At 49.3% G+C, this 71,566-nt stretch overlaps 2 protein-coding genes across 2 annotated transcripts in view; both read right to left on the reverse strand.

The window, feature by feature from the left end:
• Positions 1-995: 995 nt before the first annotated feature.
• Arglu1 (Arginine and glutamate rich 1) lies at positions 996-35,078 on the reverse strand. Its single transcript, XM_077698685.1, has 5 exons — positions 34,757-35,078; positions 34,278-34,400; positions 18,696-18,924; positions 12,383-12,466; positions 996-2,860 (listed from the first exon to the last, which is right to left on the reverse strand). Exons 1-5 carry the CDS (start codon positions 34,906-34,908, stop codon positions 2,696-2,698), a joined length of 753 nt encoding a protein of 250 aa, XP_077554811.1. The 5' UTR covers positions 34,909-35,078; the 3' UTR covers positions 996-2,695.
• A 9,734-nt stretch (positions 35,079-44,812) lies between these two features.
• LOC144169496 (potassium/sodium hyperpolarization-activated cyclic nucleotide-gated channel 2-like) overlaps positions 44,813-71,566 on the reverse strand; it is a 27,926-nt gene continuing 1,172 nt past the window's right edge. The window contains exons 2-9 of the mRNA XM_077698684.1: positions 71,061-71,248; positions 67,758-67,927; positions 65,515-65,789; positions 62,564-62,713; positions 60,407-60,625; positions 51,685-51,831; positions 47,550-47,793; positions 44,813-45,140 (exon numbers count right to left, since the gene is read on the reverse strand). Coding sequence (XP_077554810.1) covers positions 44,935-45,140; positions 47,550-47,793; positions 51,685-51,831; positions 60,407-60,625; positions 62,564-62,713; positions 65,515-65,789; positions 67,758-67,927; positions 71,061-71,218 — 1,569 coding nt within the window. The 5' untranslated portion in view covers positions 71,219-71,248 and the 3' untranslated portion in view covers positions 44,813-44,934. The remainder of the gene's footprint in view (positions 45,141-47,549; positions 47,794-51,684; positions 51,832-60,406; positions 60,626-62,563; positions 62,714-65,514; positions 65,790-67,757; positions 67,928-71,060; positions 71,249-71,566) is intronic.

Here is a 71,566-nt window from a genome sequence, read left to right on the forward strand (position 1 = left end):
GCGACACAACAGCGGGCTGCGCGAACGCAGTCTAGTTGCGCGCACGCGAAACCGGCTCAAGTACAGTGCGAGTAGCGTGTTAGGGAGTCTGTTAGGGAGTAGCCATGCAGGTTGTTGGGGCGCCTGGATGGCCTTGGACACACAGCGCTCTCCGCCGAATGGAGAGGCGGCGGGGGAGGGCGCGCGTTGGAGAGCGCGTGCACCATGCGGGTTTTGCGAGCAGGCAACTTTCGCTGCTGCAAAGTTGGGGGTGCGAGGATTATGCGAGGAACCAAAAAATCCAAGTTTTGGTGGCTCACATTAGGGGTGCGAGGATTACGCAAGTGCGAGGACTACGCAAGTAAATACAGTAGGCGCCAATAGCTGGTTCAGCAAGCTTATAAGCTCTGCCTAAGTCGCGTTTGTTTTTGCCGGCCTCCGCAAATCGCAGAGCAGGCTGGTATGACATCATAGGTTCTGTTGCGGGAAATCAGCTAGTGGGTCGCATGACTATTCCATTTTTTCCAAATTATGTAGCTTATTTGAGCGAAGTTTACATTAAAAGTGGTGTCAGTACGATTCCTGCGAGGCAATCTTTTGAATGGTTGGTGGTTGCAGGGTCTAACGCGCCGACGCAACGCAGCCGATGAGGTGCGCTGTAGTGGAGGGCTCCTGATTAGATTCGACCACCTGGGGATCTTTAACGTGCGCCAAAATCTCGTACACACGGGCGTTTTTGCTTTTCGCCTCCATCAGAAAAGCGGCCGCTGCGGCCGGGAATCGAACCCGCGACCTCACAATCTTTTGAATGAACCAAACTTGCGTTTTGTCTTCATGGCTCCTTTAACACGACGACGTTTTTGCTTTTCGCCTCCATCAGAAAAGCGGCCACTGTGGCCAGGAATTGACCCCGCGTCCTCGTGCTCAGCAGCACAAAGCCTTAGCCACTGAGCCACCACGGTGGGTGTCACAGGTGGGTTCACTACCACTACTGGACAGCGTTACAACACTGTAAACACTGGGTGCGAAAGCATTTATTAATCCTGAAGTGTGTGCAATTTACATTGCAGTACAAACAAAAAGAAAAGCAGCACTGAACATGAGATCTTGGCCTCTACTATTTCAAAAGTCTCCAGAGACCTCATGAACATGGTTTTCTTCCGACTACTACAGAGGCTGTTCTCAATCTAAATTAGCTCCCCCCCCCCCCTTCCCCCAAGTAGACTGGACATGATGGGCAGGTCCCACCATGAAGAGACTGCTCGTTCCCGCAAGCAGAAGGTTGTTCTACCACTTTGGGCAATTCCACAATACTTACCAAGGGCATCGGCGCAGTAGATCTGGCACTGTGCTACCCAACTCCCAGAAGCTCAGCTGCGCTCAAGCCAACAGTACGGACACCTAGCCTTTTCCAGAGCGGCCAAATCCCCAGTTGCTAAACGCACTCGATAGCCAACTTCAGAGCCCCAACCAAATCCAGGAAAGAGCTACACTTAGCCTAGCACAACTGTGACTGACACGCACCAAGATGTTCAAAGGCAAAATGCATGTACACCGCTCCTCTAACAGACTGGCTTGTTCTCCACAAACAGATCCGGCATAAACCTACACCTTGGCAAAGGCAACAGTTTTTCCACTAGTCTATCGTGGAAGAAAACACGACTTTCGACTCAACAGGAGTACAAAGTTTTCATATGTACAGGTGGCACTATATACAAACTGTACTCCTAAGAATCAGCATTGCCACATGTTTCAGTGTTCCTAATGCGTGCACTGCAAAGTACGCAAGCAGCACTGCTGTCCATGTTAAATGGTGAGATATTTGTTTCGGTGGAGAAGTTCATCTTGTGTAGCTCGTTGCCAAAACATCAGTCATAAAAACTGCTGTTTTATAACGTGAAGCACGGGCGCTTCATAACAATTAGCAGAGAAAGGCATGGACGCTGTTGGCCGACACAAATACCCCATCCTGAAAATGTTTGTTCATATCAAGTACAATGACAAGATAAAGTAGGGATCCGTATCCATGCTCCACGAAAACACCGAATTCAGGTTCAACATTTTTTGCTCATGCAGTATTGAACATGACAACTCGCCAGTTCTAAGAGCCGAACTTACAGTTGTAAGAGATAGTGGCGCTAACAGCCTAGTCCCCAGATCCAGGCCTTTAAATACTAATGCATTACAGCTCTCTGCACAAAGTGCCCTTCACATATCATGATAAAAGCCACGGAAAGACCTTTCTCACATGCATGCACACAATCTTACAGTTCACGCGCACGTCATTAAATAGAAGCACAGTAGCTCCCTTCAAACACCTGCCAATTTTGGCGAGGACCCTAAGCGGTCGGCCAGAAATACCTCACACTGTTGCTGCTCGAAGAAACAAAGGTTCACAAAAATGCGGCACCCACTGAGAGTAGTTTGCGCAAACAACCGGTGGTATTCACTGCGGCACTGTCCCTTTCAGGGCAGGTAAATCTCACACAGGGAAAAGTAAGCTAAACTTCTCTCTTCCGGGTGGCATAAAAGGCAAGCGGAGCGCAAAACACCATTCCACCTCGTGCAGCAAGGCACCACGGTGGCACCCAATGCTCGTGCAGTCCAGAGGCAATGCACCTGGTGGGATGGCAATGGGTGGCAAGATGGTGTGTCGGAAAGGTCGCACAGCGGCGGTGCTAGTGAGGAGGAGAGTTTGGGCTGCCGTCGTCTCGTCTCAGACGGTGGGCTTGAGGGAGAAGGAGAGCTTGGGGCGCACGCGTCCCTTGTTCAGGATCACCTGCTGATCCAGGCGCATTTTCTTCTCCTGCTCCTGCTCCAGCTCCCGCCGGGCATCGTCGATTCGCCGACGCTCTTCCACCATGGCCAGCCGCTCTTCCGCCTGCAAAGCCACCACACTTGGTGAGTACTGCACATTCTAACTGGAAGCTCTAAGCAAATAAAGCCGCAAAACCCGGATTCCTACAAACAGTTGTCAGCGAGGGTGATGCCAGGAGGTGCGGGTGCCATTGACTGCCACAATTTCTGTACACCAATACATAGCAGGACAGAGTAATTGCATTGCTTTGTACTTGTTATTCGCTTTGATACTAACCCAGGTATTCAACATTTTTGAATTATTTGGCGCCCCCAAATAGGCAGTCAAAAGCCAAGCTTTTTGGTCAAGCCCTCCGAGATGTCACCCCAGACTTGTCACAAGACCCCACCAACACGGACATTTCTATCATCAGTGCCAAGTAGCTTTGCCTAGAGGTTCACCAAGCTCTCGGCCGCCATCCCACTGCACATTCCCTGAAATGACACCACTGCCAACATACTGGCACCAAGCCGTTGCACTTGTACTGCCGATTCGATACGAAATTAGCGTGTAGGAAGCAGACTCGGTTGGTGATGATGATGAGGCTTCCTACATTTATTTAGGTCATGTAGGCCCGGCCAGAACGAGTGGCCGCCCAGATGCTGAGTCAGCATTCCATCTGTGTCTAGTGGAACTGCTCACGAGCCAGTACCAGGACCGCTGATTGTACCGTTAACCTTGTCAAGGGGGTAGGGGCCAACGAGGTCAACGTGAATGACAGAAAAGCATTCATCGGGCCTGAGGAATGGCTTGGCAGGGGGAACGGAATGCCGTTGGACTTTTGAACGCTGGCACGGCAGGCAGGCTTGTACCCAGTCTCGAATGTCAGCGTTCATACGTGGCCAGAACGAGCGGCCGCCCAGCTGCAGAGTCAGCGTTCCATCTGTGTCCCGTGGAACTGCTCACGAGCCAGTACCAGGACCGCTGATTGTACCGGTAACCTTGTCAAGGGGGTAGGGGCCCAACGAGGTCAACGTGAATGACAGAAAAGCATTCATCGGGCCTGAGGAATGGCTTGGCAGGGGGAACGGAATGCCGTTGGACTTTTGAACGCTGGCACGGCAGGCAGGCTTGTACCCAGTCTCGAATGTCAGCGTTCATACGTGGCCAGAACGAGCGGCCGCCCAGCTGCAGAGTCAGCGTTCCATCTGTGTCTAGTGGAACTGCTCACGAGCCAGTACCAGGACCGCTGATTGTACCGTTAACCTTGTCAAGGGGGTAGGGGCCAACGAGGTCAACGTGAATGACAGAAAAGCATTCATCGGGCCTGAGGAATGGCTTGGCAGGGGGAACGGAATGCCGTTGGACTTTTGAACGCTGGCACGGCAGGCAGGCTTGTACCCAGTCTCGAATGTCAGCGTTCATACGTGGCCAGAACGAGCTGCCGCCCAGCTGCAGAGTCAGCGTTCCATCTGTGTCCCGTGGAACTGCTCACGAGCCAGTACCAGGACCGCTGATTGTACCGGTAACCTTGTCAAGGGGGTAGGGGCCCAACGAGGTCAACGTGAATGACAGAAAAGCATTCATCGGGCCTGAGGAATGGCTTGGCTGGGGGAACGGAATGCCGTTGGACTTTTGAACGCTGGCACGGCAGGCAGGCTTGTACCCAGTCTCGAATGTCAGCGTTCATACGTGGCCAGAACGAGCTGCCGCCCAGCTGCTGAGTCGGCGTTCCATCTGTGTCCCGTGGAACTGCTCACGAGCCAGTACCACGACCGCTGATTGTACTGGTAACCTCGTCGAGGGGGTAGGGGCCCAACGAGGTCACCGTGAATGACAGAAAAGCATTCATCGGGCCTGAGGAATGGCTTGGCAGGGGGAACGGAATGCCGTTGGACTTTTGAACGCTGGCACGGCAGGCAGGCTTGTACCCAGCCTCGAATGTCAGCGTTCATACGCGGCCAGAACGAGCTGCCGCCCAGCTGCTGAGTCGGCGTTCCATCTGTGTCCCGTGGAACTGCTCACAAGCCAGTACCAGGACCGCTGATTGTACCGGTAACCTTGTCAAGGGGGTAGGGGCCCAACGAGGTCAACGTGAATGACAGAAAAGCATTCATCGGGCCTGAGGAATGGCTTGGCAGGGGGAACGGAATGCCGTTGGACTTTTGAACGCTGGCACGGCAGGCAGGCTTCTACCCAGTCTCGAATGTCAGCGTTCATACGTGGCCAGAACGAGCTGCCGCCCAGCTGCTGAGTCAGCGTTCCATCTGTGTCCCGTGGAACTGCTCACGAGCCAGTACCAGGACCGCTGATTGTACCGGTAACCTTGTCAAGGAGGTAGGGGCCCAACGAGGTCAACGTGAATGACAGAAAAGCATTCATCGGGCCTGAGGAATGGCTTGGCAGGGGGAACGGAATGCCGTTGGACTTTTGAACGCTGGCACGGCAGGCAGGCTTGTACCCAGTCTTGAATGTCAGCGTTCATACGTGGCCAGAACGAGCTGCCGCCCAGATGCTGAGTCGGCGTTCCATCTGTGTCCCGTGGAACTGCTCACGAGCCAGTACCAGGACCGCTGATTGTACCGGTAACCTTGTCAAGGGGGTAGGGGCGCAACGAGGTCAACGTGAATGACAGAAAAGCATTCATCGGGCCTGAGGAATGGCTTGGCAGGGGGAACGAAATGCCGTTGGACTTTTGAACGCTGGCACGGCAGGCAGGCTTGTACCCAGTCTTGAATGTCAGCGTTCATACGTGGCCAGAACGAGCTGCCGCCCAGATGCTGAGTCGGCGTTCCATCTGTGTCCCGTGGAACTGCTCACGAACCAGTACCAGGACCGCTGATTGTACCGGTAACCTTGTCAAGGGGGTAGGGGCGCAACGAGGTCAACGTGAATGACAGAAAAGCATTCATCGGGCCTGAGGAATGGCTTGGCAGGGGGAACGAAATGCCGTTGGACTTTTGAACGCTGGCACGGCAGGCAGGCTTGTACCCAGTCTCGAATGTCAGCGTTCATACGTGGCCAGAACGAGCTGCCGCCCAGCTGCAGAGTCAGCGTTCCATCTGTGTCCCGTGGAACTGCTCACGAGCCAGTACCAGGACCGCTGATTGTACCGGTAACCTTGTCAAGGGGGTAGGGGCCCAACGAGGTCAACGTGAATGACAGAAAAGCATTCATCGGGCCTGAGGAATGGCTTGGCAGGGGGAACGGAATGCCGTTGGACTTTTGAACGCTGGCACGGCAGGCAGGCTTGTACCCAGTCTCGAATGTCAGCGTTCATACGTGGCCAGAACGAGCGGCCGCCCAGCTGCAGAGTCAGCGTTCCATCTGTGTCCCGTGGAACTGCTCACGAGCCAGTACCAGGACCGCTGATTGTACCGTTAACCCTGTCACGGGGGTAGGGGCCAACGAGGTCAACGTGAATGACAGAAAAGCATTCATCGGGCCTGAGGAATGGCTTGGCAGGGGGAACGGAATGCCGTTGGACTTTTGAACGCTGGCACGGCAGGCAGGCTTGTACCCAGTCTCGAATGTCAGCGTTCATACGTGGCCAGAACGAGCGGCCGCCCAGCTGCAGAGTCAGCGTTCCATCTGTGTCCCGTGGAACTGCTCACGAGCCAGTACCAGGACCGCTGATTGTACCGGTAACCTTGTCAAGGGGGTAGGGGCCAACGAGGTCAACGTGAATGACAGAAAAGCATTCATCGGGCCTGAGGAATGGCTTGGCAGGGGGAACGGAATGCCGTTGGACTTTTGAACGCTGGCACGGCAGGCAGGCTTGTACCCAGTCTCGAATGTCAGCGTTCATACGTGGCCAGAACGAGCTGCCGCCCAGCTGCTGAGTCGGCGTTCCATCTGTGTCCAGTGGAACTGCTCACGAGCCAGTACCAGGACCGCTGATTGTACTGGTAACCTTGTCAAGGGGGTAGGGGCGCAACGAGGTCAACGTGAATGACAGAAAAGCATTCATCGGGCCTGAGGAATGGCTTGGCAGGGGGAACGGAATGCCGTTGGACTTTTGAACGCTGGCACGGCAGGCAGGCTTGTACCCAGCCTCGAATGTCAGCGTTCATACGCGGCCAGAACGAGCTGCCGCCCAGCTGCTGAGTCGGCGTTCCATCTGTGTCCCGTGGAACTGCTCACAAGCCAGTACCAGGACCGCTGATTGTACCGGTAACCTTGTCAAGGGGGTAGGGGCCCAACGAGGTCAACGTGAATGACAGAAAAGCATTCATCGGGCCTGAGGAATGGCTTGGCAGGGGGAACGGAATGCCGTTGGACTTTTGAACGCTGGCACGGCAGGCAGGCTTGTACCCAGTCTCGAATGTCAGCGTTCATACGTGGCCAGAACGAGCTGCCGCCCAGCTGCTGAGTCGGCGTTCCATCTGTGTCCCGTGGAACTGCTCACGAGCCAGTACCACGACCGCTGATTGTACCGGTAACCTTGTCAAGGGGGTAGGGGCCCAACGAGGTCAACGTGAATGACAGAAAAGCATTCATCGGGCCTGAGGAATGGCTTGGCAGGGGGAACGGAATGCCGTTGGACTTTTGAACGCTGGCACGGCAGGCAGGCTTGTACCCAGTCTCGAATGTCAGCGTTCATACGTGGCCAGAACGAGCTGCCGCCCAGCTGCTGAGTCGGCGTTCCATCTGTGTCCCGTGGAACTGCTCACGAGCCAGTACCACGACCGCTGATTGTACCGGTAACCTTGTCAAGGGGGTAGGGGCCCAACGAGGTCAACGTGAATGACAGAAAAGCATTCATCGGGCCTGAGGAATGGCTTGGCAGGGGGAACGGAATGCCGTTGGACTTTTGAACGCTGGCACGGCAGGCAGGCTTGTACCCAGTCTTGAATGTCAGCGTTCATACGTGGCCAGAACGAGCTGCCGCCCAGATGCTGAGTCGGCGTTCCATCTGTGTCCCGTGGAACTGCTCACGAGCCAGTACCAGGACCGCTGATTGTACCGGTAACCTTGTCAAGGGGGTAGGGGCGCAACGAGGTCAACGTGAATGACAGAAAAGCATTCATCGGGCCTGAGGAATGGCTTGGCAGGGGGAACGAAATGCCGTTGGACTTTTGAACGCTGGCACGGCAGGCAGGCTTGTACCCAGTCTCGAATGTCAGCGTTCATACGTGGCCAGAACGAGCTGCCGCCCAGCTGCTGAGTCGGCGTTCCATCTGTGTCCAGTGGAACTGCTCACGAGCCAGTACCAGGACCGCTGATTGTACTGGTAACCTTGTCAAGGGGGTAGGGGCGCAACGAGGTCAACGTGAATGACAGAAAAGCATTCATCGGGCCTGAGGAATGGCTTGGCAGGGGGAACGGAATGCCGTTGGACTTTTGAACGCTGGCACGGCAGGCAGGCTTGTACCCAGTCTCATGAGGCTCCGCAATTGTCATCGGCACCTTGCTGCTTAAAGGGACACTGAAGTGATTTGTAAACATTGCGGGATTACTAGCGCAAATTGTAGTTCGGAGTACGTAGGCATTGTTTCGACCACTCTGGCCGCGTTTACGCGAATTTATTTAGTAGAAAAATCAATTCGAAAATGCTGTCCTCCTCTCTTTACGCTCGCCCATTTTCTGTGGCGTTTTCGTGTGACGTCAGCAGGAGATGAGCTGGAAAATGGCTGCGCTACTGCACGGTTCGCCGACCAGCCGACCTACCGATCGAGTCAGTCGGCCCAGCGTTTCGTCCGCCGGCCGCCGACGGGTCGTCAGGGTTGTCGCTATTCGCTCGCTCAATTGAAACTAAGCCACAACACCTTTGTGAATGAAAGAATGTGCCTTTCCTTACTTTGTTAGTTTGTACACTGTGTCAAACTCAGAGTCCGGGTCACTCCACACAAGCGCTGCACAAGTGCACATGCGACGCTTCGCTGACTTTACGCTAGTAGGAAAATCTAAGGCCAATTGAAGGCGGGAGAAGAGTCAGCGAAGTCAATATAGGTACTAAGAAAATAAAATCAACTGAAACTTTTACCGTACAGCGCAAAACCAGGGAGCAGGAAGCACTTTTTGCGCTGGGTAAACGAGCACAGCGATCAGCAGCACAACCGCACATCTGCGAACACTTTTCCGTCAAAGAAATGCAATTGCTAGACGTGAGATATTGTGAAAGTTTGGGGGACACTTACTGCAGGAGTGATATACAACAAATAGTCACATAAAGTACTTAAAATGCTTAAAATAAATAAAAGTGTAAACTGGTCATACATTATAAACCTTGTATATCCAAACCCAGCCAGTGCCGGCTCGTGGCCTAGTGGTCTGAGGCGCTGGAATCTGTTTTGAAAGTCGCAAGTTCGAATCCCCGAGGGTACATGTATTTTTTTTGTAAGTTGATTTTTTGGTATGCGGCCGATGTTTTCTGAACTGAGTTCACCATTTTTGGGCCGTAACGTTCACTGCTCCACGAGCGAGATCGCAGAACGCGCGCATACTGACCATGACGCGCCAGCGAGTTCTCGTTGGCGTGCTGTTGCCACAAGCACTGACTGCTTGCGGGCAGTGAGCCCAGGCCTGAATTAGCACACCCTTGGCCTGGTGCGAACTAGCTTTTGAGTGAGGCAAGCTCCGAATATGCGGGAAAAGCGCATGGCATTTGAGAGTCTGCGGTGACGCGGAGGGCGTTCATCCGCTGCGTAGGCCGCGTCTAGTGATTTCTACGATTCTAAGCCGCCCTGGGAGGTTTATCTTAGACATTTCACAGCCGACAACATGGCAGAAGCGCGGTACGGCGATAACTGAGATATCTAGAATGCCCATCCAACAACGCCATCAGATGTCAAGCATGTTGTTTTACAGAACCGAAACCGAAACCGAAACTTGTTTGATTGCTAACCTTGGGCATCGTCCAATCACGGTGCCCCCCCCCCTCCTGACGTCACAGCCTTTAGTTGGTGCGGCCGCCGCAAACCGCGCATAGTAGTTTTTCTTCTTTCGCGCTTTGTAAAATAATTACCGATTTATCAACCGGATAAACGATGAATAGTGTGTTAATTTGAGCCAGTCTACACAGTGCAAGCAAAAATGGGAGCTTGACAAATTCACTTCAGTGTCCCTTTAGCTGAAGCGCTTTCCAAAAAAATTGAGTTAGATTAACAGTTATATAGTTTCTTGCGCGCTGATTCCGAATATCACATTGAAATTTATCGTACATGAGTCCAAGCGGCATTTATCTTGCAAAAAGCGCGGCCCCGTTTGAAAGACGCGCGCTTTTCGTCTTTTGACGCCCCTGATTGGTTGCGCCCGTCATGACGTCAAAGGAGGACACCCTACGGCCTCGCGGGTTGTCGGAAGTATTGCGAACGATCGCACGGTTGCCTTTGCGGCAATTTAGCTTGCAGTTTAATTTTCGCACATGACTGGAAGTTTGTTTTATAATTTCCCGTGCTGTTGGTTAAATTATCTTGGAGCTTAAATTTGCTTTACACGACAGAGAACCCCAAAGCAGTCACTGTGACGTCGACTAGTGGGTTCCATCAAAACATTTTTGAATTAGGCAACCAGCATAGGGGGATTTTATACCTTATGTTAATATTAGGTACTGCCTTAACTGTTTCTTATTGTACACAAAACCATTTATGCTGAAGATTATTGGGCGTTTTATAAACAATCTACTAGCGAAAAGCACGCACGTGCACTGCACGAAAAAAGAGCGTTCATGCGCTGTAAACGTATATGCGAGACACATCTTGCCGGTACACGCATAAACCAACAAGCAGACTCTGCTTCCGCATTTCCTTTGTTCGTTATCGCCCACCCCAGCCCCGTTACTCAATCCCGTACACAGACCCACACGCGCGCGCCATTTCGGCAGCGGCACTACGGCGCCTCTGCGATTGCTAGCTGCACTTCGATGAGTGGCGTCTTACTGCTTCACATGCATTTATTCTGAAAACACTGCAGCATACTAGTGCCTGCTCAGCATTATTGGCTGTAGTAGGGCTTGATTTTCGCTTGTGCGTTGCGCATTCTGCTACAATATTACGGCCACCTCATTATAATCAACAGACCAGTCGGACAAGGCAGTTACGTTGTAGTTACGTTACTTTAGGTAACAATCACCAAACGTTTGTGATAATGAATCGTTGGCCTGTTTCAGCATTTCTAGATTTAAGCATTTACCGCGCTAGTCGGACAGAGGCCGTATATTTACTCTTCGCTCCTAATTTTTTTAGTATCATCATTATATATATCACCGACTATCACTGGAGCACACTTGAGGTTCAGTGACAACAAGTGCTTGCCAGGTTATAATATGCAGCCACACGGAATCTTGGGAAAAAAATTAGGCCCCCCGCAGTCAACACAAATTATGGCACGGTGGTGGTTCGGAGTGGTGTTTTTTTTTTAATTCCAGACGAACATCACCTTATCGTGACATGTATACTTGCAAAATAAGTAATCTGGTTGTCTTGGTTCTTTTACTTTGTAGGAATACTGTTTACTTCTTAGCCGGGAGAGAACTTCTATCAGGATTGGCCCCTTGTTTTAGTTTCGCCAAAAAATTGTTTTTTTGAACACTGTCCTGAGCCCATAGGGAAAGAAAACCGACGCGTTTAACGAAACAAGTATTTCCTGAACAAATGTGACTTGGTTTCTGGAATGGAACGAAACATCCCCGGCCAAACTACAGCAGTATTCCCCATCCTTCCTAAATCTAGAATCTAATGTGAACATTCACGTCCATCGCATCAAAAAAAAAAAAAAATGCATTGGAGCGGTTTACAAAGTATTTAATGCAGTGTAGTATATTCTCTGTCATCAAGCACAGCCACCTCGGCTGTCGCTTCCGCATGTTATCAAGCATCCCGGCGTGGCATTATTCTCCTTAGGAATACGGCATGATCACGTATGCCTCGTCTGGCGTTCGTGCATACTTTTTGAACACGAAAATTGTACAAATGAGTGCTATCAATCACAACAACAAGTATCACAACAACAAGTATCATGAGGCGCGCCGTAGTGGAGGGCTCCGGATTAATTTTGACCACCTGGGGATCTTTAACGTGCGCCTAAATCTCGTACACACCGGCATTTTTGCTTTACGCCTCCATCAGAAAAACGGCTGCCGCGTCCGGGAATCGAACCCGCGACCTCGTGCTCAGCAGCGCAACGCCTTAGCCACTGAGCCACCGCGGCGGGTTGAAAGCCATCTAAAGTGCCTCGAATTATGTGAGCACAATTCATTTGGAGTGTTGTGCCCTTATCAACTGAGCACTGGTCAGTAGATTACAGTCCACTGCCACCATTGTCCAAACAATCGCTAGCAAACTCATCTTTTCCACTAAAGCACTTAAAGGACACTTTAAACCCAGTTTTCATATAATTTGGCAGATTTCACGCACATTTTCTAAGAACACTAATCAAGCACTGCTCGCCAATGTGGGACCCTAAAATTGGGCGAACCCACTGCAGCAAAAGCATTAAAGACCCTGATGGCTGGACAGTGCACATCAGAAGCAAAATTCAGTAAACCATTCAACACTGTTGTAGTTACAGCCACGATTTTTTTTCTTCAGATTTTTACAATTTCATTTCACAAGTCATACAAGTGAATGAGACGCGATATGCAGATGTTTCATCTCAGCAACTTACCAATTTTCGCTGCGCCTCCTCCAAGTCCTTGCTTTTTTGTGCCAAGGTTTGCTCAAGCTCTTGGAGGCGTTTTCTCTCCTCCTCCTACGGAAACCACAACAAAACACTGTTGACAGCCGAACTCTGACAGCTGCAGAGTTGCCATGCGGTCCAAACCGCAGCTGCACATTGAAAACTTGCCAGAGACTAAACATCAGAGCTGCAAGGGCAAATGAAGTGGGAAGTAGGCAGAGCTTCTAGGCACTAGAGGCAGCTATACCGACAGCAAAACTATGCAGCAAGCACATGGGAAACCTGCATAACAGCCTAGGTTTCCGCTTTGGGTCCAGGCAATTCAATTTCAGCTTTCGACGTACCAAATTTACATATAGAAAGTATTTCCAAATGTGCCATTTTTGAAAACTGACTCACTAACAGTACTTTAAGCGAGTCGCATGTTTAGTGAACACTAAAGAAAGACATTTTGGAACAGGGGTTCAGCGTCGATAATGCTGTCATTGCGAGCTGCAATGCCTGCACTTTTCTTTGCAACATGCATTAAAGTAGACTGGTGGCCACAATAACAAGGAAGTGTCTTCAAAACATGTACTAGATTTCTCCCTGATATTGTCCACTCCACACATTTCTAGCACTGACAGATTTGCCCTCGGATGCCAACACTAAGGCAGAAATGCCCACACTGTTTTTTTTTTAACACCTGAATGACTGCTGCACAGTTTTGCGCTGCCATGATTGTTTGTAGTAATTAAAAGAAGACGATCTTCAGCAAAAAGAAGCAGTAGCCACAAAAAGTGGCCCACCCTCCCTAAGGCACGCGATGCAAAATTACAACCATTAAGCATAGTACCACGATGCAGGGCTAAATGGTAAGAAGAGTGTAGTCCCAGAACTCACCCAGAGAATACCTGAAGGAAAGCAGTCCACGTATGCGCCCCTGCTTTCGGTGTCCTCGCACACACACCGCTCAGAGTGCACTCCCGAACTATGAGAATTTCGCCGAGGGGTGCAAACAACCCCCGGCAACACCCGCACACCCCCTCAGAGAACGTCACCTCGCAGCATTTCCTCCCAAGCTATATAGTAAGCCTTGATTTCTCTTTTTTTTTCGTCCTTCCATTATCCCGCCACCCTCGTTAGAGTCCCCTTTCCTTCTGTGCAACGGTCGAGTGAAAGAGACGTATTCGTATTCTCTTGCCTGTGGTTGAGCCAGCTTCCCTGCATGACAAATTGATTCCAGACACTCACGCTTGGGTTTCCGGCGAGACGGCTGTGCCTAGAGAGAAAGAGCTTGGAAGAGGCACTTGGCGTGCAAGGGAGAAACAAGTCTCGGGTTATTAAACAGACAGGAGCGCAACCACCCCTCCTTCCCTCCTCCCCCCCAGCCTTTGTCGCATAACTGACCTGGACTTTTGCCCTTCTAACTCCACCCACCCGAGCGCACAGATTTGGTTTTGACGAACTGTACACCTTATTTCAGATGCAACCTAACAAAATATTCTCCCGGACATTTTGTTTTAATCACAGCTTTGACCTGCCTTGTCTTTCTCAACATGCCTTTGTACATCCGATTTACAAACACCATGCCCCAGTGGTTGCCAACCACATTTCGTTTCCATCTATGTCTCCAGCTCAGCTTCCCGGGAAGTAGAACTTCCTACTTTCTAGCAAACCTGCATTTTCTTTCTGGTACAGTTACACCACACTAGGGTATTTCTTTCGATGATCATGCTACTAACTTCTACAATAAAAAGTACGGCACAGGATCGCAGCAAAAGCAGGACACAATCCTGTCTGCTGCAAACAGGCGATGTGTTTGCGTAAATTTTCAGAGCTGAATTTGGCTTTTAAACTGTACGTTATAACCCCCTTTTACGGAATGAATGGGAAAAAAAAATCGCTTCATTATTATACCTGTACTCTTTTTTCGACATTTTGGGGGGGGGGGGACCCACAAGTGTCACGAAAAAAAAACGCTTTCACAGAATAACGTTATTGGGTTTAAAAATTATAAAAATCCTATTTGAAAGTTTGTTAATTAAAGCGGAAAGAGGAAATATGCATAACCTATTTGAAAGATTGATTCACTTTTTTCTCTTTTCTGCCAGAAAAGAACAAAAATATGTCAATGCGAAACCACACAACCAGAATGCCAGCAATAACAAGACTCTTTCCCAGTATGAGACACTGAATTATGAAAGTAGCCTAACAAGAGCACATAGCACAGATTGGGAAGTTAGTTCCCCCCTGCACTGTCAAGCGCAACTGCTGACTTTCGCAGAAACGATAGCCCCACCTATAAAAACAAAAAAGATTTTGAGAAATTTCAGCTTTGCACACAGAAATTAGCCACAAAGCTGCGGTGCACATTTATTTCCGCAATGTGACAAGACCGAGTCTACGGCTTACTTTACGGTAGGAGCTTACTTTATTTGCATGATGTTTGCCGTGTTGCATAACACGTATTATGTTCTGTAATGTTATGTGACAAGACTTACATAAAGTTATGCTAGGCGAGCAAAGTGTTTGAAGTGCCACTACTGTAAAGCTCCGCCAGAACGGCCATCCAAACTAGTTTTTATCAAAATCACATCAACAGTAGCATTCGCCATGAAGTAATCTACGGTTTTTCTAGAGGAGAAATGGGGAGGTGTTATGGAAGGAGCTTTCCAGCTTCTGAAAGAATGTCAAAGATGATGCGATTAAGAGGTGGGAGATGTTTGGTGTCTTTATTAACGTTAGATGCTTAGTCGCAAAAGTGCAATGGCGATATTGTGGGTAAAGGCATCCTCTCAGAACTTTGCGGTAAGTATCTGTAGTGACCTTGCAAGTGACTGGGTGAATTTTCACGCCCCAGTTTTTTTTTTTCTTCTTTTCTTTTCATGCCTAAGCACAAGTTACATGCAATTTCGCGTTGCAATAGAACAAGATGCTAAGTCCCGTGACATGATGTAACATTATGTGGCATTACATCGTACATTAGTGCAAGCACAGCTTCAATTGATGTTCCTGCAAGCTACTCCTCGCTGACAGAGTAAGCATGTATGCTTTCCCACACAGCATAGACCATGCTGTGCAACTTTTCAGAAATTGTGCTGTGTTCATAACTGTATATTTTTGTACAGTAAACATTTTAAGGCTTTAAAATTCATTTCTCTCAAAGCTTTACGTATTTTAGAGAAACTTTTTAGTCCAGTCGTTCAATATCTGCCGTCTAGTTTCTTCCTCAAATAGATTGCACCCCACTGCAAAAGTACGAAATGAAAGGTGGAAAAAAAAAAATAGTCACCTAATCCACCTTCCCACATTACTGGGTTTTCTATCAGCAAGAAACTATTCCAGCACTGCCTACCCAAACTGCTTAGGTGAAACAATTTTTTGGTGATGCACTAAAGTTGTTGCACTGCACGTGAAAAACTAGTAAGCTTTGTAGGCCGGAGGCTGAAATACTAATGATAACCTTCAATTACCGTATTAGTGTTTTCCTTGCTACTCACTCAAAGTGGCAGAAGCAAAAGCTCTAAACGCACTTTTGCTAATTCCACGCACGTAGAACTGTAAAAAGTAGGAAAAAAAACAAGGCCATATACAAAAACTGCTTGCCCAAAGCAACCCGCGTTAAAGTTTGAATTTGGGCTAGTTGGTTACATGGCATGCCGGTGAAACAGCACAGGGACGGGGACAAAAAAAAAAAAAAAAAGAGAGCACTTGTGTCCTTTTTTTTTGTCCCCATTCTTGTGCTGCTAGCCCCGACATGTCCGTATAAAACATGTTGAGGAAAGCTTTAGATGACAAAAGCATATAATACCTGCTTCCCTCACTCCGATTTGTAAGACTCACAATGGACCTGCTTCCAATAGCGGAACAGCCATCGCTGAAGCATGATGCAACAGAAAAACTCGAGATGTGCCCCTCAAATTCAAACAATGCCAACTTGGGTTTTGAAAGACACCCCGCGGGGGCACTCATGCCCTCTCGCAGCAACCTCCCCTGCATCTCATTATTGGATTAGCCCTAGGTCGTTCACGAAGATGTGTTCTACTTGGCAGGTCTAACGGCCGGCAGGCTTGATCCAGGCAAAGGCACCGAGGCCGCCTGAAGAAGAGGGGCCCTGCAAATCTCAGGTGCACAACCAATTTGCCCATATTTTCACCCGGCTGTCCCCCTATTCGTGCTGAAAGCATCATTGGAACACGTGTCAAAGTGTACGTTCCTTATGACAAAATGGGGTTAAAAATCCTGCTCCTCACCTCACTTTATGTCTCCCTTGCAAGGACAGGAATTACGGTTATGCCATGCCCGCAAATGAGGCACAAAATAAAACATCAGAACTCTACACAAATATACCACAACCCTCCCTTACCGAAACCAGGGCATGTAATGCCTCCAGCACTGCCGTTCTCGTTGCTGCTGGTTGGTTTTCTTACCCCCTTGATCCTGCCAATCGCTCACAAACTTCTCCTGCGCCCATCTGAACTGCTACTGGAAAGAGGTCCACTGATCTGTAGGGAAGCTCTCCTGTTACTCTGTGTGCTACTCTTGAAACATGCACATGACGCCTGACGAATCAGCTGTTGGCTTAATCCGCAATAAGTTTGAAAACCATGCAATCAGCTTTAGATTCCACTTGTGTGGGTTATGTGACATGTTATGAGACTTGTATAACCTGCTAAATGTGCGCATGGAAGTAATGCAAATCGCAAGGATTCTGAATAATGCCATCGCTACTGTGAAAAAAAGAAGCACCAGCTTTTAATTCTAACAGTTTGAGGGTGGGTTTGCTTGCGAGCAGAAGAGCTTCTTTCTCACTTAGAAGAATGCTGAAAGAGTACTCACTACTGCCTACTGAAAGATAGGGGAAAGTGCCCATTAACATCACACTCAATTCTCCTGCTGTTATCCTCTGCTAGTGCTTAAAAAAGAAAAAAAAAAATGTGTATACTGTGCTTACTATGTATACTGTGCATGTGAAATATTGCATACCTTACCGTGTGAATCAGTTTAGCACATAATAAAATACAAGGTCTCGCACCTTGGCGGTACTACAAACCCATCAGGAATTGAAATTAAAGAATGCAGAACGACAAGACATTTCAAAACACTTCACAGCAGAGTGATGACGAGTTTTCAAAATCAAGATTAGGGAGCAAATGTGCTGGCCTTCGGCTTAAATACCTTAAATCAGGTTAAATATTTTATAAGCAAGCAAACTGAAGAGAAGTAACTTGTATGGGAAATGCTCAACCAACCCAGCCCTGCAGGCCCCCAGCCACTACTGCGAATGATCTTAGAATAGCACAGCAAAGAGCTGCAAAGCCTATTGTGTACAAGCGAAAGTTTAACCAAGTTCCTCCAGCAAGCTTTTCAGTTACGTTTTTCTTAGTGAACCTTGTTTCTTGTGGTGCTTAGCTATGCCGTAATACAGGAGAAAGCTCATTAGAGCTGAATTCCCGAGAGAAATTTGTCATAATCAAGGCCTTACGAGCATGCCAGAACCAAGCTACCACCCAAAATGAATCAAGGGGGCCAGCAATAACAGGCTGCACCCTCACTGTTCGTTTCCGGAATGTTAGCAGAACGACTCAACAAGGACAAAGTAGGTCCACCAGCCTGGTAAAAGCCGGACATTTACCTAAGAGTGTATGCAACAGAATGACAAAAAGTGGCACTAAGCTGTCAGAATGCAGTGATCAATCTGGTTTGGGAGCATGCCTCCCGGCTGCCTCTGAATACTCCCACTCGAGTGACCACACCACAGGTCTCAATTACGAGATGACATCAAAAGCTCAGGGACCCCAGCGTTAGCAACTCTCACTGCAAAACTGGCAGAAAATGTTTAATGTGGATGTGCAGCTAAGCTGGCCTAAAGTGACTGAAACGATGCAGAAGGCTACAGGTAGCACAGCTTGACAGTCATGACTTCCCCCGATGAACCAACAAAGAGCAGGATATCTTACAATTCAGTGAGTAAGAATGAGAATAAATGAAAGCAGTGACAACATCCATTAACACCACTAGGATCCTCGCTCAAGCAAGCATCGAAGGAAAAAATGCCACTGGCTGGAAAATCAGTTTGATACGGACAAAATAACCGGCCGTTCTTGGTCTGCTGGCAGGGCAGCCCATGACTAGGCCGACACTGCACCACAACTTTATGGGAAGCAACGGTGGGGGAGGGGGGAAGCGCGCACAGCAACTACGATCTTCGGGCAGTTCACTAAGCTGTATGTGTGAGGACAAAGGCAGTGCCAGCAACAGTCGTCACCACAGAGAGCGGGGCCTGTGGACGCAGCAGCAGAGACGGTGGGTGTCCTACCTCCCGCACGCGCTGGTCAGCGACCATCTGAGCCCTGCGCTGCTCCATCTCTTGGAGCAGCTGCTTCTCCATGTTGTGGCGGGCCTCTTCGACGCGCCGACGCACCTCCGTCTCCATCGCCTCCCGCCGCCGTTCCATCTCCTCGGCCACCCGGGTGGCCACGGCCTCTTCGATGCGCCGGTGCATCTCTTCCTCTGACCGCTTCAGGGAGTCGGGGTCGCGCTGACGCCTGCGGGGCACCCGCACGGTCATGCATCGACAGGTGCGGGGGCAAGGGTTCAACCGCTTTCCGATTTTACTTTCAAGAGCCACATACTAGAACTCTTTCAAGACTGGTCAACGTGCAAGCCACGCCACCCAGTTCTGATTGTGCAACAGTACCAAGAAATCTCGTTTTCATGATCGTCAACTTCATAGTGAAGTCGTTCATGCAGCCATGATCAAGCTGCATTATCACACCCCTCCCTGTGAACCCACACTGAAGATTAGGTTGACTGCAAAATAATGATTTAGGCACTGTGAGCTCGACTCTTAATGCAACAGCCTTACAGACCCGTTCAGGGAAAACCTGGCATCGGCGTCGCCAGCATGTTTACGGTGGTACCAAAAATCCCACTGGCCGAGACAACAACATTCACACTAACAATTCCCATCTCGATGGCTGCAATGCCTAGGCTATCGAGAACTTTCACAGAGTTGATTTTTTACTTAACTCGAACCCGACCATACAAAAACCAGATGCCTACTCACAAAAGGCCAAAAAAAGCGGACGTTATTTTACTATCAAACATGACACGCAAGCAACTTTCACACACAAGTATAACAAGAATTTTTTTAAAACAAGACAACATAGCCAAGTCTATGCAGCCTGGCCTGCCCTGTTCACTCACAGGGATTCTTAGCCTACACCATGGCTGCCAGCCAATACAATTCACATTGAGGAGACCATTGACACGACAATTTTGTTTCAACCAGGTTACACCTTGTATGTACGTATGTTTGTGGTTTATTGGCGCAAGGGTTTCTAAGACCAAAGAGCGCCAGAACTACGTTATGTGGTCTTTCAATAGTCATGTTTGTGCTTAAAATATGTATGAAATGAGTACGATACATCTTAAAATACTGTATATATGGGTGTAGAGGGCCCGTCCACTAAAGCATGAAGATGTTCATAATAGTGGCTGAAATGGATTATGGGTGCAACGTGATGCACCTCGAGCCAAAGAGCATGCGACGAGAGTGGGCCTCCCGTGCGGACAAAGGGAGCATGAGGGCCTCACTCACTGCTCGTAGGCTCTGAGGTCACGCACTGTACGAGACGAGTTTTAAAAACTTGATGTCTGCAAGATAACTTAAAAGACTTTTGTTTGTAAACATAGGTTCATCTCCTAAAAACAGTGAAGGATGTAGTGGAATGTTGTAGGTATATATTTTCGGGAAATGCCGTTTTCTGGCTTCATTGCAGAATGTGCACTCAATTAATACATGGAGGACGGTGAGCCGTTCCCCACACTTGTTACAAACAGGTGGGAGTGTTCCATTCAAAAGATATGCGTGTGTAGCGTAAGTGTGGCCTATTCGCAGTCTGCAAATGGATACCTCAATGAATCTGTTTTGTTTTTCTGTTGTGTATCTTCCTAGGTTTGGTTTTACTGAGTGGAGCTTGTTGTCTGTGTGTGTGTCCCACATGTGCTGCCAGCATTTACGGATTCCCCTCCGGATTACTGGTTTCAGATCGAGGTGAGGGACCTGCGCTACATCAACACCACTACGTAGGGCCGCCAAAGTGGCGTTCTGGTCAGCAATTTCATTGCCCAGAATGCCACTGCGTCCAGGGATCCAGCAAACAAGTATTTTTAGCTTTGACTTATAGGCAGTTATAAAAGCTTTAAAAAGGCGGTTTAGAATAACGTTTTTTGTGGGCTTAAAGGAATCCAATGCAGTTACTACGCTTAGGGAGTCTGTGTAGATGACTGATTGTTGTATTTTGTTCTGTGTAATGTGTTCCACTGTGATTAGAATACCATAGGCTTCTGCTGTAAAGATGCTACAATTTCTGTTCAATGTCCTTGTGCTGGCAAAGTCCGGGCCATGTGCAGCACAGGACACAGAAGAAGAAGACTTGGAAACATCTGTTGAAAAAAAGGCGCATGGATATCTGTGTTGTAAACTTAAGAAATGCTGTAAAATCAATTCGCGGGGTGCACGACGCTTGTCAATTTGTTTAAAGGATGTGTCACAATGAATAGTTGATGTCCCAAGGTGGGACTATATCGGCGACACAGGTTTTTATGCCATCATCTAAAGACACCCCTATCTGCTCTGCAAGGCCTTTGACACGCAAGGCTACAGGGGCAGGGATCGACGGGCGCGCTAAATACAAATGGGCGGATGAGATGTCATTCACAATAGAATTGCATGGGTGATTCGTCATAGACATTGTCCTAATAGCATAGAGGAGTGCTGTATAAGCACGCTGGTGCTCTAGGCACCAGTGGTCGCATTCTACATAAAGACTCTGGATTGGACTTGTCCTGAAGGCTCCAGAGGCAAGGCGAAGGCCCAAATGCAGTACTGGGTCCAACATTTTTAAGGCAGTTTTAGACGCGGACCCGTATGTTACACTTCCATAGTCTATACGTGACCTAACTAAACTCACAAAGAGACGTAGAAGGCAGTCTTTATCAGCACCATAAGACTGATGTGACAACACTTTTAAAATGTTAATGGTTTTTAGGCATTTTTGTTTGAGTTTCTTTAAGTGCTGTACGTACGTTAGTTTTCCGTCAAGTACAACACCTAAAAACTTGTGTTCTTTCTTGACAGCAATCCGTTCTCCGTTCAGTGTGACATCGGGTTCTCGACGAATTCCACGCTGTCTTGTGAATAACACACATGTACTTTTGTGAGGATTCAATTTAAAACCATTTTCTTCCGTCCATTTTGCAAGCCTGTTCACACCTAACTGTATCTGCCTTTCACATATGGACTGATTGCATGGCCTAAAGCTTATTTGGACGTCGTCAACATACATTGAGTAGGAGATTGAGGGTGGCAACGATTTCCCAAGTGAATTCATTTTAATTATAAACAGAGTACAGCTTAATACTCCACCCTGGGGAACCCCATTTTATTGTATGTATGTTCTTGATACCACTGTCCCTACTCTTACCCTAAATGTCCACTCCGACAAATAACTTTCAATAGTGTTTAGCATATGTCCAGACACACCGAATGCCTTGAGATCAAGCAGTATGCTGTAACGCCAAGTTGTATCGTATGCTTTTTCTAAGTCAAAGAAAACAGAAAGACAGTGCTGTTTGTGGATAAAAGCATCTTTGACATACGACTCAAAGGCAACTAGCTGGTCAGTTGTGCTTCGACCTGATCGGAAACCAGCCTGACAACTGTCCAGGATGCCGTTATATTCAAGAAAACAGATTAGCCTCTTATTTGCCATTTTTTCAAAAACCTTTCCTAAGCAACTTGTCAGAGCTATTGGTCGGTAACTGGCAGGTAGTCAGGCATCTTTCCCCTGTTTTAATACGGCAACTACAAATGCTTCTCTCCAAGCTCTCGGAAAGTATCCCGCCGCCCATATTTTGTTGAACAAGTGCAAGAGTGTTCGGAGAGTTTCTGGGTGCAGATGTTGTATCATTGTGTATGATATACTATCTGCCCCAGGCGCTGAAGCCTTACATGTTCCCAAGGCGACCAAAAGCTCTGTTATGGAAAATTCCGTGTTGTATGGTTCGTCAGATCTTTTGTTATCACGAATCGGTTTCTTCTCCATAGATGTTTTGTGTCGTAAGAAAGCATTCGTGTAATGAGCAGAACTCAATACATATGAAAAGTACTTCGCAAGTGTGTTTGCCTGGTCCTCTAGGGTATCGCCTGTACTGTTGACCAAAGGTAGGGTGTGTGTTTTCCGTCCATTAAACTTTTTAATTCTGTTCCATACTATGCCTGCATCTGTGTACGAGTTGATAGAAGTCACGAAAGAGCGCCAGCTATCTCTTTTTGCTTGCTGGCGAATGCGTCTTCCTTGTGCTTTTGCACGTTTGAAGGAAATCAAGTTTTGCGTAGTGGGGTACCTGCGAAGGACACCCCACACCTTATTTTGAGCCTGCCGTGCAAGCCTACACTCTTCATTCCACCACGGCCTCCTAGTGTTAGGTGTGGCACCAGATGTTTGCGGAATTGAGCCCTCGGCAGCATGAAGAATGTGTGCAGTCACCAGTTCACAGGCTTCGTCAATGCCCAAATAGCTTAAGGACGTGTATGAAAGCTGAGATAATTGTTTAAATTTTAACCAATCAGCACCAGATTCCTTAAACTTTTTATGGCAGATGGAACTGTTACGGGCTTTATCAATGCCTTTCAAGATGACAGGGAAGTGGTCGCTCCCATAGGGGTTGTCGTCCACTTCCCATTCAACAGCCGGAAAGAGGACAGAAGAGCCGATCGCCAAGTCTATGTGTGAGTATGTATTGTGTGTAGTGTTGTAGTATGTCGGCTCTTTTTTGTTAAAGAGACAAGCTCCGGATGAGAAGAGGAATTTTTCTATCAAGCGGCCCCGGGAATCTGTGCGTTCAGATCCCCATAGTGGGCTGTGTGCATTCAGGTCACCTACGAGTAGGAACGGTTCCGGCAGCTCATCTATGAGAGACTCAAATTCAGAGCTAGATAAACGATATTCAGGGGGAATGTATAGTGAGCAAATTGTTGTTAATCTGTTAAAAATAATTGCCCGGATTGCAACCGCTTCTAGGGCGGTACGCAATTGAAGAGATTGGCAAGGGATAGATTTTTGCGTAACTATAGCTACGCCACCAGAGCAGTGCGTGCAGCTATCTCTGTCTCTCCTAAATACTGAGTATTGGTTCAGGAAATTGGTGTGCTTAGGTTTCAAGTGTGTCTCCTGTAAACATAGGATGGCTGATTGCGTTTTGTGTAGGATTTCATATATATCATCTAGGTTTTTAATAAGGCCCCGGCAGTTCCACTGTGTAATTATTTGTGCTACCATAAATGTTTAGGGAGGAGATTTTACCTGGTGTAGATGAGGACTCGGGCTGGATGTATACTATCTATCAGTTCTGACTTGGGCCTGTGACACGGGTGGCTGGTGGCTTTTTGCCTCGCCCCGCCATGGTGCGCTGTTCTCTTTCCGCCTTTTGCACTGGCAGAGACGGTGTTACCTCCATGTCATCATCTGAGTGGTGTGACAGTGACGAGATGAAGTCCTTGCGGGCTCCACCTCGGGATATGTTTGAAGTGGAGGCAGGAGCCCCTGCCGTCCCCGACTGTTTGTTGGACACAGAAGTGGTCGTGGGACCGACCACATCTACGTCCATGGCCGCCTGCAGTCTGGCAGCCGGAAGAGGAGGATTGACAGCAGAGCCGTCACTCCTCACACTTGCAGCTAACACAACACTTGCGGGCGCCACAGGTGTCGTGTCAGATGGTTGGGCTGCCTTGGGCAGCACCTGGGGGGGCTGGGACGGCACCAAGTCTGCTTCGCAGTACTGGGTGGCCGCCGTGACTAGACGCCGCTCCGCCCCCCGGCGAGCTGCATCGGCATACCTTTGCGAAAACATTGAGTGTTTCTGTCGTGCTTCTTGATAGGTAATGTTCTGGGTGACCTTCATGTTTATGATTTCTTTCTCGGCTTTGAATTTAGCACATGACCGAGAGTATGCAGCGTGGGGTTGTTCACAGTTGGCACATTTCAATACGTTAGAAGCACAGTTCTCTGAAGGGTCATGATGTCCTGCGCACTTGGCACATGTCAGTTTTCCGCGGCAGGTGGTAGTACTGTGCCCATACCGCTGGCACTTGAAGCAGCGGCGTGGGTTGGGTATGTAAGGTCGTACGTTGCAATGAAGGAAGCCTGCAGTGACAGACTCCGGTAGGACACTTCGGTCAAAAGTTAGGATCACATGTTTCGTTTTTACTTCTTTGCCATTGCGTCTGATCATTATTTTTCTTACCGCAGTAACGCCCTGGTCACGCATGCCCTCGAGGAGGTCAGACTCACTTTCATTGAGCAGGTCCATCTCAGATATGACGCCCTGCGAGCTGTTAAGGCTCCGGTGTGGCGTTACAGCTACTTCAAGGCCAAGTAGGTCGGTCTGGTTCAAGAGACTATCAGGTTGTTTTTTAGTAGATAGTTCTACAAGCACGTCCCCTGATGTCAGCTTCTTTGCCTTGTAGTTCGCGCCAACTACACTCTCAATGAACTTGGCAATTAAGAATACCGACTTGCAGGTAACTGGAGATTCCTTGTTCTTAGATTGTATCACTAAGAAGCGAGGAAAGTTGTCCGGGGTGTTAAATTTCATGTTGGGCAGAGGTTTGAAAATTACATCGGTGCGGGCCCTTTTTGGGGCCCGATCATTTGGAAGAGAGGATTTCGAAAGTACCATGCGGCATAGTATAAAGCAGGGAACTGGGGTACTTTCTTCTTTGACGTTACCCTGATGGTCAAAGAGGTCCCGGAGCTCCCAGCCTGATAGACAGACAAAGAGCCCATCGGCCGGAGCTTGACCAGGGCTCCGACGGCCACCGTTCACGGCTTCTAACCCTTCACCTTTCAACTTCTCGCCACGGTAGGTAACAGCTTAAGTATGGGGGGGCGCGGGGTACGCGGTGTCGCCACTCACCGTCACCAAGATTACTCAAGGTGCCCCGTGCGGGGAACAGGTTGCACCTTCTGTGCCTCACTATATATATCAGTCATGGGCACGTTACCGAAAAAAAGTAACAGTGTTACAGTTACAGTTACCTAAACCAAAAAAGTAACTCTGTTACAGTTACAGTTACGAATTTTCCAAAAGTAACTAGTTACAGTTACTGCAAAAAAGTAACGTCGTTACTTTTCCGTTACTGTATAAAACTAAGTAATAGCTAAAAAGATTTGGCTTATTTAATAGAAACGCACCAAGGCATGCGGGTAGTAAAACTTACACGTAGTAAATAAAGCCTACACGAGGGGAACCTAAAATGATCCAAACCAACAATCGCTGTGTGTACGCCTCATATTTTGTATTACGGAAGTTTTCTATTCATCATGAGAAACTTTATTTTTGGGTTGCTGCACTCTCACTGCAAGAAATTTATTTGCAAACATCATTGTAGCATAGAATTAGTTGTTTTTCAAAGTTGGAATCAGAGAGGCCGAACTTATACTATACCGAGCTGGAGGACAACACAGCCGAAACAGTCTTTCAATGTCAATTTAATTTATTTTCGCCTACAATGCCGTCGCTTGACCACCCCGCGTAGTGAGAGAGAATGGGAAAACGGGGGCGGAGGTGGCGGATCGACGGAAGGCCCTTGGAGGAACATCGGTTCCTCCAAGGAACATCGGTTCCTTCAAAAACACCTCGACAACATCGGTTGTCGAGGTGTTTTTGAAAGATACTAAAAAAAGCGCTTCGTTAACTTTTTATTTCGTACTTGTGGTCGGAGACGGAGACTAATTTCAGCCATTGCCGAAGCGACGTTTGTCCGTGCGCCCTCGGAGTCGTTCTCCCGCCCCATTCCCCACCCATCCCCATACCCGGAATGAGACAAGATATTTCCAAAGGGAATAGAAACTCAAATAAAAGCATTAATGTCCCCCCCCCTCCCCCCCTGCATTCACAAAGGCGGATTTTGCCGTCACGGCGACCGGAAAAAACTGCTCTCACAATCCCAGCCTTCCACAGCAATCATGTCGCCGATCCCACCAGGAATCCCTCCCTTCGTTTGCTTTGAGGCCTAGGCCGAACGAAGCTCGCCCAAGTATTCCTTGCACCCAACATTCAAAAGCAGATGTAGCTACTGTTTTCGTTTCGGCCACAGCCCTCGAAACGAAGTCGCGAGGCTTTCCAAGAACATTTCTTCGTGAAGTGGCAGTGTGGTCAGACGTCTGCCGGCCAAGATGCTGCCTGGTGTGAGCGCACTCGGGGGCCACCATCGGTTCGGTCGTCGTATGTGTGGAAGGGCATGAAATTTATTACTTCCTCAATCTCGCTCGAGCACTTGGTACAGCTCGATGAAGCCTCTAGATCAGGGGTCCCAAATACGGTCATGGGTCTCTAAAGCGCACAATGGTCGCAAGCATCTGCGACTTGTGAATCGAACACTCTACAGTGCGAACAGGGCTGGACGAGCGCGAGGCCGCCGAGAGACTCCCCGCGGCGCTTTATGACCGCGCAAACGGGGCTGCACGTCGCTAATGAGAAAGCGACGCCCTGACGGGAGTTTTCCAGGCTTCGGCGAAAGTGCAAAGGTTTCAGTGCGTTGTGCGGCGTTTGTGGGTGTTTGTTTTCCTGTTCGCCTTTGTGTCAAACACTTTTACTGCACTCCAGATGTGGTGAAAATGGTGCACCCGCGCGTCGGACTATAGGTTGTGGCGCGTCAACATGCATCAACGTGCCCTTGGCGCGTGTCGCAGCGTTATTTATGGCCTGGGTGAGAGCGATGTCGCGCTGCTGAGGAAAATACTGCAGCTTAGACTTAGAAACTTCGGGCCCTTAGTAGACCGCGTGAGACACCACGCACACGTGCACGCCTAAACATTTCTAGTCCAGATGTTTTTCACCCATGAGAAGGGAGTGCACTGGCATAGATGAAGTAGACGAAGGTTCTGCGGAAGAAAGGCCGAAAAGTGAAACGCGCAAACTGTGCATCGGTCGTTAATGAGTGTTGCTGTTGGATAAAAATAAAATAACTGTAACGATATTTCCCGTTACAGTTACTCCACAAAAAAGTAACAGTGTTACAGTTACAAGTTCCTCTAACTTAAAGGGACCCTGCAACACTTGCCATGGACTACTAGTACTGTATTTTGGGATAAAGTCTATTGTCCCAGAAATCTCCTCCCGCAAGAATTATGAAAATCCGTTCACAATTAACGAAACTACCCGCGATGAGAAATCGCGCATAATCGTTCCCTCTCAACTCGAGCGCGGACAAGGCGACGAAAGCTGCGCGCTCTCTCCCGGAGAGGGGGGCGGCTCGCGGCGTTCTCTTCGGCGGCCTTCGATATATCACATGCCGGGTAGTTTTTTCCTTTTCTCTGCAACGCGGAGGGGCCTATTTCCGGTCTGGTGCCACAAAAAAGCAGGCATGGGTGCCTGCTCGCAAGTGCGCGCTCGGGCTGGTAGGGCGTTTTTGAAGCAATAAACGTAGTCGAGTGGTCCCGTTGAAAGGGAAGTATTGAGCTCATCACTCAAACTCCGCGCGCACTCAAAACACAAAATAAACGGCAAAACTGTGCCTACAGGTTCAGGCATAGAAGAGGTTCGTACACAGCGATGACGACGACGGAAATGGGAGAATCTAGCCGCGAAGTTGACCAGTGACAGCCGATCGGGCAGCCATGGCCTATGTGACGTCCCTTAGGCCATGCATAATGATGACAACTGAAGAAAGAGCGGTTTGTTTTTCCGCGTCTTTCACATCGATTTGCGCGCTCACCGCTTCACGTGCACGTGTAATATTTGGCTCAGGTATTCCTGACAGTGTAATCTAAACGTCGTGCAGGTTTACTTGTACTGCTCAAAGAGTGTTGCAGGGTCCCTTTAAAAGTAACTAGTTACAGTTACAAGTTACTGAAAAAAGTAACTAGTTACCGGTAACGCGTTACTAGTAACTAGTTACTGCCCAAGACTGATATATATACACTTGTCCAACCAGAAACAACGGGACCATATAGCTTGAAGAGCTGGCTGTTATATTCACTGCTGCCTTCGCTACGATTCCCAGCACAGAAGGAAAACAGCAGCCAAGAACAGGTCCTGTCCACCCATGTGCTGAGATTTTCAGTGCACGTTAAAGATTACCAGGTGGTCAAAATTAATGCGGAACCCTCCACTACAGCACACTTCATAACTTCAGTGTTAAAAACCTCAAAAGTTGAATTTTGGTCCTGTACCCAAAAATTAAAGCCATTCCACTCAATGTGAAAGCCGTCGGAAGTGCAGAGCAATGATTCGCCATAACGGGCTGTAGCGCCATTATCCGCTCACAGCTACCACCCGATGCAATTCAAATTTCCCGTCTTCGCACATGCCGGCATCGCACTGCCACTTTTTTTTTTGCTTACTATCATAAAAACCAACCCAACAAGCGTTACGAACTAAATGAACGTGGGTGCTGCCGGTTAGTTACATATATTTAGCCTCAAATGTACCTGCAATTTTCTCTGCACTAAACAACGGGGAGATGTATGACAAGTGCCAGCGGTTCACAAGTTTCGAACGCTTATGACTATATAAACCGCTTGGCTTTCGAAGCCTCTGAGTTACGGCGCGACGACAGCAGCTACAACGGAACGCCGACTCTACTTGGGTCCAGCGAGCGAGCTACGACGACAAGGCGCGGTCCTAAAGTGCTCTGCACTCAAATGGCAAGCAACAGATCCTGAAAGTAGTGCTGTCGCTAATTAAATCTGGTAAAACTCAGTAGGGCACATCTTTTGAGTCAGGGCAGCACATCAGACTCTGATCTTGTTTCAGCCAAAAAAAGGCCCCACTCAAGAGGTCATTAGGCCAGAATTTTACATCAGCCCAGCATCAGTGGCCAGCCAACAAGAAATAACAATATATTAGACAAGCTTGCAAGTGAAGCTGCAGCACTGTGAGAGGTGACAAAACCAGTAACAAGATCCCCTTAGAAATGGCGCCAAGCTACTTTCAAGTCCGCCAAGTGTACTGTCGTAAAATTGTTAACAGGCCATATAAAGTCCCAACTCCACCCCTACCAGGCAATTAAGGCTGTCTGGCATCAAGGCTGCACAAAAGGTCGTCAAGTTAACAAGGAATTTGTATGACGCGAGCTATAGTATTACATGGGCAAAGTTACAAAACAGGCACTGCTCCCTATTACGCACAACTTTCCAATCATTAGCTTCTGCATAGCTTCATCTAAATTAACCTATTTTGCAGGTTATTCAGACAATATGTTGTCACACTTTGCTGGTGTAAGTTTCAACTAACGGCTGTTACTGCAAGTCCTCACATAGCTGCAAGTCCAAAACAGCCTGTCCAAAATAGTGTCACACACACACAGGCTGTTTTTATAGAGACCTAAATAAAATACTTAGGAATAAAGCATGAATTTACTCATTGTAATTTAATGCGTTGCAGGTACATCAATTACTTGGAATACACATTTTTATGTAAAATTTGTGGAGGAGATCACATCATCCAAATAGGAGTCGAAACCAAACAGTTCTTCTACAGAACTTTTGTTTTTCACACAACACTTTGTTATTCTCAGGTGTTTTATTTCATTAAATCCCCCAAGCATGAACAGTATTTTTAATACATCGTCAATAACCTAAACTAAGTTGTTATTTATCACTCTATATCGCAGGTGGCCACTTCCCATCCCTATCATACCCATACAGTGCATCGCGACTCCTGGACAGTTCCCAACGATAGAGAACGTTGCGCTGAGAACGGTGCTACTACTGGATGAGTAGTACCTGAATTTGGCTCGTCAATGTTTTGCTTTCACGTTGGGATCAGAACAGTGATCACAGACGGACTGCGAATGCACCTGCCCTGTTCTGTTCATACCCTCGGCTCGACGCCGTGCAAAACAACGCACGTTTATCAACCTGAACAAACCATTCGAAGCGATGAGTGCTAACTGTAAAGTGACTGATGGTCATTACATAACTTATACATCACTAAGTCTGCAACAACTGGTTAGTGGAACGATATGAACAAATGTGTCGTTGCACAGCTGCTGCTGTTTTTTAACATGTACTCTACTGTAGTACAGATTGAAAGAAACATTTTCAAATCTTCAACTTCAGCTTTTCTCGGTTTGTGTACGCACTTGCCTTGTGTACAGCGCGCAGGCACAGCACTTCGGAGCAAACCAGCAACAGCTGACAGTACTTACTACGCTCAAAGCATGATGCCACACGCACTCTTGCATGCCTCGTTGTTCAGAGCACACAGGTACTATCAAAATACGTTCAAATATGAACAACGGACCACCCTAGCAACAGGCTGTGAATGCACAGTAGAAATAAGCTACAAGAGTTTCTGTCCAACTTTGGTACGTAAAGTGTGTGGGCACTTTGGCTTGGGCCTCTGCCGTGTTCTGCATCTGTCCATGCTACTGAGATCTTCACCACCGACACAAGACAAGAGAGCAGCTTTGCTTGCAACAGGCAAACTCGTGAACATTCCAGGGGGTTTCTGCCAGGACATCGTCACGAAATTGAAAAAAATAATGTAATAAAATAGGGATGCATGCTGCTTTCTTTGATTTGATTGTAGGGTTTAACGCGCCGACGCAACGGAGGCGATGAGGCGCGCCGTAGTGGAGGGCTCCGGATTAATTTTGACCACCTGGGGATCTTTAACGTGCGCCGAAATGTCGTGCACACGGGTGTTTTTGCTTTTCGCCTCCATCAGAAAAGCGGCCGCCGCGGCCGGGAATCGAACCCGCGACCTCGTGCTCAGCAGCGCAACGCCTTAGCCACTGAGCCACCGCGGCGGGTCGCATGCTGCTTTCTTTTGATTAGGTAACGACAGAGGGAACAGGCACTAAATGCAGCGGTGGCCCAAATCAAAATGCACACATGCCGGACTATTCTTTCCATACCATGCTTGCACACAAACTCTCATAACTTATGCCCCTGTCGCACGGGCGATTTCAGTCCGGATTGAAGCGAAGCGCGATTGACTTTTGAACGCGCTCGATGCATTGCCGCTGCTACACAGCACATTTCAATTCCGACTGAGAAGTTGCACCGGTTGCACTCACGTGCACCAGATGGCACCAAAAATGTACTTTGCAGCCAGAATCTGGTAACTTTGCGTGGCCGTAGGTACACGTAACTACATAAATGTTATTGCCCGCTTATATGGGTCAAGTTATTTGATAAAATTTGTGGTATTCGCTAAAGTGGTCAACTTCTGTGCCATTAGCCAGCGGAGACGAAAGTATCGCCGCTTTCATCCGATCGCGCTTGGAAACCTCAATGGCATTTAAAGGGAAACCAGGATTGAGTTTGAGGGGCATCAGGCTTGATTGCGATTGAAACTGCCGTATAGCAATGGCCGATACGGATTGAGCTCAATCCATATTGCCTCAATCACGATTGAACGTGCCCACGTGACAGGGTTATTATTCCTACTGAACATACGCAGCCTGTTGCCAGGATGCACAGCATGTACTGAAAGCCACATGCTCCATTGTTCATATTTGAATGTATATGCATCTCGATCTAACCAGGCCAGCACCTTCATATAAGGGTCATTACCTGCTGCAATAGTAATTTCACCTCTTTACAACCTAAACTAAAAGCAGCGGCCATGGCTTTTACTGGCCCATTTCAGTGTTGGAATTTGGTGGCTTTGTACAACGGAAATGGTTGAGCATCTGATAGGCCACCAAGTCCTTGCTGCAAAAGCACACAACCACACCCATTCAGTCAGGAGCACAGAGCTGGGAGGCTTCGGCTCTGCAAGGAAGTGAAATTACTGCCGCCAGAAGTAGACGAATGCACTGCGCTGCCACCCACAAGACCCACCCCACAAAAGGCAAGCAACAGATGCTGGCCTTCACAGCATCCGATTTCAATCCTGGCAACCAACATAAGGCGTCACTGATTTGCTCCCGAGCACACTGTACATGATGTGCGATTGATTGTAGGGTTTAACACGCCGACGCAATGCAGGCAATGAGGCGCGAGCCGTAGTGGAGGGCTCCGGATTAATTTTGACCACCTGGGGATCTTTAACAAGCGCCGAAATCTCGTACACACGGGTGTTTTTGCTTTTCCCCTCCATCAAAAAAGCGGCCGCCGCGATTCGGAATCGAACCCGCGTTCTCAAGCTCAATAGTGCAACGCCTAGCCACTGAGCTGAGTCCGTACGGACCCCTAGCCAGCCTGGGGTCCGTATCCCAACCAGGCTGGCTTGATGAGGCTTTACCATGTCACATTGCACAACATTAGCCACCCGCTTTGTCCACAACAAATGCTGGAAAAACAGTGCGGCCCCATGGACCATATGTGGCAGATATTGTTCGAACCGGCAGGCAGCTTGTTGTTTCTTCCTTGAGGCGTAGTTTTAGATATTAAGTAGATAATAAATTCAAAAACTTTTTCTTCCTCAGATTATTTTGTTGCATCATGAAATGCTTGTCACACCCTAACATAGGCACAAGTCGGCGCAGAAGCAACCAAAGCACAAGAACAGTGGCCGAATTGCATCAGTCCGCAGTCTGGGTAGGATGACTGGAACCAACGGGTAGCGTTCAGATGGTACGCTCGCAGTGGCTCCGCTCCCCTATCTGATATGTTCAATCGTTGTTCTGCTGGCGTGTCAGACTGGGCGTAACAGTTTTCAGAGGGCAGCACTTGGCTCTTCAGGGCCGATTTCATTGGCATTCGTAGCAATCAGCGACGACCAAATCCGTCGCTGTTCAGCAGGATGAAGCTACGCCCAGGCGAATATGTTTTGAAGTCTTGTTCACTGGGGCATAGTATTGCCTGCCTATCAGGTTTTAATGGTGCATGTCGAAGCATCACCACATCTATAGTTTTCTTACCTTACCATTGACACAAATGTGCCGGAGGCGTGAACTGAAAGCTATAACCGTTTTGTTACCTGTTGGAAAGTGGTTATCAGTAAAAATAAATTCGGTTTGATTTCAACAATAAAACATGCGGCCTACGAGGCCAACTGTTATAGAAGACTCAGAGTTTATGTATACCACGCAGCGTTCTTTAAGCCAGAGCAAAATTTCCTCGGTATTGAAAAACAGACCTGAACTGAGTGACAGGAATAACTTGGGAGCAAACCCTAATTAAGAACAATGTTAGAAGCGGTATTTTTCTTTGGAATAACGAAAACTTCTCTAGTGATTCATCCTCTGATAGTGCTTCCTATACAGACCATGGAAGTTTTGTTGCCGGTGTATAAGGCATGCTAAGCCGGATAGGCAGGAAATAACGTGCTGCCTGTGAACAGGACGTCGCCAATGTTGCACTTTAGAGCATACAATGACGAACGAGTGCCCATGCGTAGCTTGTTCCCATTTAACGGCGAAGAATTCAGTCGTTGCTGCTGTGATGGGCAATGCAAACAGAGCCACTGTATAGCCTAGCAGCCCCCTTCAAAAACTGTTATGCCCAGCCTGACACGCTCGGAGTCGGAGAGTGACGATAAAATGTATTTGACAGGAGTGCGGCGGCAGTGTGGCGGAACCGCCAGAACGCCGCCCACTGGTTCCCATCGACTGACTAGGCGGCACAGGAATTCATCTCAGCCACCGTACCCGTGCACAGTCTACTTCTGCACTGATGGCGCAAATGGCGCAGCCCTCCGGTGTGCTGCCCTGCACCCTGGTTCACAAGCATAGAACTACAAAACCATCCTTGCAGGGCACGGATTCACCAGCAATGCAGGAAGTAAAGCTAAAAGTATGCAGCCCGACTCTGCTTCACAGGGTAGTATCTCTTAATTAGGAGCCAGCAGCGTTAAGGTTTCTATTTTCCTTAGTACCACGAATACCAGTTCCCACCAGCACCGTCAATACTTTACACAAGGCCAAGCCACTCACTTGTGGCGCTCAAGATCAGAGGGCCTGTCGCTTTCTCCCGACCTCTTCACTTTCCGCCTCGCCGAGTCCAAGAGACCGTCGATGTCGTCACTGCTGCTGCTTGACGCCGACGAAGACCGCTTCCTTCGCCACATAAACAGACAGAACACAGGGCATCAGAATGGCAACGCCGCGGCAGCGCGTCAAGAGGTGAACTGTCGAGCTCCTACTCACAGAAAACAGTGCTGGCTCCTTACGTCCGTATGGGATACGCGACCTCTGCGCGCTTACGTAGCCATTAGCAGTCGCACGTGTCAAGTGAGAGAGATTTTCACCGCGAACACAACACTCAAGACAACCGAAGAAAGGTTACGGAGCGGGAGTCTAGACTCCCTTTCGCTGGTGCCAGGTTAGACATCTTCTCCAGACTATTCCGTTAATGAAATCAGTGCTTACAAAAGGTCACAAAAAGCCGCGGGAGACGTAAGAAAAAGGTCTACCTTGGTCGGCGGTCGTTGAATTTAGGCACTGTCGTCCTGCTGACGCTGTCGCGACTGCGTCCCCTCGAGTGGGAGCGCTTTCGGGGCCGCTTGCTTTTATGCCTCACGAGCTTAGGCGACCGACTCCTGCTCCTGCTGCGTGATCTTCCCATTGTGGGAGGCACTAAACTTCGCCTCAGCTCTATTTCAGTGCTAGGGATAGATGAAAAATACACGCGACGACGGAAGGCACGTAAGTAACAAATACACTCGCAGAAATGGAGGACCGTCACAGCGCTCACGGTTGCTGGGCTCGCCACCAGTGCTGTCTGTGGCAGGCAAATGTGCAGATGGACCGTACGTGACATTTTTGCAGTTTTTACTTTATTACACAAATATTTTAAAAGAAGAAACATGTTTTTGTTTTTCAAAAATTAGTACTTGTGCTAAACTGCGCTGTATTTGAAAGTGAATGCTGCACGAAGCCGTAATTACCGATTTAGCGCGCTTTTTAAATATTCAACAGGGCAGTTTACAGCACGCATGCAGCACGCACCCATATTACCGCAGAAAACCACAAAAACTAGACATGCATTCTGTGCTAGAAGGGTTCAAAAAGAAATAACCATACGTTTTTATGGCGACTTACAGTGTGAAATTGTAAAAAGTCGCCATTCATTCTATGTTCGACTGGTTCAAAAGGAAATAACCAAAATCCCCCCTGTTCTGTGGAGATAACCTAAAAGCCTGGTTTTTCCAGTTTCATGACACGCCCCGTTCGATGACACCTGCCGCTTCTGCACAGCTCCTGCCGAACAAGCTGATGGACTCAGCCAGAAGGCGACACCTCAGAGGCACAGGCCTCCATACTGGAAGACCCCCCGACTTCCGGCGGTGGCTCTGGGGACCCCACCACTGCTCCCTTTTGCCTTCCTCCGAGAGACGGGTGCCCATCTCTACCTGTAACCGCGATATTCTATCGCAAATAAAAAAAAATGACAACCGTTTGAATAACCAGAAGCCGTGACTCGGTGTAGGCAACAACCAGGCTGAGCCATTTCTTCCCCTCCGTGTGGCAGTTCTCATCAAAACGGTGTGCCGAAGCAGGGAACACAAATGAAAATTATTTGGTGTACGTGTTCGAATTCGCGGCGAACCAGTGTGGAACCTTAGAGCGACCAAGTTGACCCGAAGTGTGTGTGTGTGTGTGTGGGGGGGGGGGGGGGGGGGAGCGTTTTAATTTGATTTTTAACTCGTTACCAAAGGGTTTTATGGAGTCCGCAAATTTAGCTTGCTTTCCGTACTTTTATTAGATGCGAAACATCTCATGCTCGGGGCTGTGTCCCTCCCTCCCTTGTCGTTGTTGTCCGCCGTCTGCACACCCACTGCGCATGCCTGGCCAGGCACCGCTGATGATGATTGTGGCATGATGCCCCTAGGGATTGGCCAACCAAAGAATTCATCACGAGATAGATTCGCGTTCAACCACCGTCGTCATCTTCCCGTAGGGGAACCCTGAGCACCACACCCCCACTGCGCATGCCTGGCCATGCACCGCTGATGATGATTGTGGCAGGATGCCCCTAGGTATTAGATTAGATGAGAAGCATCTCGTGCTCGGGGCTGTGTCCCTCCCTCCCTTGTCGTTGTCCGCCGTCCGGTCCGCACATCCACTGCGCATGCCTGGCCAGTCACCGCTGATGATGATTGTGGCAGGATGCCCCTAGGGATTGCCCAACCAAAGAATCCATCACGATATAGATAGATAGATAGATAGATAGATAGATAGATAGAGAGAGAGAGAGAGAGAGAGAGAGAGAGAGAGAGAGAGAGAGAGAGAGAGAGAGAGAACGCCTTCAATGAAAGCTGAAGAGGTCAGCCCAACTAACGGTAGGGCTTGCTACTCCAGATGGGGTGAATACAGTGAGGTGACAGCGAAAAATAGAGAGAAAAAGAAAAGAAACAAAGGGGAGTAAGAGGGGAAATGCACACATATACAAAATGTACATGCTCAGAGAGTTCAAAGAACCTCTTCTAGCCCTGTTACCGCAAGAAAAGTAAGCAGTGTTTTTGTACCCAGCACTGCCTCCTCATGATTTCGCCAGGGTCCAAGGAAGTGTGAGGGTTCTAGAGGACATCCGGTCGTAGTCGCACAAGTGCTTTCGATGCTGTTTCCCGCTGACTGGCATATCGCGAGCAGTGGCTTAAAATGTGTTTGATGTTGTCTGTAGTAGAGCACACTGTACACAATGGCGACTCTACCCAGCCCAGCTTAAACAAGAAGCTTCGGGTGTATGCAACATTAAGCAAGTAAGTAAGTATTGTTGAATAAGGCGGACTTAGCCTTGCATAGCTGCCGACAATTGCTCCGCCTAATCGTCCCCAATACCATATCAGAGACTCTCAAAGTCATCCCACCTCACTTAGTCCCGAAATAACAGACACACAATGTCACCACACCTCACTTAGTCCTGTAGACTGCAAGAATCCGAGTAGGAGATGAGACACCTCTCTTCGCACAATCCAGTGGTCCCTTGACATTGATCACTATGAGCTGCTCCAAAACCAACCCTGAGTGGACGAACTTTTTCGTGATCTCCAGAAGTTAGGAGTGTCCCATGCTACATCTGAGGACATATGCAACATTAAGTCGCAGCCGGTGTAGCACGCCTTCAGTGAGTTTTGGCAGACCCTGTGCATACGGGAAATCGCACTGAGGGTCTATAGCATGAAGAGGCGCATAACTGCTCAGAGGATCCTGCCAAGCCGGCAGCTGGAGCTGCCATCCTAGGTCGATTGCAGCTGCTTTGCTATCCTCGTTGGAAAACTGGATTCCAACGGTGAAGTTGAGGTCGTGGGCTTCTCATGGTGACTGCATCGGAGATCTTGTTGCCCGTTATACCAGAATGACCTGGTATCCACTGAAGGAAAATTTCATGACCTTCGCGCACCGCACTTGAAAATATTTTGTTCATATCGCAGACAAGTTGATTGGGACAATCAGGCGGCTTATTTAGTAGTTGCAAGGCTGGCCGGGAATCGGAAAGAATTACCCACCGCCAAGCAGGACTTCCGCTTATGTAAAGAAGTGCTGCTCTGAAAGCTGCTAGCTCAGTGGCTGTGAAGGATGTTCTGTGGCTGAGCTTTTCTTTAATGGTCCGTCCCGCTGACGGAATCTATACGCCGATTGCCGAAGAGGCAGAAGTCACGGATCCATCCGTGTACACTTGGATGTGGTCTGGATAACGGGTTTGGATATGCTCCAAGACAAAATATGTGAAGGAAGATGCGGGCATCGACGCCGCGTACAACCACGGAGGAGTAACAGGCAGCCTGGGTCGGAGGTAATTAGATGGCAGGACGTGCACCACGCGAGATGCAGAAGCAGCAGCCAGTGGATGAGCAAAGCATTCAGAAACATGTCGAAGGCCAGTAGGGAGCAATTCTTGTGAGCGGAGAGTGGTCGCAGAAAAGCACCTTGCTTCACATAAGGTTCCTATCGTTGAGGTGCATTTTGGAAGGCCCAGGCATGTTCGCAGTGCTCGAGCTTGCAAGCCTTCCACCTGGACACAGCATGTAAAGCTGGAAGGCTATATCGCAAGAGCCTACGAAAAGCGCTTTGTAGAGTCGCAGGAGTGCTCACTGGGCAGCCCCAGGTGCTTCCTGTCATCATCCGCAAAACGTGAACGAACGAAAGGAGTCGCTCATTTAGCCGCCTGATATGGGGAGCCCAGGACAACGAACGGTCAATTGTAATGCCGAGAAATTTGTGATTGGAAACATAGGGTATCTGCACGCCATTTATCTCCAGTGGGTATCGAGATACATCGCGCTTGGTGAATGCCATGACAGCACACTTCTCAGGAGACAGAAGCAGCCCGCAGCTGCTGAGGTATTTTTTCAATGCAAACAGAACCTTCTGCGCTTTTGCTCGTATGTTTCTGCGGTTCCTGCCCGAAGCCCAGATGCAGATGTCGTCAGCATACACTGAGATGTGAATTCCTTGAGGTAGTACCTTTGTGATGCGGATGAGTCATATACTGAACAGCGTCGGGCTCAGAACACCACCTTGTGGGACACCCTGAGTGATGGCATGTCGTGTCGTGTCACCGTCTTTGGTTGTCATGTAGACATACCGATCCTTTAGGTAATCACCGATCCAGGCTTGCATTTGGCTTCGCAGTCCTACAAACGCCTCCTCCCTTCGAATTGCTTCGTGGGAAACACTGTCAAATGCTGCCTTTATATCTAGGAAGACCGCAATGGTGAACCATTTCGCAGCCTTTTGTGCATGAACATCTGTTACCAAGGCGATCACATTGTCAATGCTGCTCCTTCCTTGCCTGAATCCTGACATCACTGGCGGGTAGACATTCCTGTTGTCGAGGTCTCAGACAAGCCGCTGTAGTAACATTTTTTCCATTACCTTACCAATGCAGCTTAATAAAGCAATTGGTCGGTAAGAGTTTATGTCTGTGGGGCATTTTCCCGGCTTGAGAACCGGTCGGCCAATTTTGCAGCTTGCCTCAACATAGCCAGTCTGCCACGATGCGTTGTATATACTTAGCAACTGCTGAAGAGCCTTGTTGCCGAGATGTCGCAGAGCCAAATAGCTAACTCCATCAGGCCCAGGCGAGGTGGACAAATTAACAGATTTTAATTAAAGGGACACTGAAGTGAATTTGTCAAGCACCCGGTTTTGCTTGCACTGCGTAGACTGGCTCAAATTACCACACTTTTCATCGTTTATCGGGTTGATAAGTCGTTAATTATTTTATAAAGCGGGAAAGAAGAAAAACTACCATGCGCGGTCTGTGGCGGCCGCACCAACTAGAGCTGTGACGTCGCGAGGAGATAGCACCGTGATTGGACGATGTCCGAGGTTAGCATTCAAACAAGTTTCGGTTTCGGTTCTGTAAAACAACATGTTTGACATCCGATGGCATCGTTGGATGGGCCTTCTCGATATCTCAGTAATCGCCGTACCGCCCTTCTGCCATATTGTCGGCTGTAAAATGCCTGAGATAAGCCCCCCAGGACGGCTTGGAATCGCAGAAATCACTACCCGAGGCCTACGCAGTAGATGAATGCCCTCCGCGTCACCGCTGACGCTCAAATGCCATGCGCTTTTCCCGCATATTCGGAGCTTGCCTCACTCATGCCTGTATCGTAAAAAGCGTGTTCGACCCAGGCCAAGGGTGTGCTGATTCAGGCCTGTGCCCACTGCCCGCAAGCAGTCGGTGCTTGTGGCAACAGCACGCTAACGAGAACTCGCTAGCGCGTCAGTGGCAGTCTGCGCGCGTTCTGCGAACTCGCTCGTGGAGCAGTGAACGTTACGGCCCAAAAATGGTGAATTCAGTATAGAAAACATCGGCCGAAAACGAAAAAATCAACTGGCAAAAAAAAAACGATGTACCCTCGGGGATTCGAACTTGCGACTTGCAAAACAATATCCTAGTTCCTCAGACCGCTCGGCCACAAACCAGCTCTGGCGAGATCGGATATATAAGGTATATAATGTATAACCAGTTTACACTTCTTTAGTTTTATCATTTGAAGTACTTTAGGTGACTATTTGTTGTATAGCGCCCGTGTAGTAAGCATCCCCCAAGTTTCCACAATATCTCACGTCTAGCAATTGCATTTCTTAGACGGAAAAGCGTTCGCAGATGCGTAGTCGTGCTGCTGGCCGCTGTGCTTGTTCACCCAGAGAAAAAAAATGCTTCCCGCACCCTAGTTTTACGCTGTACGGTAAAAATATCAGTTGATTTTATTTCCTTAGTACCTATATTGTCTTCGCTGACTCTTCTCCCGCCTTCAAGAGGCCTTATATTTTCCTACTGGCGTACCAGTCAGCGAAGCGTCGCATGTGCGCTTGTGCAGCGCTTGTGTGAAGCGACCTTGACTTGGAGCTAGATAGTGTACAAACTAACCAAGTAAAGAAAGGCACATTCTTCCATTCACAAACGTGTCCTGGCTACGTTTCAACTGAGCGAACGAATTGCGACGACCCGTCGGCGGCCGGCGGACGAAACGCTGGGCCGAGTGACTCTGTCTGAAGGCCGGGGACGAGCCGTGCAGTAGCGCAGCCAATTGCGGTCTCGGCTCCTCCCGACGTCACACGAAAACGCCACAGAAAATGGGCGAGCGTAAAGAGAGGAGGACAGCATTTTCGAATTAATTTTCCTTCTAAATAAAATCGCGTAAACGCGCCCAGAGTGGTCGAAACGTGGCCTGGGGACTCCGGACTACAATTTGCGCCAGTAATCCCGCAATGTTTATATATCACTTCAGTGTCCCTTTAACTCTGATGATAGCTCATTGAGGGTAAAGGGCTCATCCATCATCACAGCATTCATGGTAGGAAGCCACTCGGTCAAGAGAGAGAAAGAGAAAATGACTTTATTGAATGTTCCCGCGGAGGGAGGGGGCTACGGCCACTGCGCGGGAATCAGAGAAGGGCTCTGGGAGCACTGACTTTTATGCAAAATCCTTCTGCAACGTCTACTTCACTGACTCCACGCTTGAGGGTTACTGAAGAAAATGGGTGAATCTGACTCGGTGGGGCTCTCAGGCTGCGGAACACCTGCCATATGCGTGTCAGTGGCTTGCGTGGATCTAATCTTGAACAAAACTGGGCCCAGCGGCTTTTGGCAAGCATGACCATGTGCTTCTGAACGGGCTTCTGCGAACGCCTGGAAGCTTGGATGTCGTCTGGCAGTAGGGTTTTTCTGGCCCGGCGCTCGGCTCTCCGGTGAATAGCGCGAAGACGTTCATAGTCCCCATCAAATGTAGACCATGGCTTGGGAAGTAGACTTTGCAGTGTTGATTCTGATTTGGCCCGACCAATGGCAACTGTGGGCTCCTCGCTTGTTGAGAAGGCTCCAGCATTATCTTCTAATAGGTTTTGGTAGGTGTCCCAGTTCACACAGTATGCCTTCCGCTTAGACGGTCCTCCACAAATTCCTTCAATTGTTGTGTATGTGGGCACGTGGTCGCTACCAAAGCTTTCAATACCAGAATGCCAGGACACGGACGGCAGCAGGGAAGCAGAGGCCATAGTGACATCCAACACACTTGAAGTTTTGCCGCGGAAAAATGTGGGGCATCCAGTGTTTAACACGTCCAGGCCCGCTCTGTTGGCAACACGGAGAAAACTGCTTCCCGTTGACGTAGTCTTTGTTCTGCCCCAAGCTGGGTTGTGTGCGTTGAAATCACCTGTGAGCAAGTGCGGGGGAGGTGTAGTGGACAAAATGTCTTCCAGGAGCTTCGTGTTGAATTTTGCCCTCGGTGGGACGTACCCGGTTTTATGGTGAAGGTTGCACGGCCATGCTTTACTGTTGCTGCAATGTATTCGTTGGATGCGTCTTGTGCGACAATGTGAAGCGCAAAAAAATTTACACCATCTTCCCGCGAGGGGAACCATGGGGTAGATGCGACGAATCGGGGGTTGCCGTTGCGTTATTCTAATCACCGGACGATGTCATCGGAGCGCCGGCGGCGGAACGACTGAGCGGAGCGGCGCACTTACCGCGTTTATATGCAGCGGAATGAGAGAGAGCAGCGCATGTGTTAACCGAGCGCAAGCGCGAGCGCAAGCTGCGCGCTAACGCACAGCTGGCATGGCGACGGCGCGGCCGGACTGGAGGTAGAGTGAACTAGAATCTAGTTCACTCTAAGGAGGAGCGGCCTATGGAGCGGCGAATGCAAAGTGCGCGCCCGCCGCTCCTCCAGCCAGGCCGTGGCGACGGGAGCGAGCGAGCTGACTGCGCTGACGCACAGATGGCGCTGCGATGAGAGCGGCGGAGCGCACAGCTGCCGCGCCGAGGATACGGACGACGCTGCGACAACGACGCGGGACAAGGCGAGTTAAAGAGATGCGTCGCATCTAATATCAAGTCCTGACGAATTCCGAGTAGCACTCTGCTCTGGTCGCAGGTCGTCGAAGACTGATGCAGTGTGTACCCCGACAGATGAATATCCGATCGCAGGCGGGATTCTGAGATGGCAATGACCGGGAATTTATACTAGCTGCCGGAGGTCGTACAAGCGGGAGCGCAGACCACAGGCATTCCACTGAAACACAGCTGCCCGATTTCGAAGAGTTTGCATGCGCGCTGATTCGGTACTCCCGAGATGGTTCACAGCCATTCCCGTAAGAGCGGAGTAATGGTGTTTAGGAGGGTTAAAATGGCTTGAGCCACAGGAGACGAAAAAGGCGCTATAGGATTGAACGCACAGCTTCAATAAGCGTAAGAAGAGAGGAGTGTGAGTTTGCCGACGGCTCTCTGTTGGACCGACCCATGCGCATTTGGTTCAACCACCGTCGCGTAGGGGAACCTTCCGGAACCCTGAGTACCGCACCCCCACTGCGCATGCCTGGCCAGGCACCGCTGATGATGATTGTGGCAGGATGCCCCTAGGGATTGGCCGACCAAAGAATCCATCACGACCCTAGCTTCGCGTTCAACCACCATCGTCATCTTCCCGTGGAGGAACCCTGAGTAGTTTGCGAGGCATTCCTCCCTCCTCTCCGACACTCCTCTCCTCTCCGAAGCTTCTCTCCTCTCCGAGATTGCGCAACGAATGGCAACACCTGTGGCTCCGCGCGCGATAATGCGAAGCAGCTTAGGGTTAGAAACGCGACGGTAGCCGCTGCATACTCCGCTGGGGGCGCCATGTAGCATCGCGGTATAAATGACGCGCACGCGCTCCGCTCCCCTCATTCTCCTCCCGCAACGCCGCGATCGAACTGAAAACTAATGGGAACTTGAGTCGACCCCATGGCTGCTTCGCATACTACTCAGGGTTCCCCTACGGGAAGATTGTGAAATTTTTCATATTCTCCTTCACCTCTTAATTCCTTACCTTCTCTTCTCTTCCTTTTTTTTTTTTTTTTGCGTCTCCTTCGATGTGCCACTTGGCAAAATCCTGGAGAGAGAGAGAGAGAGAGAGAGAGATACTACTGCGCTTTAATCCAGCTGGCCACTTGCATAACTGAAAGGCTCTGCCTATTACGGTGCCGGTCGCGCGGACACTGCTTAGTGCAGTCAAGTCATGGCCGCCGAGATCACCCCCGCGCGCGTTTTGGGCGATCTCCGAGGCCATGGCGAATTCATCCGTGAGCGCTCGCTACAGCGCCCCCCCCCCCCTCCCTTCCCCGTCTGTCTCTCCGCTAGAAGGCACTACGCGGTGCCTCCTCAAAGAAAGTCTTACAAGCATTCGGTTACGTGGGGACTCGTTGGGTACTCTATGGATTCGTTCCGCCGGTCTCGCCCTATCATTATGCAGGCGTGTTGTGGTGTTGTGAGAGCAGTAGCAATTTTATTCTGCACTCTCAGTTCAGTGAGTCAGTGGGCGTTTATTGAGCTTCAGGCGCTACTAATTGGGCCGTGGGAAGGTGAGGGGCTCCTTAAGTCCGGAAATCTTGGAGTTGGTTGGGGATGAGGTATGCAGTTCACTGACACTTCGATGCCACGTAGTATAGGATGCGAATTTGGAAACTTGCCGCTCCAATTATCGACACATTCAGGCATGCACTAAATGATTAGGACGCCGTTTGAGAGCCGTTGCCTGTGCTCTGCTTTTGGGAAGGCGTGGGGATTCATCGTCGATCGGCTACTTTCCCGAAACACCCAATATATTTTAACCTCTGCTCTTTACCGGGTTGACTTCACGGTATATTACTAATCGATGAATATCGGAATATTGAAATTACCCTGCGCACGAAGAAAATAAATGGCCGCACTGCTCCACTACCCTTCATTGACACCAAAAGTGGCAAATAAACCTTAAATAGTGCAAAAACCCCACGTTCAGCAACACTAACACAAACTACCCAGTTCTGACCTTGTTTTTTTTAAGTCAGCGAAGATGAAATTGCCCGGTTCGCTTCATTATTGTTGCCAAATGGGGGGAAGGTCGCCACCCATAGTATTCATCTTGAAATGTATATCAACTTTGGAAGCCTCGAAAATCATTATTAACTCACAATTTTCGTTTTCGATAGCATAGATATGGCAGTCGGAACATGCGACACTGAACTACATGCGCGCCAGTCGAGACAAAACATTTTGTTTTATGTCAGCAATAAAGCCGTGCCAAGTGTACAGCGTCGGAATATCCATCGTCATATCAAATAGAGTCCTGGACATTGTGTCGCGTCACTGAAACCGGGTCCGTCAAGTCGTCGGGTCGGGTCAGTACCCGTTGTCGGAGAGTTCGGGCCACGAGTGCAGGGTGAGGTCCAGCTTGCGCTCTGTGATGATCTCGTTCACGAGGTCGCGGATGTCCGTGTGGCGACAAAGCACCTTGTCGAAGTCGGCTCGTGTGAGCGACAAGAAGCGGCAGTAGGTGTCGGTGATCACCGTGTTCACCCGCATCATGTCTCTCAGCAGACATACCTCTGCGAAAGGAAAGGAAGGAACGAAAGTCGAGGGCGAGTTTCCCAAACGGCCCTTTGCACGATAAATCTGTTATCTAAGTTGCTGCTCAATGTGGGGGATTCTTTGGAAGGAGTTCATCCAAACGCGGAAGGGGTCGAGGTAAGCGGAACCCGCCAGGGATGGTCGGGTCGACTTGCGGGTTCAGCTCACCTCGACCATTCCCGCGTTTATAAGAACTCTATATCCAAAGAATCGAGGTGAGGAGACCAGATGAGTTCCCTAAATAAGAGCTATTCAGCTCCCCACGGCCCGCCGACACATCCCGACAAGTGACTCGACCCACCGCCTGCATGCGGGTTGAACGAGCTCGCCGCGACGGCTTTTCGACTCGCCCCGTCGATACATGAGGGGGTCGAGTCGAAAAAAAAACTTTTACAGACGGCAGTCTTTCTTGGGCTACTTCAACGGAAAAAGTTTGGTCTGTATGTCACTCGATTCAGCCCGCCCGCCAAAGTGAACCATTATCTGCGCAATACTTACATACTCACAGCCAAATCTAAACGTCTAAGTCCGGTGTTAATGTTCATACTTGTCAACATTTTTGAACAAGAACAAGACATTACGCAAATATAAGGCAGAAAATCAATACATGAGTGATATTTGCAGTGTTTCTTTATTTAAAAAAATACGGATGCCTGCTTTTTGCGATAGCAAATAAAATACTACATCAACTGCAAAAACCATCGCCTGCTGTTTCCCGCGCTACCTGGCGGAATTAAAAAAATCAAATCAACGAAAGGTTCTACCAAATAGGTTTCGCGTTCCAAGCTCGTGGAGTAGGGCAACGTGGTTCTATAAACGTTGCAGTCGGGAGCCTCTGTTCACGCGCGTCTCCGCCGTACGACATCTAGGCACCCGACTTCTAGCAGTGGAACGCGGTAAATTTAAATTGACTTGAGCAAACCTGTAGCGCGTTATCTTTAAAGGAACTAGACGGGAGAGGAACAGCATGAGAGATGAGCGTGAAAGAGAAGGGATGCATTTACTTGCCAGAAGCGCCAGTCGACTATCGTCTTGCGTCGACATTTGAAACAAAAGGAGCAGATACGCGGCAATTTTTCTCGACTCAACTCGCCTCGTCTAGTACATGTATACGGGGCTATAGTAGAAACTTCGAACAAATAATGGAGATACCACCGAAAACCATGTAGGGACGATTGTATTAGGGCTTCTAGTTCCGTTTAATCAGATCCCGTGAAGGCTAACGTGCAGTTAACTCACTGATAGCATTTTTAGTGCCGGCCCATACTGCGTCACTCCTGCCCATATCACGTCACTGCAGCGCGAAATTTGAAACTTATCAGTATTTCTCGCGTTGAAAAAAAAAAAAAAAACGTCTTTAGCGGCTGGAATGGAGCGCAGTGAGTTACCAAAGGCTAATTCTTTCAAATTGAGCAAAGTTACGTTTTGTCTTCATGGCCTCTTTAAGCTCATTTGGGGAGATGGCGTCATTCATGACTTATACAGATTTGCAAACAGGACAAACATCCACCGCGGATACGTTGAAGCCAAGTAAGCATGTTTGAAGACGGTTTTCTATCAAGTTCATCAAAATAATTGCTCTTTCTTGGTCCTTTATCATGGTATACGCCTACTTTATTAAACATTTTGAAGTTAGACGTTTGGCTGCGCCTGGAAATTTGGCAGTTCCTTTTTCGAGGGCTCTTCTGATAAAGCGAACCAACCTTCACGGTCCCTTCGAGTTCGTCGTAAAGCGAGTTTCCTGTTAAGAAATACTCCCCAAAGAGCGTAATTAGTTCGCAGGTTTGAAAATACACCCGCGGATACCCCCGTAGCTCTTCTATATAACTACAAATTTGAACTCGGCGCAGCAGTTACCCACAACGCGGCCAACGTTTCCTGCGAGTCTTTGAACCCTCTACCATTTAAGGTGGACTTGAAAACAAAATGCAACTTTGTTCAGTTTGAAAAAACTAGCTTTTGGTAACTTATTTAGCGGCAGTCTAGCCGCAGCAGCCGTTTTTTAACCAAAAAAAAAACGCAAGAAGCACTAAAAAAAAACCATTCAAACGTTACGATCAACCGGAACCATACAGGCCCCACTACAATCTCCCAATCATGTCTGTTTGCGGTGGCTTAGTCGGAGGCTGCCAACAGGGTAAGCAAGATTCTGTGACGTCATGAAAAAGTCACCGGAGAGTGTCTAAGGAATTTCCACTGCTTCATCAGTTTTCATTATTTGATATCTCCATTACTTGTGCGAAGTTTGCGGTAAAATCGGTACCATTGTTATCGGGGCAGAGCAGTCTTTTTACTGAACCGAACTAGTACTTCGTCTTCATTGCCCCTTTAAAAATTTCCCGTGGTCTTCGAGGAGGGTAGCGAAGAAGATCATGAATGACGCGTACCGCCGAAGCGGTCCCCGGGCTTGACGGTGGCCACGGTGACGCCCTCGGCGTTGATGACGTGCGCGCTGCCGGACTGTAGGAAGTAGAGGCGGTCGCCCACGGTGCCCGCGGCCGCCACCACGTCCTGGGGCAGGAAGAACTCCATCTGCATGCATGCCACCAGGTCCCGCAGGAAGTCCTGGTCGACGCGCGCGAAGAAGGGCAAGTTCTGCAGCAGGCGCCGGCCGTTGTGCCACATGACGCGCTGATTGCGGGAAGAAGGTGAGAAAGGAGAAGAGAAGAGCAGTAACCGGGTTAAAAATGGGAATCACTCTACCTTGTCATTCCAAACTTCTGGAATGACATTCGTGCTAAGCGAAAAAAAAAAAAAAAACGAAATATTGACACGAGACGACGATGACGAGGGCAGTGGGACATAGTTCTGCGGTTACAGCCTCCGACGGCAAAGAAGCTCTGTGGGGACGCGCAGGCTGCGCAGACTCCCTGATGGCTGCCATCATTCACCATGCAAATATTGCACATATATCGTGATGGTGAAGCGATGTATTTACAAGACGATGCGATCTACGTACAAGCGTTCATGGCGGTCCCAGCCAGGCTGCGTGCGGCCCACTACTAAAAAGCGATTCAAAGGCTCCTGGAGAAGGTATCCGGGAGTTGTATTCGTGAAAGAACCTTCAGAAGATCCAGTCTGTGAGGGTTATTCCCCGAAATAGCCAGGCGGGAAAGTGCTAAAGAGGCAAAATGTATACTTATGCCCTTTCCCGTCAAGCGGTGCGTTCAAAGGGAGCATGGGGTGGCTAGATAAGAAGGTAGTAAGCAGGCGACGACCGAGAATGATTATAAGTATTACATGTTGGTAAAAAGGCAAAGTCAAGGTGGGAACCAGTGGCTCGATACGCATGTGGGAGCGAGCAACCACGTCTGTCTCAACTTTCATTAGAAGGCGCCAATCTATAGTAGACCTAAACAGAAAGTTAGAAAGGGGTAAAACAGCGACAAGACTTTCGCATAGGATAAAGTGCCCAATCCTGCTAAAGTTAGCTAAAAAAGACTAACTTAGTAGGCATAACAAGGTATCAGGAAGGGAAGAAACGAAATGAAAAGTTAGGAAGGAGTCTCACTGCGTCGAAGAGGAAAAGGAAAATGGAAGTTATACAAAGCGTTCATATAATTATATAAAAATTATCTTGAGCAGAGCGATCACTGACCATTCACATAAGTCAGTGTTCCACTACAGTTTATTACTTTGGGACCCCTTTCTGTATTGATTATATTTTGGTGATGCACCATTTCGTAACGACAACAATAAAGTTCTATTCTATTCTATTCTATTATATTCAAAGTATCGAGTCTTAAACAGGGTGTTTATTTTTCCACTGTTAGGAAATACAAAGGATGGAACGAAAGAACATGAAAGAAGACTGGGGGACATTATAAAGAATATATTTGGGTAGATAGGAATCGATCAAGGGGAGGCGGAGGTTATCAGTGTTCCTTTATTTTTTGCAGAGTAATTGGAACGACGGGAGCAGGGAGAAGGCGGGACTGGCACAGGAGGTGGAGCACTACCAGGATGAGTCAGGAAGACGCAAAGGTTTCAGAGGAAAAAAAAGCAGGAAATCTACCCTAACTCGTCAAGAACACACTCCACGAGAAGACACTCGTTTTGTAAAGTAGATTGTCATAATTGTGAGGAGGAGGAGGAATAAACATTTATTTGACTGTATGAGTTCCGTTGTGGGAGGCCTCCTTAGTCCAGGAAGCCTTGGTCCTTGGCTGCCCGGCGGGCCCTGTCCACCAGTCGTTGCTGGTCTTGAGAGCGTGAGCTGGTCAGCTGGTCCTCCCACTGCTCCAGTGTTGGGTTTAGTAGGGGGTTAATGATGGTGATTGTCGGCCCTCCCAGACCATATGGTAGAGAGTGTTGGGTGTGGAGCAGTGTTGACAAGTAAGTGTGTATGTTGTTGGGTAGATGGCATGGAGTAGTGTTCCGTGGGGGTATGTGTTAGTTTGCAGCTGTCTGAGGGTAATGGCGTCCTCTCTGGTCATGTTGGGGTGTGGTGGGGGGTAAAAGCGGCGCTGCAGTCGGTAATGGGCGAGGACATCCGTGTATCTTTTTGGAATGTCGTCGCTGGAGGTCATCGATCGGCCTGCCAACGAGGGGAAGGCCCGGAAGGTATGCTCGCGGGATGCGGCGTGGACTGCTTCATTCCCCTCGAGGGATGCGTGGCCTGGGGTCCAGACTATGTGGAGTTCGGAGGGGGGGAGGGGGGTTGTAGAGTGCTCAGGATGCGGATGGCTTGACCAGAGACACGACCTAGTTGGGAATTGCGGCAGGTGGTTTTGGAGTCTGTGATGAGAGTGAGGTAGTCTGAGCCCGTGGTAGCAGAGAGGGCGATGGGGATTTCCTCTGCAGACTCTGTGTCCGGGATTGGGATTGTGGCCGACGTGAGCTCTGTGCCATGATTGTTGACAACGCTTATGACATGCGAGTTACAATAATTAATCTTTCTCAAATAAAAGCCACTAATAGTCATCTCCCATCCCTTGGATGTGCCTTTCCAATGATATTGTAACGAGAAGACGAGGAAATGGACTGTGCAGCCTAGTGCGATGGGCATCTTACACCGACGAAGACGAAGACGGTTGGCGTGGGGTTATCGCTCGTGCTGTGATGGCCGAATTGTAAATAGCTTGCATCTCTTTCTGTAAATAGATCGCTTCAGCATCGACCATGGTTCATGTCGTCTGTCCTGCCACGTAACAATGACTCAGGTTCAGTTTTTTTTATTTATTTTGGCGTTACCCGTGATACGTATGTCGGGTTGAGCTTTTATTTTATACTATAGCCATTTATCATTCTGTCTGTCTGCCCGTCCGTCCGTCTGTCCCTCGATTCAGCCGCCCGGCAAAAGTTAAGGCACATGTTGAACGAGACGTTTATACAGGTAAAGCCATTCACAAACACCTAAATGTGGTGGAATGTCCATACCTACCAACAAAGTCGAACAAAAACAAAACATTACGCATATATGGGGCAAAACTTCCATACATAAGTGGCATTTGCAGTTTCCCTTTATTAAAAATACACATATGCTTGATTTTCGCGATAGCAAGTGAAATATTACCCACTGTAGAAATGTGAACCGCGAAGCGCACCAACCAGGATATGGTGGCGCCTTCTGGCAGTAGCCCTAGGTGTGCAATGTTTCCCAGGGTCATTACCAGGTGGCGCCACCAGTATCTTCGGCGGTGCGCTCCGCGCTTCGTATTTGCTTTCTCCATGACTGTACTCGGCGAAATTGCACCCAGTCGTGCTTATTGCCTACATTGTGTTCGAAGTGCACATACCTATGGAAAGGACGGCGCCAGATCACGCGGTTTTCCACCCTTCAGCAACCATGACAGTGGTCATGAATTGCCAAGTCTAGACGCGAACTCATTCCCAGAAAACACAACGAAAACACCGAGAATGACATTGCGGCCGAGAAGTGCCGACTTGCCGACGCTCATGCAGGGCCGGCAGTACAGAATATCGTCTTTCGACGAAATTTGCCGCGAAGCAAGCAGATACGCGGCCAATTTTCTTTCCCTCACGCGCGCTGTGTGGAAGGCGTCACAGCCAATCAGCGGGCTGCTTTTCTCTTTGTCGTTTGTTCCAGGAACGAGCTATGAAACGCGACACAGCCAATGAGGACTTAGGAATCTCTCCAGACACAGAACAATTATTTGTTCGTTGATTTCGCATTATACATGGCATACGCATGGAAACGAGCTTACGATTTTGACAATTGTTCTGTCTCTGTGGTCTCGAGGTGGAGGAGCTGGTTCTCACAATGTCTATTCAAGCACATTACCTGTAACAAGACTTAACCTCGGTTTGGAACAGCGGCAAACAAGTTTATCTCACGAGAGCACTGTACAGCGGCGGCGTGCTGTTCGTCGCCACCCCAAGTCTTATGTCGCGTTCAATTTCGTGGACGTCATCTGTGTTGCCTTCTGTAATATTACGTTCTTGACGAGAGGTAGGGGGATTCGGGTTGTGCTTTCAATATTAACGGTCCTTTGACATTGTCCATGCACTCACCTCGTTGGGCTTTCAATAACAGTCCTATGACATTGTCCATGCACTCACCTCCCGCAAGGGATCCGACAGTTCCGAGACTATCTGCGCTTCGTCGAAGACACGCCCCTTATTTCTGTTTTCAGCGTAGTTGCGTATGCGGCGCCTCAATTGCTGTGGCAGCATCTTGTAGTTCATGTAGTCGTCCAGGTCACGAATCTGAAAACGGTTACGCCCCAGGAGTCAGTTATTTGTTGCGCTAAATGTGCCTCTTTGTTTTCACCGAGCACAACGACCCTCAGCTGTACAAGTATGTTGACTCAACGGCTCTCCAATCTTAAAGGAGTCGTGACATGGAATTTCAACGCTGAGATAACTATGTAAACTACTTCCTTTTTATTTGGAGATATCTCCCAGCAAGTTTCAACCGTAGCCGTTCAGTATAACATATTTTAAATCCTTTTTTTAATCTCTGCCCGCCCAAGAAGGCCCAGAGCGGGCCGGAATGACATCATCTGCTACTTGCCCAAAACTGACGACGCCGGGGCTACCGTGACGTAGCCGACGCGCTGGCTGCGGTTGGCGCGCGCTGCTACACCGTGTGTACACGGCATGGTTTCGGGATTGACGTCATGCTGACCGGGCGCGCGGGGATGGTGAAGGCCTCGGCCGGTCTGGGCGGGCGCGTTCGCCCGGTCGCGCTCGGTCGCGCGCGGTGCGACAAGAATGGTGACGTCAGGTGTTACCTTTTGTCATGGCGGCCGCTCAGCGTACGCGTTTTTACGAAACCGAAACTGAAACGAATAAACTACGCCGTAAATGATTGTTTGCGCTGCGATGGACCATCTAATGTGCCATTCTATGATTAGTGGGCTAATAGGCACCCATAGCAGCGAAAAAAAAAACATAACACGAAAATTTCGTGTCAGTACTACTTTACGGAACCGTCTAATGGCTGCGCTTTAATAAATGAGTCAATCCATACCAAACGTCCCAGCCATAAAGTCGACAATCACGGATATCTTCAGTAATAACTGTGGCTCATTCTTGCATGGCCCATTAATGCTCCCTCAAAGTTTTTTTGTCCAGAAAAATCTATCTCTTTTTCTAGCCGCCATTTGATGTCCAGAGTTTAATTCATTAAAATTATTAAAAGATCACTCCTTTTTCCATCGCCACCATTTTTTCGTGGACATTATGCTGAATCCCTAGACTGCCCTATGCCGCATTTTTGGGATATTTTTTGCTTTTGAACATCACCTTGATTCTGGAAACGTGTCGAAGGTGCCGAAAAGTGGTTTAAGGCAAGGTATACTTAGGCTAGGTTTATGAATGCGGTGGTTACCAACTTCCAAGTCCGCCAGTTTCCAATTTTTCTAAAGACGACAGTCTGTCTGTCTGTCTGTCTGTCTGTCTGTCTGTCTGTCTGTCTGTCTGTCTGTCTGTCTGTCCGTCCGTCCATCCGCCCATCCGCCCGTCCTTTGATTCAGCTCCACCGGTCAAAAGTTAAAGGATTAGTGTAGCAAGTAGCTTAGAAAGGCTAAACCTTACTAAACTACTATATTTGGTACTCTTACGATTCAGCGCGAAGTGCATCGTCGTTACCCCGTGTGCGCGTGATACAAGTTTGGTGAACTACGGGGAAGTTCTGTGTGTGGCGGTGAAACTAGCTCGTTCCGCGCATCGAACAAGTTTCGACAAGTCGGAGCGTGGCTGTGGCGCGGATCCTTGTTGCCGATAATTCACGGCCACGACCGCGGCAGCTGCAAAATATGGAACAAACTGGTTCTAGCGGCAGCATCTTCTGGTCTGCCTCATGGGGCCAGATCCGCCAGGGATAGACTGACAACGTTCCACGATATTGCCACTTATTACCGCCTCGCCCGCCCCCCAGCACATCCAGAGCTCACCCATTCACAAGAACGTACCTGGCGACTCCTGCAAACCCACACCCTCCCTTGCAGGGCCATCCTTTACCACATCCATCCCTCCCTGTACCCATCCCCTAAAGCGGGATTCACACGACGGAGAAACCCTCTCACGGAGGCGGACGGACATGTGACGTCAACAGCATGTGACCGGATTATCCGGCCTGGCGGCGCATCCACACGTGCGGAGCTGCGCTAGAGTGAACTAGTATTCTAGTTCACTCTAGCTACGCGGAGTGACTAGCAGACGACAGCGCCGAGGAACAGGTTCTATTCTCCGCCGAGGGCCACCGCCGTCGAGCGAAAACATGCGGAGGCATTTTCTTTCGGGGGGCCACCGCGGGCTATCCCCACCAAGGGGTGGAGCCTAAAACCGGTCACGTGAGCGGGTCCCGCGGTCCAAAAAGAGAGGGTTTCTCCGTCGTGTGAATCCCGCTTAACTGCCCCGCGTGTGGTATCCGCGCTACAGTCCCCCATTCTAAGTGGGGCCGCCATCTTGACCCCTTTCCTGAAATCACCTCTGAAGAGCAGTGGGAGGGAGCGCTGGGTAGCTCTGACCCGGGAGTCCAAGCCTCACTCGTGGACTGAGCTGCTACTGTCGCCGCCAGACTCGCGCCGGCGGCCACCCCCTCCTTTAACCTATTTTCGCTCAATAAAAGTTTATCTCTCTCTCTCCCTCTCTCTCTCTCTCTCTGCAAACGGCAGCCGTCGTTCAACTCCTCCTTTCCCCCTCTCCAGCCCAGCGTGCACCGGCTCTGCGGAACGCATCATGGGACCTGTGGATGGTGTTTCGTGTGTTTCTACTTCTTGGTGCCGTGCGCAAACTCCTGCTGACCCTTGGGAATCCAGGTTACTTCCCTCGAGCGCCAAGTACTAGTGCGCCCCAGCCTCTTGTTGAAAGCGTTTCTCTTTGTCATGCTGAAAGCAAGCCAGAGTGTTGCTTCCTGTATCGTGGCTGCTCTCTACTTGCCATGCATTAGGCAAGTTTTGCTCTCGCCTTTTAATTCATTGTCGGCACTGAGGCAACCCTCCTTCCAGTCGCTCGTCCACCATACGCTACCACTCCATGACGAAGGTCGGTTCTTGGACGCCTTCGCCAATGTAACAGTACCAAACTTCATACTTGTCAACATTTGTCGAGAAAAAAAAGTAACTATTAGCCCTATTTGAGGCAAAACATCAATACATAATTGGTACTTGCAGTGTTCTTTTATTTAAAAATGCACGTGTGCCCAATTTTCGCGATATCAACTTTTAAAAACACGCGATGAAAATGCTGATTTGACATAAACAACAAAAAGGGTTCGCTTCGAGCCTACACCTCGAGGCGGCATTCTAAGTCCAACAGTAACGAAATAAGGGTCCGTTAGATGGTGCTCGAGAAGTGGAACGCGTAAAAATGATCAGTGGCTTAGCTCGGCTATGCCAGGATATACGTAGCGTAAGCTAAGGTTCAACTGGTTATTCTTAGCTTTCCTGGTTGTCCAGGATTAGCTTGATTATAATGCTTACTGCTGCTTTAATGACACACACACGCGGTATACGCATTATGTGACATGTATGTTTATCAAACGGCTCCGGCGCAGCGTCGCCAATCGTCCCAGAGCTAAGCTGATTCCACAGACGCACGCCGGTGTTGCTGCGACGCACCAGCCATCGGTTGCACACCCGACCACCCCTCGCATGATCATCAAGTGGACCGGGCCGGCACGTGCGGAACGGAGGTCGGCGAAGACGCTGGGGGCGTGGGGTGTGTGAGAGACGCCGGGCAGCGAGCAACATTTTGTGAGCCGTGGGGTGTCACTGCTCCTCGCGCATGCGCAGCACGGCTCTCCAGGAGCCACGCAAAACTGCTCAACCTCGGCCAGTGTAGCTCACGCTACAAAAATTGAATTGACTTGAGGAAACGTCTACAGTGTTTATAATCAGACTCTTCCCCTACAATCTTCCCCTCCCCTGCGAGGGGAAGAGCGTGAGAGGTGGGTGGGAGGAGAGAAGAAAGGCGTTTACGTTGCAGGGGTGGCAGAAGACTATTTTCATTTCGTTATACTTGAACACCCGCGAGGGATTGATAGGGAATATTACATAAGATGTGTATAACAAAAGTAACAAACATAGAAGCCAAGTGTTTAACGGGGATGTTTTCTATGAAGGATGATGGGCAAGTGATGGTTTCGATGTCTCTGGGAAGGCTGTTCCAATCTGGTGCTGTACGAGGGAAGAACGAGGCAGAAAAAGTATAGCGTCGCCGTTCGACGAAATTTGCAGCTAAGTGAGCGGATACGCGTTTTTTTTTTTTTTTTTGTGTGTGTGTGTTTTTTTTTTTTCTGGCTCACGCGTAAGTGCACTGTCTCGAGAATGACGGCGCTGGGAGAAAGAACCCAGAACCGCCCATCACCGCCATCCTCGAGACAGTACACTATACGCCTCGAGCGCGGCCTGTAGGGGCTTAGTAGGGGCGCCACTGAAATCCCCCTAGCGGCCCTTTTCGAAAGCAGGCGCGGGAGTCCCCGGCCCGCTCCCCCCTGTCGCCGTTGCTTTTGGGGCTCGTTGAAGACAGCGATTTACCGTTTGTCCGCGTTCGAAATACCGAATAACGTGGAGCAGGCACTCTGTTTGCAAGCCTGGTGTGTTCACGAGAGTATAACGTTTCCGACGCGATCTTAGAAAGATCTATACGAGCGCCGGGCGTGTGTGACAGGCCGGCGTCCCGAAGCCAGCATTTGCATGCGGCTGATTGCAATTCCACTGCCCTGAAATTTAGTGGCAGTGTCTCCGTAAGCAGTGTTTCCTCCGATGGTCATGTAGCGGCCATACACACTATGATGTGAATCGACTTTGTGCACTTAGAAAATCTAGCGGAGCACTCATACCTGACAGCACGCAAGTTACGCCTGCCAATATCACATATCAGATATTGATCAGTACCCTGAACACGCCAATGCGGCATAAATTTCGCAAACATTGTACCAAAGAAGTGCGATGGATAATGCAAAATTACACTCCGGAGTCAGCACACGACGACAAATTTAATGCTGGGTCGTCTTGTCCCGAGGTGAGCGCTCGCAAATATTCATCTGTTACATTTATCCTCTACGAGAAGCGCGAAGATGGGCTTATAGAGTAATCCGCGTCCGCGACCAAACTCTTCTTCGAAACATCGTCGTATGACACAGTGAGACTGCAGAATCTAGCATAAACCGAAATCAGAGACCCTTATCAGATACGACACTCTTCCAACGAGCCCGTGTGTACGAGATTTCGGCGCACGTTAAGGATCTCCAGGTGGTAAAAATTAATCCGGAGCCCTCCACTACGGCGTGCCTCATCGTCTCCGTTGCGTCGGCGCGTTAAACCCTGCAATCAATCAGTCAACTCTTTCAACGACACCTCGTATTTCTTGTGAACTGCCTACCCTGTATTCTTCAAAAAATGCGTCCGCCGAGTGATCAGCCGTTCGTTGAAGGCGAAAAACAAACGAAAAGTGAACACGCAGCTTGTGTGTGTGATTACTAAAACGTTCATTCGTTGATTTCGCTCCGCATTTGTAAACAACGATAGTTGAGCGTCCTCCTCCTCACCGCCCCCCCTCCCCCCCCCCCCCCCCATGTCTAGCGAACTATCAGTGCATTTCGCATCTAGTTGGTCTGGTGAATACTACCCTGCTCAAACAATAAACGTCTTTAGCATTTCAGAAGCTGCACTCGGTTGTTTTTTTTTTCATTCCCGTACGACTATTCTAATTATTCCTGACTTGCAGACCATTCATTTTCCCGTGGTTTCATTAACATATACCTTGGTTCTTACTATAAGGCATGAGTGAGCACATATCTGACAATGCACATCCTTTGAGTTTACTTAACATTTTCGCGTGGCTTATATTCCCATGAAAGGCACAAGTTTTTGTCAGCTATTGGGTTATCACATCCCTGAAACATATTTTTCTACGACGTACACACTCGAAGCAAAGCCGCATTTGTTGTCTGCGCTGCAAAACGAACCAACCTCTTACAGTGCCAATATCAGGTCTAAACGAGGTGACAATAAATAGAATTCACTTGTGCTGACGTGTTCGAAGGTGAAAGCGGTGATATGCTGCTGCCGTCGCCGACGCCCGCAAGAGCGGCCGAGAAGCGCTCAGAACCGCCTCCCCGGGTAGCTCTTGTTGGCGTTCGAGCGCTCTACCAAGACGCAGCTGTTTTTTTTAAGCACCCTAAACGTGCAGTTAGCTTACAGACGTCACCATAACAAGTTGTTTAGTGCGCGGAAAGGCAAAGAGAAGCGAAAGAGAACCAAAACACTGCATGACCACCTATCAGCCACGCAGCGCTAATCCCGCAAACGCCGCGGAGAAGCGGCGGCAGGCGGCGCAGCGATCGCGAATCTCGAGGCGTATAGGCGTGAGCCATAAAAAAACTGGTTGATTCGTCTGTCATAGGAATCAGTAAAACACGAAAGTGAAATGTGCAGCCAAATCTTCAGCTGAGCATGATTTGCGGGTCGGCGGCTGTCTTGTGGGTGTGCTTGGAGAGCGACATCCTGCTGGCGGGTCACTTCGGCAAAGATGTGTTGGCGTCATTTTCGTGACGGATATGACGTCAGTGAAATCTTGGGGTATCGCGGCATAAGTCACTTTCGTGTTAAATGAACAACCCTAAGTATAACCAGAGTCCCTTAATGACGTTCTGGTCACGAAACTTCTCCGTCACTCTATGGGAGAGCTTGATATGGTGCCAAGAACGGCCGCTACGCGGCGCAAGCTGTCTTCGGGGGGCCATCGCCCCGCTGTGCCCGGCGGAACGCACTGGCAGCGGCGGCAGCCCGAAGGCGTTGTGTGGAGGCAGCTCGCGGTATTCCTTCCACCAAAGTTTCTGCATCAGCGTCACGCAAACTTCATGTGCCAGTGCAGCGCGTTCAAGGTGGACGGCATGAAAATTGGAATGCACAATGCACGTGCTGAGTGGCGGGCTGCAGCTCCAGATACCGAAGGAACAAGAAAAAGGCGTCGCTCTTCTGTTTCCCAAGTAGCGCCGAACTTCTAGAGAAATGGAAGAGAGCTATACCGTGGTTGGAAGCTGGCGGTTTCAACTTCGAAAGCAAGAACGTTCGGTTTTGCGAAAAGCATTTTGATGCTAGCGATGTTATAAGAACCGACGAGCACATCGGGAACAGGGTGGTCGTGTCGCTTCAGCGAGAGAGACCGAGGCTTCGGACGGATGCCGTTCCAAGGATATTTGACGGGCTCCAGGCCTACCTGACCAAGGCGAAACCGTGTTCCCGGCCAGCGATTCAGAGGCAACCAGCGAAGAGGCGGCGCGAGTTGTCTAAGCGGCGTATCATTAGCACAAAATTTAAGATTTATTGCATGCTTTAAATCATAACTGCCCCCCACCCCCAGCATAAAAAAAAAGTATGATGTGGTGCCTCGGTAGTGGCAAAGGCGGCTGAGCAGCCAGCACTGGCATCAAAAGGAACTTCCAGATTAGGCTGCTGTACTTCCCTTCCCGAGGAAATCCTGGGTTTTCGGCCGGTAATTAATAATCCTATAGACAGTAAACACAAGGAAACGTCAAAAAGCGGGTGTCCCGTTTAAATTGCGTGGAAAAAAGTAATCAATCAAATGTTAGGCACGTGAAACTCGTGTTTAGAGCAGTCACGAAAGCGCTCGGCTGCTATAACCGCGCCGTCGAAAGTCCCTCCGTCAAGAAACCGATCGGCGCTCACACCAAAACAACTGCGCATTTGGGTGTAAACTCAATCGAAAGGTCTAGAATAAAACTTCTGGCTGGACCATTCACTTCATTTGAAAACTTGGGTAGCAGCGCGCGAGAGGCCAGCCGGATATAAACCAATGTGATTGCTCCTGTACTACCCAGTTGTGTCTCATTCCGTTCACCCTCCTCCCCCTATTTGCAGCACTACCAGAATAGAAAGCTCACCTACCGCATAAACATAATCGCCCTTTGGCCAGGCGCAAATATAAACACGTCGTCGAGCAGATCTAGCAGTAGCTGCTCGCATCGGGAGCATGAGCATCATCTTTTAACACTTGCGAGCTATGACGTACCACTTCGAGGCATCGTAAGTACGCATATAATTGGGCTATGAGGTAATTATTAACACATTGCGTTATCGCGTGGTGTAAGAACACTTTTAAAGGCGCTGCTGTTTATAAGGTATGCCCGCACTCCCAAGCAAACTACGCGTGCGTTCCAAAGTAAACAGCTCTCATTGGTCGTCGACACTGGATCCCGTTTCAACTTATTTATCTGGTGGCATTGATGCGTTCAGAGACGTTTAATAAAAGGTAACAGGAGGAACAGCACGCACATAATCGCGTCAAAACGTCGGCAGTAGTGCGCATACAAGCCCAGTACTGGCGGCGGTTTGTGGCCCCCCTACGACGGGTGGCGCCGCTAGCGAGAGATTTTGTCCCTATATCAACCTCCGAGCGCAGTTTCGTGACCAGAAAAGCATTGAAGGACTCTGGTATAACGTACTCTTTAGTGCTAAAGATTGCTTCTACGCAAGAAGACCCTGTGTGCGGGGTGCACCCTTTACAGGCCGCTTGGTTCGTGGTATTGGCGTCACTTCCGCTACGGAAATGACGTCGGCGAAATCTTCGTGTGCCCGGGAATAAAACACTTTCGTGTTAAAATACCCGCGTATCTACTCACTTAGCTGCAAATGTCGTCGAGCGACGATGCTATACTTTTTCTTCAATGTGAACATTTTCGACCGAACTCTGTCTGGTTGGGTTAAACTTGAAGAGGCAAATACACCAACCAAGGGCGGTGCTCTTGGCTGGTGTATTCGCCTCTTTATACTTTTTCTGCCTCGCGCTCCTCTCCCGAAAGCGCACGTACCCTCTGCCTGTTCCTGAGTCGCGTGAAGTTCATGGAGGTGATCATGTCGATGCAGAAGCCGACGAGGAGCGCCTGCAGGGCGTGTCCAGTGGCCATGCAGCCGCAGCGGAGCCACGAGTCGGTCGTGTTGTCCGCCTCCACGACGCCCATGCCCACGCCCATCATCATCGACGTGGAGCCGTACACCGACCACGTATAGAGGCTCGTCCACGAGGCGTTCTGCGCGCAAAGCAATCCGCCTTTCATGGGCTGGGCAAACGCAAAAATTTCGATCCGTCACCCGCATCAATCAGAAATGTCACCGGTTAGTCTGCTCACTGGAAATTTGTGTGAACAGTCAGTGACCCAGCCGTCGGTTGGATGACAGGATCACCGATGGTTCAATGACCAGAAAACGGTGACCTACAAATTACCAGAGCCAACCTGTAGGGCGATCGTGGGTCGCCGGAATCCGGAGGGCGGAGCTTGATGAAGAGAGGGAAAGGGCAGCTGTAAGGGCACCAGGGAGAGCGGGAGAGCGAGGGGGGCCAGGAGGAGGAGAAGAGCGTGGCTGAAGGCGGAAGAGGAAGAGAGTGCGAAAAGAACAAAAAAAGGAGCCCAGTTAAAGGAGAGGGATTGGAGACGGGGAGGAGAGCCCTAGGAGGGGAATCATGAAGCGGGGTAGAGGAGGGAGAGCAGAGTGAGAATAGGTGGGGGAAATGATATGAGGAGGAGGCAAAGGAAAATGAAGGAAAGAGAATTGGAGTGAGTGGGTGGGTGAAGGGGTTGAGGGGAGTGATGAAGAGGGGGAGAGCGGAAGGTGTGGGGATAGGGCAGTAGGGATAGCAGTGGGACAAAGTCTAGGTGGTATTGGTGGGACGAATATGAAGGGAAGGGGAGGAAAGATGGAGGAGGATAGGGAAGGGGGGAGGAGTAGAGTGGAATGTCGGAAGCAGGTGAGGGGTTGAGGAGACGGGAGAAAAGGATGACGGGTGTTGCATGGAAGTAGTGGCAACGGCATACTACACGATGCCAATTTCGGTATCAGTTAATATCGGCTCTAAACATATCAACATTTATCGAATTAAACGCCACAAAAGGTGAAACATTAATACCCCTGTCACACGTGCACTTTCAATCTGGATCTATGGGAAGCGCGATTGACTTTTGGAGCACGCTTGACGCACCGCCGCTGCTACATGGGATGTTTCAAATTAATCCCGGTTGCGATGTGGCACCGTTTGCATCACGTACGCCAGATGCACCAAAAATGTACTTCGCGGATGGCGTGTGGTATTTTCGCGCGGTCGTAGGTAAACTAAGCTATATAAATGTTACCGCACGCTTATTTGGGTCGAGTTTTTTTACGCAATTTCTGGCTTGAGTTGAAGTTGTCAACTTCTGTGCCATTAGTCAGGGGGACGAGAGAATCACCGCTTTCGTCCAATCGCGCTTGGAAACCTCAATTGTGCTTGGGAAACAAGGATTGAGTTCGAGCAGCAACGGGCTCGATCGCGATTGAAACTGCCGTATAGCAGAGTCCGACCCGAATTGAGCTCGATCTGTATCGACTCGATTGCGACTGAAAGTGCCCGTGTGGCAGGTAAGGTACCCATTGTGCTTCTGAAGTTGCGGCAGCAGGATAGGCTATATAAGCAGTCCTTTCTATTAATTTCGCGATTATGGACGTTTACTTAGAAGGGTTGAAAAGGAGGATAAAACACTCCAAAAATTCTGCGCCCGTGGATTACCATAGACGTGAACATATTCTACAAAAGAGTAAAAAAAAATAAGCCAGGTGGGTAACGAGGACATTTGCTTTTAACACATTCATTGTGGCTCTTACAGGGGGCGGAAGTCATGTGCGAGATGTTGATTTTTTCTAGAACTGCTCATGAATCGTCATGCTTGGTTAGCCGGTTGTTATCGCGGTCTGGACTACTGGGTAAACAACGAGCACCCGAGAACAACAGGAGTAGACAGCACGCAAAAGTAAAAACAATGGACTTCGTTTTGTGGGCTCTGAGTGCACATCCTCTGACACACAATGTGCGTTGTTGACTTTGACTCTGTAAAAGCCCCTCTTGACCACACTATTATTTTTTTTTTCAGGTCGTGAAAGCCTGCTCTCAGCGTTGGCACCGCCGCAGAAGAGGTAACGGTACTGCGGAGTCTTACCCGAATTCCGAACCGTACCACCCAGGAGTTGGCCGGGAAGTTCTCCAGGCGGTCGACGTAGTACTGCAGGCATCCGTGCCAGTGTATGAGCAGGAAGAGCATGCCGATGTTGAACACCAGCCGCACGTACACGCCCGTGGAGTACACGAACTGCGTTCCCAGTAAAGCAGTGCGCCACCGTCACTCCCTGTGTTGGACGACTGGTTTTAAAGGGACCACCAAGACAAAAAAAAAATTAAATGCCGTTCCACTCAACGTGAAAGCTGTCGGAAGTACAGAGTAGTGATTCGCCATAACGGGCTGTAGCGCCGTTAGCCGCTCACTGCTATACCACCCAATGCAATTCAAATTTCCCGCCTCCGCAGTGCTCTCGCGCCCCCTGCCTGAAACTGCGCCAGTGGTAGTTCTGTTCTTTTTGTGCTTGCTTTTCGTCCCGCACTTCCCGGCGTTGCACTGCCACTTTTTTTTTTTTTCGCTTACTACCGTAAAAACCAACCAAACAAGCGTTCCTAACTAAATGAACGCGGGCGCTGCGGGTTAATTACGTATATTTTGCCTCAAATGTACCTGCAGTTTTCTTTGCGGTAAACAACGGCGAGATGTATGACAAGCGCCCGCGGTTCACGAGTTTCGAACGGTTATGACTCTTTAAACCGCTTGGTTTTCGAAGCCTTTGTGGCACGCCGCTACGACGGTACGCCAAGCTCTACTTGGGTCCGTTATCTCGCTGAACCGCCTGATTCCGGCAGTTGCTTGACATCGACCGTTACAACGCGCTACGACGACAAGGCAATCCTCTAAAAAGCTCTGCACTCAATAGAAGTTCGGTTAATTAAAAAGACTGCTTGTTCCCATAACAATGACGCCAACTTTATCGCCAAAGTCAAACAAGTTAATGACCTAGATATTCGGAAAAACAGCTGAAGCGGTGGTGACTCATCGACCATCTTTGTCTCCAGGATTTTATGACGTCACAGAGACTTGCATGTGCGATCGGCGGTAGGCGCTACTAAAGCCACCTCCCAGACACACGACAGTGCGACTGTCTGTAGTTCCGTTCGGTCATACCGCTTGAATGCCAATGCACAGCTAATACATTGATAGCCCTGATTTAACTAATCCCCCGACTGACGTCACTGCTGACATCGTGTAGCGCGAAATTTGAAAGTTATTCTTTTTTGGTTAAAAACACCTTTCGGAGGTGGAGTGGAGCTGAATGGGTAACCAAAGGCTAGTTCTGACGAATAAAGCCCAGTTGTACTTTGCCTTCGTGCACCATTTGTGAATTCAACTGGCGTCTTACTCGCTCAACCATGAGATTTCAGGACCCCCGAACCCTCCCAGCAAGCGAATAAATGCGCAAAGCCAAATAGGGTAAACCTCTTTATTGCCCCACACGACTGTGCCTGATATGCGCATGTACAATGGCCAGGGCAAATCAGTCATTACAGCCAACGCCTTTACTCATAGAGGCTGTCAGGTAATATAGGACCTGCCGCTATTAATAAAGCACTGGCAATTTGGTCAGCCGGTTTGCTCCAGCCTGTTACGTTTCCAGAAGAAAGCCTGATCTAATCGTCACGTTCTTTGTTGGTCCAACCGCACGTGCCTCATTGGTCTAAAAAGGCTGCCAAAGCGCGCTGAGACGAGGCATCACTTGGAATGAAGGTTGATGAGGTGTTAACTGCAACGTTGGCGCCCCGCATCGGACGCAGCAACGACAAAGATCAGGCGATCTCGTGAACAATCAGTTCCGAGCCGGTGGAGCGGCTCTTGGTTAAGCCTTCATAGGTTCTGTTTTTCGTTCATCCACATCCACAAGTACACCCGAATAAGCGCCATGTTTGCAGCATGTAAAATCCGATAAATCTTCTTCTTCTTCTTTTGTAACGTCACCCATGCCTTTATTGCCTTGCCCCGAAATGCGCGACAATAGCGTCAATGTATTTGACTACGAGCTTTGGTGAGGCAATTATACATCCCTTAGCCGGATCAGAAGTTTCGTACAAAGCGTTAGCTTTAGCTATAGAATGCTACAATTTGTCTCTTTAACGTGTGCCCTGGAGCGAGCAATTGCAATTAAATTTTAGGGACTTAAGTGTCCGGTTGCGGGAGTAACCGTTCTGTTGCTGTTTAGTTGTTGCCGGCACAACAAATGGCCCCCGCTGCAAAGAGTAAATAAGATACGTGTGAGTGCGCATGGGATTTGCTTACCCACTGCGCTAGCGCGGCACGTTGACAAGTGGTTATGATGGCATAAAAAAGGAAGCGAATGCATGTAGCAGTAAAATCGTCGACAAATTCGTAGATTGCGTACGAACGACGAGACTGAAACAAAAAACTAAATGTTGCCAGGCTTTTGTCTTTAAAGCACGCAAGCAGACAAGTACCCCGAGAATTTTTTTTTTCCTTTCAACGAAGGACCTCGTGGGTGCCGTTTATTTTAGCGCACAACTTAATTTGATCTTACTCAGGCGGATGCGGCCTACAGGCTCACGAAGCATTACATGATTTGTTGAGATGCTGAGCTTCGAAATGACTGTTACAACATTGTACGTGACAGATGATCGTCATTAAAGTATATTAAACAAAGATTTACGCCTCGCGGCCGAATATCGGGGAAATTAAAGACAGAACGAACAGCTGAAAGGTTTTACCACAGAATGTTGCACGCATGTTGCTTGGCCTTAGCCAGCATTTTTACGCGCATCCGTGAGTACACATTAGGCTTCATCCATAGGGGTGCCGGGTATGTATGTATTGAGCATGTACCATTTGTACAATTTGTACTATTTGTACAATTACTGTAGGAGGAAGATTAGGGTCTTTTTTATGTTGCCTGCGTGAGAAGTTGAGCCAAACGCTTTGCGTAGGGATCAGCCCTGAATGAGCCATAGTGTGAGGGAACAGAAGATGGCGAGATGTTCATCGTATAGCAATGGCCCGCTCACAAAGTTCTCCTCGACGTTGGCCATGTTACTGATGACGGCGGTGAGGCGGCCGATCTTGGGCAGCGCGAGCAGCTTGTTGAGGCGCAGCAGGCTCGGGTAGGCAGAGGTGCTCATCGGCTCGTGGCCCGTCTCCCCCGTGTGCATGAGCACCAGGACGGCGTGGTCGAGCGGCAGACCGCAGAACGAGTCCACGTAGAACAGGCCGCGCCGGTACTGCTTCGCCACGTAGTCCGCGTTCATGTTGATGCGGCCGTGCTCCTCCCGCACGGACACGCCTGACCCCGGAGGAGGAGAGGGAACGCAAACGTCGCGAGATATATAGCGAACCTTACGCGTAACTAAGCGCAGCAAATATCGAAGTTCTAGTGCGTTCGATATTTACATTTTTTTTTAAATTACGCCACTCCACATGGGCTACGTGGAGGGGCGTTGTGAAGGACTACGTAATAATGGGATCGATCCAGGGTTCCCGGGCTCAGCAGCCCGACCAATGCCGCGAGACAGATTGACTAACTGTATTTTAGAGTGAGCTGACTCACAACGAGGTGGCACCCGATTTTCTCAGCTTCTTCTTCTTCTTCTGTAGCTACCCATGTATGGTTACCACGTGACATGTCCTCGTCTTCATCTAGATAATTTATTTTGATCAGTAGCAACTAATGCAACAGCCGCAGCCACAAAGCCGCACCATAGGGTGGAAAAAAAAGCAACTGAGAAAAGGTTCACGAAAGTTGTTTCACTATATCTGACGGAAATCCATGGAAAAGATTTCGAAGAGCGTTACAAAATTGTTACGAAAATCCGGTCTCCCATAGCGCTTTGAATGCATGCCGCGGCTTCAGAGGTCCTCCATCAGCTGATGTCTTTAAGCGCCTTTAACATGCACTGCGTAATTCAAGGCACGTGTCATACTCGGCGCGGTGGCGCAGTGGCTCAGGCAATTGTCCCCCTGAGTTCAAGGACGCGGGTTCAATCCCGGCCGCGGTGGCTGCTTTTCGGACTCGGTGGAGGAGAAAAGCGATAACACCCGTGTGTCGACATTTCCGTACATATTAAAGATCCCCAGGTGGACGAAACTGTTCCGGAGCGCACGCCTCATAGCCCAGGTGTATATAGCTTGGGTGCGCTAAACCCCACAATCAATCAATCAATCAATCAATCAATCAATCAATCAATCAATCAATCAATCAATCAATCAATCAATCAATCAATCAATCAATCAATCAATCAATCAATCAATCAATCAATCAATCAATCAATCAAATCAAGTTCTATGTTGGCTGCTAATTCTGCTCGATGTGCGGGTGCTAGTGGTCGTGTTGGTATTGGCATTGCGCCCTTCACGGAGACGAATGTGCGTGGTGGACGCTGTTCGCACGACTGTCAGTGTGCTTGCAAGCACGTTTGCAGGCACGCGCCTTTTAGGGGAAAAGCCCCTGAGGGACTCGGGCTGTCGGCGTCTCATGTGATCGTCGTTTCATCTCGTCGTAGTATCGTTTAGTCACGGTACTGACACACGAGTACACTCGTTTTACAACGCCTCGCGCTAGAACGTAACGCGCACTAAAAGAACACGCCGGAACACTCGTTTTGCAACGCCTTAAGCTAGAACGTTCAATCTCCGTGGGAAAAACGCGTTCTGAAAGAATATACCAGGGCACTCGTTTTCCAACGCCTCGCGCTAGAACGCTTCGTGCTTCAAAGACACGAGACTTTTATACAGCAAAGCTGTATAACTCTACCTTTCAGCGGTTCCATCTCCGTGGGCAAAAACGCCAAGGCGGCAAGAATACACTTGTACTCTGCCTGCTTTGCCCCTCCCCAGGTTTCACGTTAGTGGAGATGGCCCGGGATTTTTTGGCCTCTTCCGTCACGGCTGTCTGAATTCTTTTCACCAGAACGATCGAGGCTAGCTTCCCGCTTGTCTATTCGAACGTTTCGATGTAGTTTTTGGCTATGCGACCTGTTCACTGGTTGTACTTGCGGGATAAAGCCCGTTGCCTACTTTTTAAACAAAAAAATAGCTAATTATATACAACCCGTCACCACGCTCACGTATAAGCCATCGAGTATATAGTTTTAACTAAACTCTTCCATCTAAATTCTGAGAGTTTTCGTTTAAACTTGAAATCATCAAACGATCGTAACCGCCTTGCTCCCAAGAGCTTCGTCAGCCGTCAAGAAATAAAGCCAAGGTCTCCCTTCTCTTTACTTTTCGAAAATGGCGCTTCGTGATAGCCTACCGGTCCTGAACTTGATGACGACGTCGGCGAGGAAGAGCACGTCAGACATGATGTTGAAGAGTTTCCACTCCAGGCGTTCCTCTTGCACACTCTCGAAGAAGGCCACGTTCAGGGGAACCAGGATCACGTTTGCCACACCCAGCACAACCATACATACGTCCCATAAGTTCCTGCACGCATGCGCACAACGTGTAACAGGAAAGCCTGTTTTACTAAGCATGAATCTTTCCACCACATTGCCTGGATTCAGAGAAACATTTTGGCAGGAGCTAGCAGAACTTTTAACAGCAAGGGCTTAGTAGACACGAGAACAAACACAAAACTTGCTCACTCTGGTTCTGAACTTGCATTTTCATTAAACCGATTTCTTCTTCCCTCTTTCAACCAGATGGGATGTAAAGGAACGGAGCGGTACGTTCCTGAAAAATGGTCGCAAATACAATACTTCATTGTGACAAATTATACCAAACTAAGCCAGTCTTTAGCCCAGCCATAACAAGTTAAACAAGAGTGGGCTGAGCACGGTGCCCTGCGGCACCCCTTCCCCTGCGGCGCTGCTGGCATCCCCCACCCTAACATTGAGGAGACTATTAGTAAGGCAGGCCTGTGTATAGCGCCGCCGGCGTCCTGCCACCCGGATCTGATTCAGTTCAGCCCCGATGGTTCAGTTAGACAGTCTGTGGAAGGCAGGTTCAATGTCTACCAAAACAACGAGCATTTATCGTCATTATGATTGAACAGCGCAAACACAACGGGGCGAGATAAGGACACAACACGGGCGCTCGGGTTGTGTCCTTCTCTCGTCCGTTGAGTTTTCGCTGTTCAATCATAAGGAATGTATACCAACTAGCCCAGTTTTCGATCTTGTCGAGCTTTTATCGTCGTGGTGACCGGACTAATTTACAATTGTTGACACGATGTCAGCAACAGAGACGGCCTTGCAGTAGAATTGGCATAGTCTTTTCTGTTGTTCAGCGAGCGCTTCCAAAGCCTGTATTCACCCCACGAAAGCCCTAACAGCCGGGGTTCACTTTTTGCTTAAACCCAACCTCGCAAGAAAATCAGGGTCCTTTCCAGGTCGGTTTTCAGTGTGCCGTTCACCAGCACTCAACCTTTACAGACGTGAAGGCAGCTATATATGGGAGGGCTGTACACCTGTTGGAGCAAACTTGTCAGCGAGTCCAGCTCTACTGGCGTGAGAACACCTGGTACAGTAACCGCCGGCATGGGTTTCTTGTTGGCAGAGGCAGTAGGGGGACATACAGGAGTGACCAAGCCCTTCTGAAAATCCGCTGGAATCAAGTGAATGACAAATAGACTCCCAGCTTGACTGTCGACGTTGCTAGGGGTCCCGAAGGCAGGTGTAAAACATGCGTTTGTATGGTATCTAGTGAGCCGCAGTGTTCGTGTGGTTTGCAGCTGTCTTTGCTTCCGGGCTGCCCGCAGGTTCAGGAGCTTTGCCTACCATTAAGCAGTGGTAGACAAAGTCCATGTGGCAGGTGACGTATTCCACAGTGGCACACTCAGAACGTGTCGATGGAAATTACAATCACGGATCAACCAATATGGAGACAGGAGTGGCGGCGGCCGCCAGTGAAGGCCAAAAATGCGCTACTGCAATGTTTCCCTGCAGAAACTCCGCCAATGACGTCTGCTTCATAAAGTGGACGCAGACGGTGCGCCTCGGTAATCCTTTTGCGTGTCTCTGAGACTGCATTGTTGGCGGAGCCCAAGGAGGTTGTAAGAACGGAGCCTCCCCATGCCCAGCAGTTTACACAGCGCCGCACAAAGATAGTGAAATCAAAAAATTCCCCGAATTTCCCCGAGGGGAAGAATGCGAAAATGCGAATACACGAGTTGAATTTGCGCGGTTCGGTAATGTTCGCGAAAGAGAGATCACACACACACACACAACTACAAAGAAAGAAAGATGCATTTATTCACAGACACCTATTTGTGTTGTCGTTGTACTTGATTGCTAGAGCGGATCTCAGCTTTGAAATTTCGTGTCAGTACTCCTTTAAGCGGGTGCATTAGCCCTTCTCACGCCCGATTCTTGGCCAATCCCCCACGTGGGTATGTGCCATGTCAGCGGCCAGGCAGCGCGCGCCCATCTCCCCCCGTTGCCAAGGAAGACGAGGAGATTCCTGGCCAATCCCCCACGTGGGTATGTGCCATGTCAGCGGCCAGGCAGCGCGCGCTTATCTCCCCCCGTTGCCAAGGAAGACGAGGAGCGCGCGCACCCGCAGCTGTTGCTATGCGGACGGCGGCGGACGCTTCAGGCTCGCTTAAGAAGTGCATTCGCACTGAAAATTGCGGTACCGATGGCCAAGGGATCCCCCCCCCCCCCCAACCCGCAAGAACGCCCACGATCTCCAAATTCCTCTCGGTAATACGTACAACGCCCTTCTGTCTCTCTAAACCCTTTTCCGCCGGGTATACCCCGTCCACACCCCACCCTAACCAACCAGCAAGCCATCATCTATCATCACCTCCAGACCAGTGCCTACTATACGATCGCGTCATCCTCCACCAGATCACAAAGCTAGTAAGCCCCCGCTTGAGCAAATAATCACGTCTTAGCTAGTGAGGGTGCGTAAAGTTTTTCCTCTTCATGTAAACTTTTCACGAAATCGGTCAGTATCCACATCCCGGTTCGGCACTGAAACCATACTACCAGCCGAATATTCCCGTCGAAAAAAACTCCAAAATTTCACTCACCCAACCATATACACACACAAAAAAAAATATTTTAACGCAGGAATGCCAATACTGCCACTACCATCAGCACCAGCAGGCGAGTGAAGAAGACGAGAACGCTCAAGCCGGCACTTGGCGTCACGGACTCCGGGCTGCGCAGCTTCGAGTTTGCAGCTATTACACCTTTCCTTTGGCCTTCCTCTTTCGAAGCTATAAGCGTCATTCGTGACAATACTTATTGCTTGAATGTTTGAGACTGTCCTCGTACAGCAGTTCATACTTCGCATTCATGCGTCTCGATTATTTCATAACTTGTACATGCATGCGCCCACTTACACGCGCACGAAAAGCTGTGAGCTCGTAGAGGCAAGCCACAGAGAAATAAGGTATAGACCTTTTTAACTTATTTGTCCTGGAAGCTGCCATTTTATCAGTGGGCTGTGCTGGAAGCCCTGCAATTCGCAAAGTCGGCAGGAAGATGTAACTACGCATGCGCAACACAGCCCAGAACATGTCCTGATCTTATTAAAGATTAACGGAGGAAAAGGTTCATATACACGTATGCAGGCCCGGGCCAATGAGACACGCTAAGGAGACACGTACTTGAAAGCGGACTTGGGGTGTATCATCCAGGGCGAGCGGATCTCCTCCCGTACGGTCAAGTCGTCCAGAAGCCCCTTCTCCTCGCCGTCCATGTGATACACAAAGCCTCGCCTCTTTCTAGCCGGAAGCAGGAAGTTCTTCAGCTGACGCTTAAACATCGCCACCAGCCGCTTCTCCACCTCTTCGTTCTGCGGCGGCGATAATGGAAAAATAATGAACTCCTCCACTTCGCTAACACGCTCTAACCTCCATAGGGATAAAAAATCTAACCACCAAATTTATCAGAAGAAACGGAATACTGGACGCAAGGGAGGCTATCCGAGCTTATATGTACCCCAATGCCCAGAAGCTGCTTTCGTACTCAAGTGGCGCATCCCTCCTCCCAGCATCACAACAGATCATAAGACAAGAGACCGCGGATATATATTAACTTTTGGACACGCAACCACACCCCGTTAACTTTGCACCCGATTGTCCCGCCACAAATTCGACCTGCGGCGGCACGC

Source organism: Haemaphysalis longicornis, unplaced genomic scaffold, assembly GCF_048455015.1.
Source record: "Haemaphysalis longicornis isolate Haplotype H1 unplaced genomic scaffold, Haemaphysalis longicornis Haplotype H1 scaffold_2, whole genome shotgun sequence".
In the NCBI taxonomy this organism is placed as follows: Eukaryota; Metazoa; Arthropoda; class Arachnida; order Ixodida; family Ixodidae; genus Haemaphysalis; species Haemaphysalis longicornis.

What these genes read in the sequence shown, in the direction of transcription:
- Arglu1 (XM_077698685.1), bottom strand. Translation starts at nt 34,908, where the DNA reads ATGGGAAGATCACGCAGCAGGAGCAGGAGTCGGTCGCCTAAGCTCGTG. An exon ending in TTCAACGACCGCCGACCAAG is followed by an intron (nt 34,401 to 34,756) that starts GTAGACCTTTTT and finishes TATGTGGCGAAG; the next exon opens with GAAGCGGTCTTCGTCGGCGT. An exon ending in TCTGATCTTGAGCGCCACAA is followed by an intron (nt 18,925 to 34,277) that starts GTGAGTGGCTTG and finishes GGTGCCCCGCAG; the next exon opens with GCGTCAGCGCGACCCCGACT.